The 60948-nt window shown below is 41.3% G+C and overlaps 1 protein-coding gene across 1 annotated transcript; it reads left to right on the forward strand.

Moving 5' to 3' along the window:
* The first annotated feature begins 13519 nt into the window (after positions 1–13519).
* On the forward strand, positions 13520–54794 carry DPY19L1 (dpy-19 like C-mannosyltransferase 1). The gene is made up of 23 exons (XM_082192799.1): positions 13520–13907; positions 15603–15671; positions 18045–18069; positions 18911–18998; positions 23141–23278; positions 24447–24567; positions 26073–26166; positions 29144–29201; positions 32548–32639; positions 33787–33886; positions 34965–35042; positions 36686–36772; positions 37818–37883; positions 40333–40413; positions 41915–42016; positions 42448–42519; positions 44093–44133; positions 44689–44716; positions 46048–46167; positions 46778–46952; positions 47435–47534; positions 50408–50533; positions 52644–54794. Exons 1-23 carry the CDS (start codon positions 13535–13537, stop codon positions 52798–52800), a joined length of 2391 nt encoding a protein of 796 aa, XP_082048925.1. The 5' UTR covers positions 13520–13534; the 3' UTR covers positions 52801–54794.
* Positions 54795–60948: the final 6154 nt, after the last annotated feature.

The raw sequence follows: 60948 nt of genomic DNA on the forward strand, positions 1-60948 counted from the left end.
GGAGCTTTGCCTCCCATTGGCATAACCCCTCATCCCACTGAGACCTCCAATATAGGAAGGTGATGGTGCAGGCACCCCCAAACTTGACCCTCCAGATATTTTTGGGACTACAATTCCCATCATCACTGACCACTGGTCCTGTTAGCTAGGGATGATGGGAGTTGTAGTCCCAAAACATCTGGAGGGCCGAGTTTGGGGTTGCCTGTATATGGTGCTTTAATGCTCAGGAAATGGCATGTGGTGATGATTATTAAACTTGCATGCCACCCTTCATGTGGGCCATTTCAGTGACTGAACCCTCAAGGTAAGAAAGCCTCCTCTGCAGCCTCCACACAATCCATTCTAGAGGTGGAAAGGAGCCAAGAGACCCCTTAGACCCCCAGCGAGAGGGCGAGGGAGACGGAGCTTTGCAAGCAGAGGCTGCTGCTCCAGGAAAGGTCTGGCTGCTTCTCTGGGAGCCATTGGCATCAAGCGCTGCCCACCCTGGAAAAGCCTACTGGCTGATGAGCTCTATTGGCTAGCCTGGAGCGTCAATCAGCCAGCTAGGGAGGGAGGGCGAGGTGCCTAGCCAGATAGGGTGTGCAAGAAAAACAGGTTAGGGTGAGGGAAAAACTTTTGCATTTTATTTCTTATGACTTCAAGAATGTGACAAAAGGCAACCCAAAGGGAGCAGGGGACTCTGTGCCCCTGAAAGTGGAAACCAACCCATCTTTGGAAGGCCAGGTGGCCACTCCAACTGGGAGTTTGCTCCTGGATGAGGCCCTTCTGGCTCCCAGGGACCGCCGGGACCGTCAGGGCTGTCTTAATTATATGCGGTGTGGGGTGCAAAGATCCGCCCAACGGCCCCCCTCCCAGTTTCCCAGTCCCAGAAACGCAGGAGGGTGGAGCCGGCCAGCTGCCTCAGTGCCTCGCTGGCTTGCTCGCCCCCGAACTCACGGCGCAGAGCCGCCCACAGCAGAAGAGCCTGCTGTGGCCCTCCGACTGATGGGCGGGCTCTTCCCCAGACTCTCAGCCTGGTGCCCCTTGTGGGAATGTTCTGGGGTGCAGGAGAGGATATACTGACTAATTATATCCTTATCCAACTTGTGCTAACAAATTCCCAAAATATCAGCAGAGTTTATAGACATTCCCCTTTAAGTTTGCAACGGTAATGTGTGCACAGGTTCGCTAGAACCTCTATAATAATTACTCTGGTAATTTCCCCTTTTGTTCCCTCTTAAAATACAAGACACGACACAGTCTTTATAAAAGTATAAAAGAGTTTACTCACGTTCTGTTCACAATATGATCCCAGAAGGCAGACAGGCTTAAAAAGGTTCATTCATTCAGAATCTATCTTGTAGCAAAATAGTCCTTTCCTCCTCTCTTGGCTGGGAGCCAAGAGAGCATCCTTAGATGTTTCCTCATCAAAGGAAAATGGCAGAGAGAGAGAGTGGCTGCCTGCCCTGTGCTTTTGTCATTACCTGCACAGGTGAGGCCACACCCACCTCTGGTCACATGCGGAGGAAGTCCGTCCCCAGGAAGTTTACCTGCTTGCTGGACAGACATCCCTCCCCATGTTCTAACATGTACACTCTAGGAATGTTGTCATTGACTGCTCCTGTGTTTACATCCCACACCCCTGAGAGCCTGGCACCCGGGTGCCCCACACCCCTCGCACCTATGGGTAAGACGGCCCTGCTGATGGTCAAGGAGTCTCTCTCAGCCAGCTCCAGCCAGCCAGGCCCACAGCCTTGCTGCATACCTAGGTATTCTCCAAAGTTTATAGAAAACAAACCCTTATTTTCTGTGTCCCTACTTTGCTTCCAATCTTATAGGTACTTAATCACCTGAGTTCACTATTACAGGGAGTTATGATTTTATAGTTCCAAGTTCCAGCACTTTGAGAGGCAGAAATGACATTTTGTTCTCCCCGTAATACAAGGAACGATACCCAACTAAATCATACTCAGAGTAGATCCACTGAAATCAATGGACTTAGGTTAATTAAGTGCATTGATTTCAATGACTCTATGAATAATATTGAATATCAGCCCACATCTTTATGAATCTATATCATGTTCTTCCCCTAGTCAAAAAGTCCCAATTCCTTGAGCATAGGGGAAAAGACAGCTGTTTCTTTTCTAACACATTATTTGATTCTTCTTGTTATTTAATTTTAACCAGAGATCCATTCTAAACTGAATTGAAATAACTGGGGCATTCTCATTTAACAAATAAATGCTTTTTGTAATGCCTCCTCCCCTGATTTCCAAAATACCATATTTACTCAAATGTAATGTGCCATCGAATCTAATGCATGCCCTAATTTTTGTAACATAATTTGGCAAAAAAAGGTGTGCATTACATTTGAGTAAATACGGTATATCATTTAAAAATAAAAACTGGCCACCCCCATGTTTACACTTTAGCCACACCCACTTCCATATTTCAACCACTCCCACTTTGGCAAGGAGCACTCAAGGGCTGAGCATCAGTCAATGTAGTTGTTGGCCTGAAAATATTTGGCCACTCCAGGTATTAGAGTAATAATAATAATAATAATAATAATAATAATAATAATAATAATTTATTTATACCCCGCCCATCTGGCTGCGCCTCCCCAGCCACTCTGGGCGGCTTCCATTAAAACCAAAAATACAATAAAATATCACATGTTAAAAACTTCCCTGAACAGGGCTGCCTTAAGATGTCTCCTGAATGTCAGGTAGTTGTTTATTGCTTTGACATCTGCTGGAAGGGCGTTCCACAGGGCGGGCGCCACTACCGAGAAGGCCCTCTGCCTGGTTCCCTGTAGCTTTGCTTCTCTCAATGAGGGAACCGCCAGAAGGCCCTCGGCGCTGGACCTCAGCGTCCGGGCAGACTGATGGGGGTGGAGACGCTCCTTCAGGTATACTGGACCGAGGCCATTTAGGGCTTTAAAGGTCAGCACCAACACTTTGAATTGTGCTCGGAAACGTACTGGGAGCCAATGCAGGTCTTTCAAGACCGGTGTTACATGGTCTCGGCGGCCACTCCCAGTCACCAGTCTAGCTGCCGCATTCTGGATTAGTTGTAGTTTCCGAGTCACCTTCAGAGGTAGCCCCACGTAGAGTGCATTGCAGTAATCCAAGCGGGAGATAACCAGAGCATGCACCACTCCGGCGAGACAGTCCGCAGGCAGATAGGGTCTCAGCCTACGTACCAGATGGAGCTGGTAAACAGCTGCCCTGGACACAGATTTGACCTGTGCCTCCATGGACAGCTGTGAGTCCAAAATGACTCCCAGGCTGCGCACCTGGTCCTTCAGGGGCACAGTTACCCCATTCAGGACCAGGGAATCTTCCACACCTGCCCGCCTCCTGTCCCCCCAAAACAGTACTTCTGTCTTGTCAGGATTCAACCTCAATCTGTTAGCCGCCATCCATCCTCCAACCGCCTCCAGACACTCACACTCATATGGTATCATTTAAAGATAGGAAACATTTATTTCTTAAATGCTACATTAATATAGTTTTGCACACAGTGCCATCTGTTGGTTATACAATGTAATCCTCATATACTGTAGAAACATTCTACTAGCACCTGTTAACTATGACTTTTAAGCTACACATTCTGTAGTAACTTTGCATTGGAAAGAATAAAAATTAGATGTCAACTGATTAAATATGCTTAGCTTAATCAACTGGATTTTAGTTGAGTGACGTATTAAATGAACAGTACATAGCTAGATAAATGATCTAACTGTTGTAAAATCCCATGGAAGTTCAGACACTTTACTGGTGGTGGAACTCTTGAAGAGAGTGATTTGCGTGGAAATTTTTCTGGTGCTTAGTTTTTCTTCCACTATACAAAATGTGAACATGGTAACCATTTACTGAGCGATAATTTACCACAATGTGCATTTAGCCATTTGACAAGCCAGAGTAAAAGTGTAACAATAAATAAATTTCTATTGTCCTTCCAGTCACTTTTATTATCTTTTTTTGCCATAACAAGATATTGTCACATATCAGGTGTGATATAACTGTCTATAGCTTTAAAGGACTATGGCAAGAATTTCCCGTTCCTGCATAAATTTCCATCTTCCTCTTTGAGCACATACAAGCACATTATGCAGCGTGACAGAGAATCCATCAGTCTTTTTTTTAAAAAAAAGGCAAACCTCATTTGGCTGAGTTGGAATACTTTATTTAATATCTTGCAAAATATATTGTAGTCATAGACTTTTTCAAAATAGCTGGGGCATATGAAATGACTGATTTCACTGCAAATAATATTGTTCTATTTATACTATACAACACCTTCCTGTTGAAAATAATGGCATACAAATTTACACTTGGCTTCATAGTGGACAAGTCACAATTTAAAATACTGGTAGTTCAGCAACTTCTCTTTCAAGTCTGTTTCTGAAATTCTTTTGTAATAAGATAGCTGCTTTGAGATCCTGTATTGAATGTCTTGGGAGACTGAAGTGTTCTCCTACTGGCTTCTCTGTCTTGTGATTCCTGATGTCACATTTATGTCCATTTATCCTTTGGCGTAGGGTTTGGCCTGTTTTTGGGACGCAGGTGGCGCTGTGGGTTAAACTACAGAGCCTAGGACTTGCCGATCAAAAGGTTGGCAGTTCGAATCCCCACAACGGGGTGAGCTCCCATTACTTGGTCCCTGCTCTTGCCAACCTAGCAGTTTGAAGGCACGTCAAATTGCAAGTAGATAATTGCTCCGGCGGGAAGGTAAACGGCGTTTCCGTGCGCTGCTCTGGTTCGCCAGAAGCGGCTTAGTCATGCTGGCCACATGACCCGGAAGCTGTCTGCGGATAAACACCAGCTCCCTCGGCCCATAGAGCGAGATGAGCGCCGCAACCCCAGAGTCGGTCACGACTGGACCTAACGTTCAGGGGCCCCTTTATCTTTACATTTGGCCTTTTTTAATATATATTTTATATTTTTTTAATATTATGACCGGTACCAACATTTTAAGCTTTTTGGTGCCACATCAGGCCCCAGAAAGCTTAAGAGTTTTTAAGTTGGTGACTGTTTAACTCATTCTGTTCCATGTGTTGTTGCTTTTAGAACTGTCCTTTATTTGTTCTGTTGAACTGTTTCAAAGGCAGATTTAGAGCTGTGTGAGCTAAGTGCAGGTACTGGGCACTGAACCAAGGATGCTTGGGTAAGAGAGCACCCTGGAGTCTTCCCTCCACCTTCCCAAAGCCTAGTCAGCACTTTCTCAGATTTGGGGAGGGGGTGGGAGGGCTCTAGGGCCCTATCAGACCCCCCCCCCTCTTTCCCAAAGCTGGGTGCCTCCTTGCCCAACTGACTGTTTTGGGTTTTCTAATCTATTAGTGTATTCTGTTGCTGGCATCTGTCTGTCTTGAGAGACAATGGAGTGTGCCCCAGGGTGAAGTCAAACTGCTGGAGAATCACGACACTTGCTGTAGCTTCCAAGACTGGTAATTCGTAACTGCTGCCTCCTGCATTGGTTGTGCTGTGTTAGCAGCAAGGACCTCTCTGGGGCACAAGCCTGGGCAGCGTGTATGGAGGTCTCGGGACTCAGATACCGCACATTAGTAAAGAAACAGCAATTTGAATCCGCTATAAACATGCAAGACCAGATGGGGCCGGATGAGTATTGTCAAGGTGTTTGTCAGTGGGCCCCAGCTGGTTGCCAAGGAAAGTATAAAGACAGGGAAAAGTTTCTTACAGGCCGATTTTATTTCAGTTTTTACAGAGAGAGGCTATAGAACCCAGCCTCTTGGATAATGGCGTTGTCCCGAGTGAATCTTCAACGCCCCCCTGTGTCTCTCCCACTTCCACATTCGTCATCCTTATCACCTCCTCTACGGGTGCCACTAAGTGTCCTCTGTCTTTGAGCTCTTTGCTCTCCTACTTTTAAGGCTTGCCGGGTTCTGGGAGATAGAGTCTGGAATGCTTTCTAGCGAAAATGCGTCTGCCAGCTGCTGCTCCGGTTCTGCCTCCTCCTCTCCCATGATTTCCCAACTTTCCCCCTCCTCTGCCTCTGAGCTGCAACCTCCCTCAAACCCCTGTTGCAAATCTATACTGTCTTCTTCTTCCTCCTCCCTGGGAGGGTCTGGATGGAAAGGCGGTCTCCACCGTTCCTCCTCCACCCAGTCCCTGACAAGTATAGCAATAAGGCAACAGAGGTTTAGGTTCAGAGCTTTTCTTCTCCTAGATTGACAAGCCCCATCTACCCCTCCTTTCCCTCTACAGCACGTGCAGAACCTGCCTTCTTGAATAAGGGACCCACTATTGGTCTCATCAGGGGACGCGGGTGGCGCTGTGGGTTAAACCACAGAGCTTAGGACTTGCCGATCAGAAGGTCGGCGGTTCAAATCCCCGCGACGGGGTGAGCTCTCATTGCTCAGTCCCTGCTCCTGCCAACCTAGCAGTTTGAAAGCACGTCAAAGTGCAAGTAGATAAATAGGTACCGCTCCAGCAGGAAGGTAAACGGCATTTCCATGCGCTGCTCGGGTTCGCCAGAAGCGGCTTAGTCATGCTGGCCACATGACCTGGAAGCTGTACACCGGCTCTCTCAGCCAATAAAGTGAGATGAGCGCCGCAACCCCAGAGTCAGCCATGACAGGACCTAATGGTCAGGGGTCCCTTTACCCTTTACCTTTATTGGTCTCATCCACTCAACTGTCTTCCTATTCCTAACTCAGCAACGGTTTGGGACCCATCAGTTCCCCTTACCTGGTTTAGCCGGCCATTCGAAAGCCATTTCCCAGAGTGTGGCTTCTGTCATATGCTGACATCTTTTAGGAGTCACAGGTGAGAGCTGAGTACAAAATGCGGGGACGAAAGGTGGGCAAGTTACCCCCGAAAAAGTGTCTCCCACCAGCTACCCCTCCCCTAACATTCCATATACTACATCATGGGTCAGCAAACTTTTTCAGCAGGGGGCCGGTCCACCGTCCCTCAGACCTTGCGGGGGGCCGGACTATATATATATTTTTTTGGGGGGGAATGAATGAATTCCTATGCCCCACAAGTAACCCAGAGATGCATTTTAAATAAAAGCACACATTCTACTCGTGTAAAAACACCAGGCAGGCCCCACAATAATCCAGAGATGCATTTTAAATAAAAGGACATTTCTACTCGTGTAAAAACATGTTGATTCCTGGACAATCCACAGGCCGGATTTAGAAGGCGATTGGGCTGGATCCGGCCCCCAGGGCTTAGTTTGTCTACCCAAGCACTACTTGTAAATGTTCTCTTCTGCACCCCCACCTTGGTATCTGTGCATATGCAGGGTGGGTTATCAATGTTTTTAATAAGCGAATAATGCCCTCTGGTCATTTGAATAACACATCTCGAGCTTTTTGCTCTGAAAGCACCCACTGCAATGCCTATGCGGTCTGCTTGTGACACACCATGTGCAGGATTGCATGGCTGTTCTGCGAGAGGCTGTGGCTGGTTCTGCCTCAAGGCAGAGGATTGGATTAGATGGCATTTTGGTTCGTTCTGACTTTGATACTGTAATGTCCAGCTCCAGGCAATTATCCATGCATGATGACAGTATTAGCCTTTAGCCACCACACAGAAAATTAAGCAGATAAGCAAGCATCAATTATTCCCCCCAGCACAATTACAAATATAAACAGAACCTATATGATAAAGAATCTATTAAAATAGAACCTCATATAAAGGCCAACTGGTGTGAATGTACTTTATTCTAAGATGTATAGTGATTAAATATTTAATTTTACGTACACCCATGTATAGTCTGTCACAGCAAGTGTTACAGGCACTTTTGTTTTGTTTTGTAAACCTGAAAAAGCAAGCCTCCAGCCAAGCTCAGAACATTATTGTTTCGCTCAGAAATGCATACAGTGATATAACAAAGGCTTTTCAAGAGATCAGTCCAGCCAGGAAGAAAAGAATTCTTCCAAACAGAAGCACAATTTCAAGCTGCTTCCAGATGACCTATTTACTGGGCATTCATCCTGGTTTGTTTGCACGAAGTGTGCATGGAGGCTGGACAATGTTGCATCAAACAATTGTTGTTTCACCCCTTCTAGCGCATCTACTTATCATGAGAAGACTTATTTGGGGGGTGGGGAAAACTCTTGCTATGCAAGAACGCTAATCGACTTTAACCATGCAACCCAAATTTGCTATTCTATTATTGAATCCCACCTGAAAATGGTGACCTGTCTAGAAGTGTCCTCAGACTGGGGTTGGATGTTGATCACCTAGTCCCACTAAATTCAACAGGAATGATTTCCAGGGAAAGTCTGTGTAGAACTGCAGCCTGAATATATTCATTTGCAAGATTTAGTAGATGCCGTTCCAAAACAAATGTAATGTGCAATTAAATAACCAAGTTAAAATTTAAAATCAATCTTCTTCTTTTAAAAAAACGTAATTAAAGTGGGATCGTTTATAAGTGCAGAGGCTTCGTGTTATGGATCTGTCCATTAATCAGCTTTGAATATTCAGTATAAAAACAGGAATGCTACTGATTAGGAGCTTGCTCATATGTCTGAATATTCTTGATCGCTTAATGTGACTTGACCCCTTTGACCACCCTGTTTTAGTCACAATCAAGATCCCAGTGCAATTTCTCCCACATTTTTAACGCAGAGTTACAAATGAAAAGAGGATTTCAATTAGCATGAGCAATTGTGCATACAAAACCAGGTGGGTAGTGGTTATTCCAGATCAATTAATAAGAGAGTACATAGTGCAGTTTTGTGTATGAACTCTGGGTATGTGTTCTGAGGAATATAAATTACTGCAGCGTTACTGCTCCCCACGAACATGTCCTTAAATCTTCCTGCTTTACAGCAGGCAGTACAAAGAGCTCTCAATATGTGAATATTTGCAGCAGTGGGATTAAAAAGAGTAGACTTATGTCTCAGTAAAATCCATCTGCAAAGAAAGCCTTTATCACAAAACCCAGATACTGTTAAATCCAGGGTTAGATGCTTAGCTAGCATAAATCAGTGTTTATCTATTGACTTTGGTAGAGCTATTTGGGAGACTAGACCAGCTAAGGATTGACTCTTGTTTGAAAAAGCAGCCTCAAAAGGCAGCAAGCCCCGCTCCAGACTTTCTAAATAATGAATGGCAAGACAGTTCTCGTTTCAAAGACATTGTGCTTTATTTGTAGCATTCTTCGCCGGAGGACAGAGAAAGCTGGATAAAGCTTCTAGAATGTGGGCGGACGTGACTGAGAGTGTAACAGTACACAAAAAGCAAGGGCTAATGGGATGCAGTTTCTGTGGTTCAGAAGCTAGCTAGTGAAGTGGCACATTTAAAATTATATATATATATATATATTAAAAGTACAAGCTGGTCTTTTGTATGAACAGTTTATTGATTAGGGCACTGATAGGCAGAAGGTACACTACGGTTCACCTGACCAGAACACTACAGTTCACCAGTTTTGGATGGATCACTTAATCCTGGCTAGCAAGTTCTTGCAATAAATACGATAAGGCAGATTTTGATCTAGGAAGGTTCCTAATGCTCTTAAGGAAGAGTACATACTCAAGAACATATAATGCAGATTAGTGATGCCAGAACTGTTAGGAGATTAGGACTGTGCACTCCTTCTTTGTAAATGTAAGACAGATTGGTAGGAAATTTTAGACCAAAACAAATGTCAGGACAGGATGGACAAGGCATCCGAAGCAGCAGCAGCAAAAGTAGAAGGAATGTGAAATGGAGAAAGCTGGAGATAAAAATCAGTTAATCACAAAGACTCTGATAGTATGGGCAGCAACTGGGGGAATCCAGCGTACTCTTATGAGTTTGTACAGGGTGGTGGTAGTGGTAGGCTGTATATCGGAGTTCCTTCTAATTCCTGGATCCATCATGGATTCAATTCCTGGAACAGCCAGGCTAGCTTCCTGGTAAGGTAATGACCGTCTAAGTATGGGCCATTAAGGTAACAAAGGAAGTGGCTCTGTGCCAGAAAGAAAATGGGTGCCACCCCCTCCCTCAACTTGCTGGGAGTTAGAAAGACTCTGTCCGCAAAGCAACTTTACTTCTTTGACAAGATTACTTCGTGAAAAAAAAACTCCATAAAAGGCATAAGGAAGGCAGATTGCTGAATCTGTTGTCTGTGAGACCGGTGAGAGCGAGGCCTGAACATTTGTACCCTGCCGAAAAGGCTCCCAGAGCAGCTTACAGGAATTCAAAGCAAGGCTACCTGCAGGCTTACATTCAAATAAATAGATCACACACAACACACAAGGGGAAAAGGAGAAGGAAGGCCAAGGAAAATAAAACTCAAAATGCAGGCACCAGTTTTCTAGACGGTTGCTCCTATATGGACACAGTTCAGAGGCAGGAAGTGCCTGGTGCAGCCGGGGCTCCAGCAAAGCAGGGGCAATGAGCCCTGGCATGGATGGAATGGCTGCTCCCAGATGACAGTTGTCAGGAGAGGAGGCCAGATTATTATTATTATTATTATTATTATTATTATTATTATTATTATGAGCAATGGAGCTGGCCTGTTCTATCCTGAGCTGCGGAGCCTCTTCGTGCAGGGGCAGTCTATTCCTGCATCCCAGCTGCTGGGGAGATGGAGTCTAGCTTTCTCCCAATTGAAGTGTTTGAGGACCGGGACATTTGCAGAGAAACCAAAATGCTTGTTTACAGAGCTATTTGCTTCTTCCAGTACACTAGCATTAGTTTGCCTGTCTTCCCAAGTGGTGTGTAAAATTTTTCGGAGACACTGCTGATGTAATCTTTCGAGGAGTTGGAGATGGCGTTTATAAGTGGCCCATGTTTCACAAGCATACAGTATGGTTGGTAGATCTCCGAAAATTTTTACACATCACTTGGGAAGACAGGTGAACTAATATCAGTGTACTGGAAGAAGCAAAGATCACCAGTGTTGGAGAAATGATTCTTTTTTTTTTTTTATAAAATTTTTATTGGGTTTTCACATTTTATATAGACAAAGACAAAAACAAAAACACAAAAAACATAAAAACAAACAAACAGAAAAGTAAAACAACAAACATATATAGTTTCCAGAAAAAACTTATTTTCTAACCCTGGTCATTGACTTCCCCCCCACCCCCTCCCTTACATCCCTATTCCCAAATTTGTATCAGCAAATTGGTATTTCCTTATCCATCTTAATATTAGTCCTTTATATATATATATATATAAGAAAAAAGCAAAATTAAATTTATTCTAAGTTGGACCTCAATTCCCTTCCAACGATTTCCCATTTTGTCTTAATTAATAATCTTGTTAGCTAAATCCCATAGTCTTAAGTGTTGTTAAAACTAGATTCTTCCCTCCCTCCCTTCCCCGGTTTGTGTCCCTTCCGAAAACATGTCCAAAATAGCAATTATTAGCCCGGATTCCTTACGTCCGAGGCTCTCAAATCTCTTTCAGTCCCTCTCCGCCGGCCTAGTTGGCAATCCTTTATGTCGGTCTTCACGTCTCGAAAGAGTTCTTTCACAATCAGTCCAAAATCTCTTCCCATATTTACAAGCAACTGCTGAGGAATTTCCGCAAGGCATGAATTTTGAACATAATCAAAGTCAGAGTCTATGTGGAGGCCCCAATTATATTTCTTTATTTTAAATTCCTTGATTTCATAAATTCCCAGGGCCTCCACTTTCATCTTCTGGATCTTTCGTAGATTTGTAGTAGGTTCAGTCCAATAGTCTCCTTGTTTATATTCCACAGATGTCAGCTTCTGGACAATATTTTCCCATTTCAGTTCTTCTCTTTCTTGTTTTGTCTTCTCCTCTTCTTTGGTTATCATTTCCGGCTCAGCTGTGGATTCTTTCTCAGCCAGGTTCTCATTACATTGAACAGAACTACTTGTTTCAGGATTCAAGGTCATCAATTGTTCACTCATAGCCGTAGTCTGTTCCTGTAAGATTCCAACCAAATAAAACATCCTTTCGATTTCTCCCAGTATCTTTCCATCCACAGCCATTGTAATTCCACAGATTTCCCCCTAGAGGGAATCTGGTTACTTAGTGTTCTTTTCTCCAACAGTCCTCTGTCTTATTATTGATTCTTTGTTTCCAACAATTTTAGTTCAATTATAACTCCTTTTAATCCAGAGGGGTCTTAAGTAGCAATTTTTCTACTATTAACAGTCCATTTGACAGCTTTGACAGCTGTCAAACTCTGCTCTTCTTATACCAGCTCCAAAGTAGGACACTCCCGAGCCCGGGAGGGGGGGTTGCTTACAACAGAAATATACCCCTTCCAACACTCCTCTCTCCTGCTCAAAAAGAGATTCCTTTTCGAAATCTTGGAAGTTACTGTCTTTTTAAACTCACCCTTTACAGGGTAGGCACTCCAGCTTAGTTCTTTTATCGTTGCTCTGGATCGTCTGCAAGGGGGGGGGTGCGGACTTCCTTTTAACACATCCCCCGATCGTCTCAAATTCAATAGGTAAAATTCTTAGAATCCAAATTCAATTAACTCACGGGTTCTTTTTCTCAGCCGAATTTCAAGGAAGGAAGTCAGCGCTCTCCGGTCATGGCTCGCGGCTTCGCTCAGCAGAGGTAGCGATGGACTCTCGGTGCCACGCCACCCCCCGTATCCCCTCCGCAGCCTTTAAAAAGGCTCTTTGCGAATCAGGGGGGGCGCTTAAGGCACCCACCGAGTCTTCAGTCCGCAGGCTTTCGTGCCTGCGGTTTTAAGGGTCCCCGTGTCGCCGGCACGGCAAAGACCCGTCCCCCGCTGAGCCGATTCCCTCCGGAGCTCGGAGGGGATCCGCCATTCCCAGATCGCGCGAACCCCGGAAGTCCCCCGAGAAATGATTCTTCAACATTAACTTTGTTGGACTGGTTGTGCGGATGCCTGATGATCGTCTTCCAAACTATTCCGAACTTAAAGATGTAAAGCGTAATGCTGGTGGTCAACAAAAGAGGTTTAAAGACTCTCTCAAGGGAAATCTTTAAAAATGTAGTATAAATACCAACAACTGGGAAACACTGGCCTGCGAGCGCTCCAGTTGGAGAACAGCCTTTACCAAAGGTGTCATGGACTTTGAAGACACTCGAACTCAGGACGCAAGGGAGAAACATGCTAAGAGGAAGGCACCCGCTTGGCAAAGCCACACCGTGATCAACCCCCAAACGGAAACCAATGTCCCCACTGTGGAAGGACGTGTGGATCCAGAATTGGCCTCCACAGTCACTTAGGGACTCACGGAAGCCAACCTTACTCAGTTACAAGTGATCGCCAAATTAAAAGAAGTCCCCCTGCACCCCAGCTGCCGGGGAGATGGGACACTGGAGAGAGGAAGCCCTCTTCCTTTCGTGCCTTTAGGAGCGCCGCTGGTGCAAAGAGGCCACGTGGCGGGGTTGGACTAGATGACCCCGGGGGAGCCCCTTTCGAACTCTGGAATTCCACGCGGCGAGAGGGGAGGGGGCGGGGCCGGGCGCGCGCGCGGACCGACAGTTGCCCGCGCGCGCGCGAGAGAGAGAGAGACTCTTTCTCTCGGCCGTTACCTCGCCGCGGGAGCGCGCGCGCGCGCGCTCTTCGAGGGAGCCTCTTCCTCCCGCTCGGGCCTCGTCCCGCCCGCCCCGCTCCGGGAAATGGGCCGGCCGAGGCGAGGCTTGGCCAAGAAGGCGCCGCCCCCCTCAGGCGCTTCCCCTTCTCCGCCTTCTCCCCCTCCGCCGTTGCCTCAGGAAGGCAGGCGGCAGCAGCAGCAGCAGCAGCAGCGGGGCCTGAGCGGAGCCGGCGAGCCCGAGCGCAGCCCCAGCCGAGCCCACGCCGAGAAGGGACCGGCCGGCGCCCGCGGCCTCCAGCAGCCTCTGGGCCGGCAGCTCCCCGGCGGGGCCTCCAGCGCCATGAAGCGGGGGGGCGCCGGCAGGAGGGGGGCGGCGGCCAAGAACGGCAGCCCCCGCCCGGAGGAGCAGCGCGAGCGCCTGGCGCGGGGGCTCCGCGAGTGCCAGGACTGGCTGCGCGGTGAGAGGCGGCGGGAGCGGGGCCCGGCCCTGCCCAGTGGGCTTACTCGGGAGCAAGCGAGCCCACAGCGGGGCTTCTTTCCCCCCGAGAAGTGATGTGGCGGAGGCGGAATTCGCTTCCGTGTGGACGCGAACCCTTCCTCGGGTTTAACGGGAGTTCTTCTTTGGGGTGGGGGTGGTTTCGCTTGCAATAGTTGGTTTCCGCCCCCCTTCCAAAAAAAAATACATAAAAAAGCTTTTTTTAAAAAAAAATTACGTTGAAGGAGGTATCCAAACAGGTAACAAAATGCGGCATTTTTTTTGGGACATTTCTATCCATGCTCAGAAATAAGGTTGGCAGAAAGGAAGTCAGCGAGTCGTCAGGATAGTTAGAAATAGATGGATGGACAGGCGACCGTCAAACCCCCTTTTGACGAGAAGTCGCTTCACTTTCCCTTTTGGGTGTTTTTAATTGTAGATTGGTCTTTATTGCATTTTGCGTGCTGTGAGCCACCTTGTTGCAGGTTGATGAAAGAGCGGGTTATTTTTTTTAATATATATATATTTATATGTATTTCGCGGGTAGGGCTTGAATGGGAATGGAGAGGATGCAACCTGCTGCTCAATTCTTGGAAGGGGTGAAAATGGGAAAGGGCTTAGATACTGATGGGACCGAGAATTTATGAGTGAGAAGGCAGAGGACATCACCCTGACTTCAACTAGGGATGCTGCTCTCTAAATCACCCTTTCGCTGGGACGATAAATTGTTCCTTTAAATCAAGACACCCAATAAAACCTCTATGGCTCTTTCATTTCTTCAGTTTGCTTCTCTGATACTTGGAAGGTTGGCAACCTAATGAAAATCCTTGTGATCAATTTCAGTTTACATTTATAGAGCTTAAGCAAAGGGTTGTGAGGGTTCTTTTTTTGGGGAGGGGGATAAGTTAGGCTTTTGTTTTCCATGTTCCTGTGATTTTTAAAAGTGCTGAAATCATAAAGAGACGTACCTTTTTCTCTGTAGATTGTGTTCTATCAAGCTGTCTCCTAAATTGTGATGTAAGAAAAACATGGCGGGGTTTGTCAGCTTTCCTTAACAGTGCAGAATGTGATTTTTATCTCCTTAGGTAACATAGTATCTTTTGCTGGATTACTACAGAATTGTTTAAGGACTGTGCATACTTGTCCTTTCCTCAGGCAACATGCTATATAATACGGTGCATAAGACTGCAATCCCATGTGTTTTCTAAGGAGTATACCCCACTAACCTCACTGGGACTTGCTTAGGAGGAAACATGCATAGGATTGGTCTTCACATGCAATAAGCTTATTACCTAAATAACTTTTAAGGCTTTTAATTTAACCAATAGCATGAATTCAAAGTAATGGTCTGCATTTGTTTGAATTGGGAACTTAGATCTGCATTTAGTCCAAGTATTAATAATCATGCAGAAACTAAACAAAATGTTATTCAGGTTCATTTGGGCTATACATGCTGTAACTCAGTATTGATACTTGCTATTGTTGGTGGTAGTGGTGTAAAGCCCTAGATTCAAATAGAAATAAAAAATGCAAAAAAGTGCACATGAAAGAACTTTGTAAAAGTCATCTCTTTTTGCCCAGAGCAAATTTGTGAACTGCTGTAAGTTGAAATACAACTTTTAAAGAAATAACTGTGCAGTTAGAAAGTCTAATGAAATTATTTTGTTTTTTAACACAGCTTATCTGAATGAAACAGGAATCTTCATCGCAAGAGCAGATAGCAAGATATGGATTACCCTTATAATGGGTAGGAAGAAATATATGTTTAAAATTGTAGTTTTTTAACAATGCAGTTTTTTAAACAACTCCTAACCCACAATAATACTACAACCAGACTTAACACAGACACTGGCACCAGAGCCTGCAATAAACCCAGATGCCAACTTTGTTGCCACATACACCCGGACAACACCATTACTGGCCCCAACAACACCACACATACCATCTCGGGACTATTTAATTGCTCATCGTCTAACATTGTGTATGCCATCAAATGCCAACAGTGTCCTTCAGCTCTCTATATTGGACAAACAGGCCAAACCTTACGCCAAAGAATAAACGGACATAAATCTGACATCAAGAATCACAAAACAGAGAAACCAGTAGGAGAACACTTCAATCTCCCAGGACATTCTATTGTTGTTGTTTAGTCGTTTAGTCGTGTCCGACTCTTCGTGACCCCATGGACCAGAGCACGCCAGGCACTTCTGTCCTCCACTGCCTCCCGCAGTTTGATCAAACTCATGCTGGTAGCTTCAAGAACACCATCCAACCATCTCATTCTCTGTCGTCCCCTTCTCCTTGTGCCCTCCATCTTTCCCAACATCAGGGTCTTTTCCAGTGAGTCTTCTCTTCTCATGAGGTGGCCAAAGTATTGGAGCCTCAGTTTCACGATCTGTCCTTCCAGTGAGCGCTCAGGGCTGATTTCCTTCAGAATGGAGAGGTTTGATCTTCTTGCAGTCCATGGGACTCTCAAGCGTCTCCTCCAGCACCATAATTCAAAAGCATCAATTCTTCGGCGATCAGCCTTCTTTATGGTCCAGCTCTCACTTCCATACATCACTACTGGGAAAACCATGGCTTTTACTATACGGACCTTTGTTGGCAAGGTGATGTCTCTGCTTTTTAAGATGTTGTCTAGGTTTGCCATCGCCTTTCTCCCAAGGAGCAGGCGTCTTTTAATTTCGTGACTGCTGTCACCATCTGCACTGATCATGGAGCCCAAGAAAGTAAAATCTCTCACTGCCTCCATTTCTTCCCCTTCTATTTGCCAGGAGGTGATGGGCCCAGTGGCCATGATCTTTGTTTTTTTGATGTTGAGCTTCAGACCATATTTTGCGCTCTCCTCTTTCACCCTCATTAAAAGGTTCTTTAATTCCTCTTCACTTTCTGCCATCAAGGTTGTGTCATCTGCATATCTGAGGTTGTTGATATTTCTTCCGGCAATCTTAATTCCGGCTTGGGATAAGCAGGGAGACAATATACAGCCTTGCCGTACTCCTTTCCCAATTTGGAACCAATCAGTTGTTCCATATCCAGTTCTAACTGTAGCTTCTTGTCCCACATAGAGATTTCTCAGGAGACAGATGAGGTGATCAGGCACTCCCATTTCTTTAAGAACTTGCCATAGTTTGCTGTGGTCAAGGACATTCTATACAAGATCTCAAAGTAGCTGTTTTACTACAAAGGAATTTCAGAAATAGACTGGAAAGAGAAGCTGCTGAATTACAACTCATTACCAAACTTAAAACCATGGAAAGACCTGGGCTGAACAAAGACATTGGATTCTTATCTCACTATACATGACTAAACCATTTCTCACCTTCTCACCCCTTGCCTTTTCCTGTAAGACCTATTACAGTCGTTAAGAGTCGTCAACAGGCTCATCTCAGCTATCTGCCTATCTCCCATTCCCACCACCCTTCTGAGTAACACCCCTCCCCACCTTCTCTCTATATAGAAGGGTCCGGCAACTTCTGTTTAAGTGTATCTGAAGAAGTGTGCATGCACACGAAAGCTCATACCAAGAACTAACTTAGTTGGTCTTTAAGGTGCTACTGGAAGGAATTTTTTTTATTTTAAGTATGATATTGTCACTGTTTGAGTACTGCAGATGCAGCTTAGATTCATTTAACTTCATTCTTAGAGTTGATCTCACATTTTCAGACATCTAGTGACCAAATACTTGAGGTTTTCACAATTCTGATGACAAGGGCCCTAATTTTAAAGTAAGATGCATGTCCACAATTCACCATAGACTTCATGTACTGGTGATACAATCTCTACTGTTTTCTTATTTATTCATACTACGTAGCAGAGGTTACACTGATAGTTTAAGTGTGCATGTCTCTGTGCTTCTAGTGTAATGAAATTGCTCTCTGGACATAGTATCATGATTCTACCTTCTGAGGAGCCAGTATTCAAATAGTTTGACTTCAGTCTTTGTTGATCTGGGTCATGCTCTCATTTGTACAGTTATATATCTAAAATACATTAAAAATAAGAAAGAGTAGTATTCTGGGTCCCTATTGCTGTTCCTAAGAACTAGGTGTAACTTTTAAAAGATTTTTAAAACAGGAGGTTGAAGTAACTTACCTTTTTGATTATTTGTTTTAAACAGCCGCCGTTGCTGGAATTCTTCACTGGTAAGTTTATCTCTGTTACAAGGTCTCAGCAGGCATGTGTGTCTCATCAAGGTCCACCTAAAATTGTGATCTTGTTATATTATTAATGCCTTAGGCAATAGTTCCTATATTTGAGTTTTCCTGTCTCTCTCCTTTTATATGGACAAGCAATCAGAGCTTCAATCTCTCGTTCTTTTTTACCCAACCTTTTTTGTCTACCCACACATCTTCATGCATGCACCTTCCCCTGCTATATTTTTCTCTTTGGGGGATGGTTTATTTCCCAGGTCCAGGAAGCTAGACCCTTTCCTGATGAACTGCCATGGGCTAGATCCAGAGTTTGAAATTCGCCAGGCGCCTTTTGCACCTGGCTATTAGCCACTTGTGGGCTGATATCTGGGCACCAGGATGGCACCTGATGTCTCCATCATCTGGAGGCACATGCCTGGGGATCCTTGGATCTTGTTTGCCTTCACACACTAGCAATTTACACACTGTAGAATTCAATCTGTGATATTTTATCTGCACAATCAGAATGAATTTCAGGAACTAAAAGTTGTATTGTAAAATACGACTTTTGAGCCATCTGGCCCTGTTTTGACAACTGTCATCCTGGTTTAAGGCAGCATGTGGTTCTGCTTAGGGAAGTCTGCTCTTCTGCATCCTGTATAGAAACGGAGTGGGCTGGGGGGTGACAGCTGTATTGCCCTGTTCCTCATCTGCTATCCTCTCTGTGTAGGCTAAAAAAAAAAAAGTACACCATTTATTTTTGTGATCTTATTTACAAGGCTGTTGTAATTTTATACTAGTTCCTTTAAGCTGCAGATTTATTTCTGAGTTTTGTTGGTTTTTGTTTCTTTAGGTGCCATATAACAACTCTCTTTGAAAATGACCGTCACTTTTCTCATCTTTCAACCCTGGAAAGGGAAATGGCTTTTCGAACTGAAATGGTTAGAGCGTCTGTACTTTAAGTGACACTGCTATTTTTAAAGCTGTTACCCAAAAGCTGTTAGTGTTTTTCAGCCAGCCATGGATGCTTACCAGTTCTGTAATAGTAGTTTAAAATAGTATACATTCTTGCCTGTGATTTATTTTTAAAAAATGAAACAGCCATGAAAGCGGATTTCTGAATCAAATGGGTATTGCAAATATTGGTATGATAACCTATTAATAAAATAAGATTTTAATTTTTCATCTTTCATTATCTCAAATTACCTAGAATGATTAAATTTATATTTAGTCGTGTTTATTCAACATTTCTGGTCTTCTACTTTTTGAAAGCAAACACTGATTACAAATTATTTTTGGCTGAGTTTGAACATCACACTAAACTGTGGCAGCAATGAGTGTAGCCTCCCTTTAGGTTCGTTCACTCCCCAGCATGTCTGTGAGAAGATTGGAAGCTTCACCTTCTGTGTTTTAAACTGCAGCTTTTCACTTCACTGTCCCAACAAACCTTAGTAAATTCTATCTATGGGTTTTTTTGAAATAAGCCAACTTTGAATTGCAGTTGTTAGCTACGAATATTGAAATAAGTCAACTTCAAACTGCATTTTTTGAAGCTGCCGTGTTTCAATGAACCTTGTTTGTTTCTTTGTCACTAACTGCAAAAATAGTCTTAAAGCATTTTACAAGTTTTCAAGAAAACATACAGTACGAAGTGTAAAATATATCACTGTTGTATTAACAAGCAGTGCCCATCCTTTAAGAATATAAAAAGGGCACATCCTACCCCACCATCTAAAGATTAATGTCAGAGACTGGGTAGATAGGAACATGTTCTCCTGATGCCTAAAGGTTGCTAGTGTTGGTACTAGGCACATCTCTCTGGGGAGAGAATTGCACAGTTGGGGAATTGCCACTGAGAAGACTTCATCTCATGTTGTCACTCTCCACATCTCCTTCAAGGTTCATGTGGGGAGATGTGATCCCTAAGCTATCGGGGTTTTGAGTCATATGGCTCAAAACCAGTATTTTGAATTGAGTCCAGAAACTAATTGGCAGCCAATGTAGTTGGGCCAGGTTTGGCATTATATGCTCAAACCTCCTGCTTCCAGTCAACAAATGTGGCCACTGAATTCTGCACCAGCTGCAGTTTTGGAATTGTCTTCAAAAGCAGCCCTACATATAATGCATTGCACTAAGCTGACCTAGGGGTTATCAAAGCATAGACCAAAAAAAACTAGGCTATCCCCAGAAAAAGGAACACGACAGGGGTGCCCAATTTCCCCATTGCTTTTTATTTCGGTCCTGGAGGTGTTGCTGAACATGATTAGAGATGACCAGCAAGTTAAAGGTGTACAGGTCGGAACTAAACACTATAAGTTAAGAGCGTTCGCAGATGACCTTGTATTGACTTTGCAGGAGCCAAACACTAGTACAAAAAGAGTGTTGGAAATAATCCAACAATTTGGGCAGGTAGCCGGATTTAAATTGAATAAACAAAAAACTAAAGTCTTAGGGAAAAACCTAACAGATATGGAAAAGAATAAGTTTCAAGAAGAGACAGGTCTGACGGTGGTTAAGAAGGTGAAATATCTAGGGGTTAATTTAACATCTAAAAATTTGAATCTGTATAAGGACAATTATGAAAAATGCTGGTCAGAAATTAAAAAAGATCTAGAAATATGGTCAAATTTGAGATTGTCAATGTTAGGCCGAATTGCAGTGATTAAGATGAATGTATTGCCTAGAATGTTATTTTTATTTCAAACTTTGCAGATTATTGACAAGATGGACTGTTTCAAGAGGTGGCAGAAAGATACTGCGAAATTTGTCTGGCAGGGCAAAAAGCCCAGAATAAAATATAAAATATTAACAGATGCAAAAGAAAGAGGGGGATTTGCCCTGCCGGACTTAAAATTGTACTATGAAGCAGCAGCATTCTGCTGGCTGAAAGAGTGGATGCTCCTCGAGAATACAGATATCTTGGACTTAGAAGGTTTCAATAATGCATTTGGCTGGCATGCATATCTATGGTATGACAAAATCAAAGTGCATAGTGCCTTTAAAAATCATATTGTAAGGAAAGCATTGTTCAACGTTTGGATGAGATATAAAGATCTGTTGGAAAACAAAACCCCTAGATGGTTGTCACCCTTAGAGGCTAAGGCCCACAAGAAAGTTAATATGGAGGACGGATGGCCAAAGTATTGTGAGATCTTAGAACAGGATGGAGAGAAACTGAAATTAAAGAGCCATGAAAAACTAAAACCCAAAGTACAAGATTGGCTCCACTATTATCAAATAATGGAGGTTTTCAAACAAGACAGGAAAATTGGCTTCCAGGTGGAAAAATCAAAACTTGAGACAGAATTGTTAGAACCCAATACTAAGAATTTGTCAAGAATGTATAACTTGCTGTTGAAATGGAATACACAAGACGAAACAGTTAAATCAGTTATGATTAAGTGGGCACAGGATATTGGTCATAATATTATGTCTGCTGACTGGGAAAGGTTGTGGAACACTGGTATTAAATTTACGGCATGTAGTGCTTTAAAGGAAAATGTTATGAAAATGGTCTATAGGTGGTACATGACCCCAGTTAAGCTAGCAAAAATTTACCATTTGCCTGATAACAAATGTTGGAAATGTAAGGAAACTGAAGGTACTTTTTATCATCTTTGGTGGACATGCCCGAAGATTAAGGCTTTCTGGGAGATGATATATAATGAAATGAAAAAGGTATTTAAATATACCTTCCTTAAGAAACCAGAGGCCTTTCTCTTGGGCATTGTCGGCCAATTGGTGCCAAAAAAGGATAGAACTTTTTTTATGTATGCAACAACAGCAGCAAGAATACTGATCGCAAAGTATTGGAAGACACAAGATTTACCCACCTTGGAAGAATGGCAGATGAAAGTGATTGACTATATGACATTGGCGGAAATGACGAGCAGAATTCGTGACCAGGGAAAGGAGACTGCGGAAGAAGACTGGAAGAAATTTAAGATTTATCTTAAGAACTATTATAAACTTGATGAAGCTTAGAATGTCGAGATTTTACAGAGAGAAAGGGTTGCAGTAATATAAGATCAGATTAAGAAAGGACTATGATGAATTAGGATGGGAAAGAACATTTATAAGTTGCTATAAAATTTGGACATGAGGATGCAGAAAGGGGAGGTATGGGGAAGTCCGAGGAAAGAAGTTTATGAAAGGACATTTTGAAATTATATTTGTTTGTTTGTCTGTTTTTTCTTCTATGTTTGTTTGTTATAAAAACTTTTGTAAAACTAATAAAAATTTTATAAAAAATAAAAATAAAAAAAAACTAGGCTATCCCTGTCCAGATAGGGCTGCTATTGCGCCACCAGCTGAAGCTGATGGAAGGTGCTCCACTACACCGAAGCCGCTTGTGCCTCAAGTAAAGGTAGAAATATCCCCAAACTGTACACCTCCTTTACAGAGAGTATAGCCAGAATAGGTTGAACCCCACTTACTCCGTTAAAGGAAGCACCCACTAACAGTACCTCAGTCTTCCCTGGACTGAGCTTCAGTTTATTGGATCTCATCCAGTCCATCATCGAGGACAGACACCTGTCTAGCCCAACCCACTGCCACACCTGCTGATGTAAAGGAAAAATAGCAACCAACCATAGTTTATTATTACTTCCGAATGCAGCCTTTCTAGTATTGGAGAATTTTGCAACTGATGTTGCTTACTTGTAATTAAAACCAGGTAACTGAATTAGTACTGCGTGTAACAACCTCTATGTTTTCTGTCAATGAAACATGTTATATGCCCAATATATGTTTAAAATCAGTTCATTGCATTTGATTGTTCATAAATGGTCTGCAGTGATTTGGACTATTTTGAATAGACTAATTGCAATCCAGCATAGTGCAAGAGTGCCACAAACCAGTTAGGAAATTTTGCTTTCCAAACCATAGAATGGGAAAGCTTTGACTGGGGTGTTCTGTTTTCACTCAGTTATAGTAGTTTAGGTGTGGTTTTAAAAAGGTTAAATAGATTCATTGGTACTCAAATTAATAGCTGTAATTTATTGACTTCTGTTGCTGCAAGAGAAGAATACAATGTGAAGGTTCCTGCTAATTAATTTCATCTTAACATATATATTCTCTTTAGGGTCTCTATTATTCTTATTTCAAGACCATCACCGAGGCACCATCCTTTTTGAATGGAGTCTGGACAATTATGAATGACAAGCTAACTGAGTATCCTCTTGTAATCAACACATTGAAACGATTTAATGTCTATCCAGAGGTAAGGCACTTCTTACATTTTGGCTTTAATTCCATTACGTGGTTGTATGCATAAATCCTGTTGAAATAAATGATATTTCTTGTGCAGAATTAAACACCTCTACTTAAAAGGCAAGGCAGCAACAGGCCTCCTCAGTGGTGGCTCCACATTTATGGAACACTCTCCCAAGTGAGACATGCATGGCACCATCACCATTTGTTTTTATGTGCCAGGCAAAAACGTTGGTCTCCTAGGCTTTTAGATCTTAATTACCTGTTTATCTTTTACTGGAATGAGGTTGAATTGGATCTGCCTTTTTATATGTATTATTGGTGTGTTTTAGGTTATTTTATTCTAGTTTTTACACTTTTAAAAATGATTTTTGTAAGAATGCTGCTGTTCAATTACTGAGTGTTATATCCAATTGCAGTCATGTAACAGATCTTGTTGGACTCTAATTCCCATCATCCCTGACCGTCGACCCTCTGGCTAGGGCTAATGGGAGTTGGAGTCCAGCAACATCTGGAAGCCCATAGGTTCTGTACCTGCTCTGTAGACTGTGCCACAGGTCAAAATATTTGAGTATACAGATGCATTGATCAAGAGAGCCTGAATACCTGAGTGAAGAGAGAGCACCATATTTAATACTGTAATAGGATGCAACTGAAAAATTGATGACACATGATGCAACTCCAGAGGCACAGAGTGCCAAAATGAGGGCACCACCACTGAGAAGGCACTAGCATGGATGCCCATCCCTTGGGCACTGGTCACAATTAGTACCTTGCATGGGCTCAGAAACAAATGGACAGCCAGTGGAGCTCACATTTTGATGTCAAGGCATAGGTAAAACTCTACAAAACTCCTTGCCAGTTGTAGGAGGGAGATAAATACACTGTGGTTGTTTTAGTGCCAGATGCTTATCCAGTGCAACAGCTGGTTCAACCCTTAACATAAAACCTGGAGAAGGCTGTATGAGTATGCTTTGTAGTACAAGATTATTGGCGCTGTAGTTTGAGCTTCCATCTCATAAACAATGTTGTAAGAGGTCAAATGTAGTATCCTGGAAGAAAAAACATCTTAAACTAGACAGATATTGCTGAATAGCAACAGATAAGCTTCTTTTAATCATCAGGATAATCTGAGTCAAAAAATTCTTTTGAAATTCTAAATCCTATTTTCTGCACAGGTTGTTGTAGCCTTTTGGTACCGATTATACACAGAAACGATGAATGTGATGGGTATTCCAACAAAGAAATGTTGGACAGTGAATAGAGGAGAAGACCTCAGTCCTGTTGAGAGCTGTGAAGGCAAGTGTTGCTTGGTCTTTGTTCATTATTGGATGTTTTGCATGATGACATATGAAACACCAGAGGAAGGTTTACAAAGCGTCCTTTGTGTAGGCGAAGAAAAACTGAGGTGTTTGCTACATCTGTGGACTGATGAAAGATTTTAGTTTGCAGTAAATAATTTACTAAATTACAAAAATAAATTGCAGTAAATAATTTACTGTATTACAAAGAATCTTCAAGTGGCTTTTTAAAGATACTGAAGGGCATTTGTGCTTTTTCAGGTTTTGTAAACTTGTTAGATGAAAACACCATCTTTAGTTTTTCTATCAGTTTGGAAACCTTCAATCTTAACAGAACATTGTGTCTTGGCTATTCTCTATATCACCAAGAAACAGGGAGTATGTGGGCAAATTCACCCCGGTCATCAGTATGACTGATGAAGCATAAACATTCATCTCAAAAAGGATGGCACCAGTATCTCACCAACAGACTGAAAGTTAGGATAGCTAGGAGGGTAGGGGAAAGATTAGTAGCTGGTTTCTATATTTCTGTAAATTCATGGACCTTTCTCCTGCTCCTTACTCAGTCTTAACTGCTGTTAGGATGGCAGGAAGTACTGCATTTGTGGTGATTGGATACTTCCAATTAGCAGCCACAACACTCATACATTTGATTCCTTGCAATAATGCTTCTGGATCTCAATCTGTTTTCTTTTTATATCAGGCTGGAAATTTGCAATCTCCTAGATGGAAATAACAAAATGTACAGTCTTATGGATTTGTTTTCACAAATTAGGTGTGCATCATGCCTAACTGTTACACAGGCATCCTTTTTGTTGTATTGTTTTACAACTGCAGTCATAAAAAGTTATAGATACATGCATATTGACAAATATCTCTTGCAACTAATGACAGTGGAGAAAATTGTCTCAGTTCCTGGGCTTAATTTATGACAGCAGACATCTTTTGTTTCAACTTTTAAATGCCTGCTGACTTTTCTATTCTGCCAGGTCTGTGCACGCAATTAGGAATATATCTTTCCACGACAGTTAATTGATGTCTGATTTTAACTTTAGGCATAGTTTTTATTTTATGGTTTTATGTATAGTTGTAAACTGCTTTTATTCTTTCAAATGAATTAGTCATATATAAACATTTTTATAAATACATAAATATTCTTTATCAGCATGTTGAGTTGAAGACTTGTTAATGTAAGACCAAAAATAGACAAAAACAGGGAAAAATTAAAATCAGTTCATAATTTATTCTTATTAGCTGATGTGACAGTGAATTATCTAAATATTTTTTGCTCTTTGCTCCTCTATGCTTCCATACTGCAGAAGATGTTCATACTGGAGCTTCTGATGTTCCAGCTGAGGTGGTCCCTCCTTCCCCCAACTGCCATCACAAAGATCATCTTTTTCTGAGAGGAGAACAGATTTGGCTTTCTGAAATGCTTTTTTCCTTGTAGCTTGTCTTCACTGTTGCATTATATAGTTTTAATAATGCTTGTTTGTTCTGTAGGGTTGGGAGATCCTGCTTCTTTTTATGTGGCTATGATATTTCTTCTGAATGGATTAATGGTGTCAATATTCTTCCTATATGGCACATACCTAAGGTAAGGTGCACAAGAAGAAAAGCTGATACACTGAAAGTTACTATCGATTTTTGTATTTTTAAATATACAGCACACTGCATTTTATGTGGAGTCCTGCACACTAAGAGCCAAATGATGTAATTGAGCTTTAAGATGTTTGTTCTAATCTTATCTCCCCCTTTCTTTTAAATCTCCCTTTTTATGAGACTGAAACAAAAAATTTACTTTCTTGAAATCTGGACTAAATTTTTGTAGCTTGCTGTTTGAAAAATATACCAAAGGAAATGTGGCAGGATAATAGAACAAGAACAGATTTTGTAGTGTTAGGGAATATTTATTCTGCCTCTAAATGTAGTTCAGTCTGTATCGCATTCTTAATTTAGGCTGTTTGACCCTGCCCTGCAAACTTAATTATATCTGAACTCAAGTTAACATACATATACTGCTGGATGTGGTCCAAAGTTGTGTTAATGTGAAGGCACAAGGTTACTGGAGTACCATTCGGCACCTTAAGTATAGTTCTGAAGTATTGATTTTGAATAGCTTCAATCCTTTGTAGGAAGTGTGCCAGTTTATTAAGATTGGCAAAACTCCAAAAGCTGGTCACAAGATATAAATGTGCTTATTTATGTTACATTGAAAAGCTATGTCAGAAGCAACATACATGCCAAGGGTATGCTTGGGATCACAATGGTGATACAATCTTAGAACGTAGCCTTCAGAGACTGTTGCTTCTGAATCGTGAGTCAGGATGCTGTCATGTCACCAAAAGTTGAGTTCTTTCCTTTCCTTTTTACTTTGTAAATTTGGACTTTTACTAACAGAATATCGGTTCTTGGTTGAATTTAAGGGAAGCTAGTACTGTACTTAATTTTTCAGCTAAACATTTATGCTAGGATTCCGAAGTCACTTCTCTATTTCACTGGAATAAAGCTAGAGTAATATCATACAATCATATAAGCATCTAAATCATACTCAGATCCATTGAAATAAATGCACTTTTCCATTAATTTCAATGAGTCAATTCAGAGTTGGATATCACAGTAACTACGGGCTCATTTCTCTTTGTTCTTTGATTTCCAGGCATGGGTCTAAGATATTTTTCTTTTGTCCCACCGCTTTCCTCGGGAAAACCTGTTGTTTATTGCTGAATTAGAACAAATGTCAATTGGCATGTAACAGAAGTGAACATCTTCCCAGAGTAGGGGTGCATAAAAAGTAGCAACTTCCATTTCCTGGGTATATGTCTAAAGCTACATTTAGCTTCTAATTCCATTTGCTTGTATTTGTGTAATTGATTGCAATTGACTAGATGCTTCAGGCATATGTGAAAGCTTGAGTAGCTGCAGTGGTTAAATAGTTTCAAAACATGAATAAATCACTGATAGAATTTATAAAGTGTAGCTTAAATTTCAAAATTTCAATTGAATAGCAGCTTTTCTCATAAAAGTCATTTGCAGTGGAAACCAGTGGCTATGGAGAATAACAGTAGCAGATGTGGGTCAGGAACCAAAGTGATTTTTTTGCATGCATGTGCAGGCTTTTCATTTCCACCAATTCTGGCAGCAGGCCCCAATATTCTTCCTACCATGAAACATGAAAAGCTGCTGCCAGAAGGAAAAAACTCTATGGGTGGCAGTGCATTTCTATGCAATAATCTGTAGCAGTGTATTACGTTGATGGTTTCACTTGCGTCCTTTTTTACACTTTATTGGTCACTTGTTTAAAAATGTGAGCAGCTTTAAGGTTTTTTGTTTGTTTTTCTGAGAGAATGGAAAGTCTGTGAAATCAGGAGTAAATTGTGGCCTCTATGGATCTTTGTGTGCTTTGTTGACACTGGTAACATAATAGTTTACAGAGATGAGCTGCTCCATATTTCCTCTTTAGTATATGCAAAATAAAGCTAAGCCAAAATGGAGAAGGGGAAGTTTCACACTAAAGCTTTTGTGGGCTGTGACGGAAACTCCCCTTCTGGCAATTTTTGGTGTGTGCTTGTGCAAATAAGGACAGAAGTATTTGCTGCTACAGAGAGGCCTGGAATCATTGCCCTTGCTTGAGTTTTTCATTATTTACTCATCATTGCAAAATGATCCGAGTGTGTTGCGTCACCATTCTGTCCATAAACTATGTGACATCCATTTGGCTGGGATCACATATAAAATATTTCAAAAACAAACAAACAAAAAACACCTCAGATAACATATTCACTGTAATTCAAAATTATTAGCAGTTTTAATACTGAGACACGTATTTTAGAACTACTTTTAAATCATGGTTTCATTAATCCCCTAGATGGCAGTGTTTGAGAAGCCATTAGATGGATATTTTAGAAATTATTTTTGAAGCTATTGTAGTTTCAAATTACCAGTCAACTTTCTCTGCATTGCGCTCACCATGTCCTAAGTCTTTTCTAGTCTTTTTTTTTTAAAAAGAAAAAGCTCAAAAGAGCTGTCTTAGTACGAGTGTAACTACAACTATTCGCATCCTTTTAAGGAGAATAGATGAATGTTTAACAGCTACATAATGGTTAAGTTGTAGTCAAATTCTTAATGTTTTTATTTCCTTTCTGCATCTTGTAGAATGGAATGCTTTGTTTAAAACAGTCTCAAAGCCACAAAACAGAATCCATATTAACATAATAGGCAGTATTAATTCTCATCCTCTCTAGCTCTGTATGAGACAGTTGCTCCTGGTTCGGATGTAAATATCAAGACCAAGTTTGTGAAACAGCTACTGTAGCCTGAAAGGTTACAGTCATTACTTTCTAAACCTGGGGAAGGAACTACACAAACCTCAGGATCATTCCTGATCTTTCACATCTAGAGTTTGAGCACTCTTGCTAAGAAGTAATTCTTTTTGCTTATCTGACATTTGGGTGTAAACTTCTGCTAAATTCATACAGTAAACAGTATTTTAATTTTGTAGTGAAAGATGTGGAGTTGCTCCTTCTAAAGACTCCAAAAATTGTTACTTTCCTTTTCTTTCCCCTGTACTACAGTGGCAATAGGTTTGGAGGACTACTTACAGTGGCATGCTACTTTTTCAACCATGGGGAGGTAGGTTACTCAGAATTTAAAATATTTTGTTTAATACAAGGTCAGATCATTTGATAATGTTCATATCTCTTAAAGTAAATGTTTCGGTTTAAAACACAAAAGAAGTTGGAAGGTTGAAATGGTCAGTATTCCTTTATTTACACTGCTGCTTGCAAATGAAATGGGACGCGGGTGGTGCTGTGGTCTAAACCACAGAGCCTAGGGCTTGCCGATCAGAAGGTCGGTGGTTTGAATCCCTGCGATGGGGTGACCTCCCGTTGTTCGGTCCCTGCTCCTACTAACCTAGCAGTTCGAAAGCACGTCAAAGTGCAAGTAGATAAATAGGTACCACTCCGGCAGAAAGGTAAACGGTGTTGCTGTGCACTGCTCTGGCTTCACCAGAAGCAGCTTAGTCATGCTGGCCACATGACCCGGAAGCTGTACGCCGGCTCCCTCGGCCAGTAAAGCGAGATGAGCGCCGCAACCCCAGAGTCATCTGTGACTGGACTTAACGGTCAGGGGTCCCTTTACCTTTACTTTTGCAAATGAAAAACTCCTGTAATCATGATGCTTTGCATGTTTACTTGACAGTTCAGTAGAACTGGCAGAGCTTATTCATGAGTAAATGTGTCTAGAATCTGACTATATTTGATTCATTGTGTGGATAGATTGGGTACTGATGTAACTTTGTGATTAAAATATCATAAATCTTAATTGCTGCATTCATATGTCACACTAAACCATGGTTTAGAACAATGCAGGAAGCCTTGGATTTGTGTATTCACCTTCCATTCCTTTTCCTCCTTCATGGTGTAAGCTACCAGTTCAGAAACCTTTCCTTCTGCCAGCTTGATAGCCTACCACTGACATTCTTGAAATTAACTATATTTGCTGTTAACACATTGTGTCACTCCAGAAGCTAGGCAGGCCCTGGATTCCGCCCCACATTGTGGGTGAATGGAGTGTGCCTGTGATGTCACATGCTGGGAGAAACCCCAACATGCCCCCCAAAAGGCCCACTGCTGCAATGGGAAGGCCCAGCAGAGCCTGTCGGAGCCATAGCAGGCCGTGCTGAGCCTTTCGGAAGGCACACCAGGGCTCCTCCCAGCAGCCCTGCAACAGGCTGTGTTGGGCTGGTTGCAGAATATTGAGGAGCTCCGGCCCCCTCATTAAAAAATTTGTGGATGCCTAGGCACCCAGAGACCCGCAGAGACTGCACCCCTGCCAGAAGCTTTTGAACTCCTGCCACTTTGTGGGTGAAGGGGAGGTCAATGTGAGCCTAAGGCTTTTAATATTTTGTTGGAAGCTGGCCAGAGTGGCTGGGAAAACCCAGCTAGATGGGTGGTGTATAAATAAATTAATAATAATAATAATAATAATAATAATAATAATAATAATAATAATAATTGCTGTACCTGGTTCTTGCTTATGAACTTTGCACTGAGCTCTGGTTTAGCGTAACATGCAAATGTGGCCAATATGTTGCTTAAAGGTAAAGGTAAAGGGACCCCGACCATTAGGTCCAGTCGTGGCCGACTCTGGGGTTGCGGCGCTCATCTCGCTTTATTGGCCGAGGGAGCCGGCGTACAGCTTCCGGGTCATGTGGCCAGCAGGACTAAGCCGCTTCTGGCGAACCAGAGCAGCGCGCAGAAACACCGTTTACCTTCCCGCTGGAGGGGTACCTATTTATCTACTTGCACTTTGACGTGCTTTCGAACTGCTAGGTTGGCAGGAGCAGGGACTGAGCAACGGGAGCTCACCCTGTTGTGGGGATTCGAACCGCCAACCTTCTGATCGGCAAGCCCAAGAGGCTCAGTGGTTTAACCCACAGCACCACCCACATCCCAATATGTTGCTTACTGGAGAGTTAAACCATAGCTGCTAATTTACTTTGTCACTGTAATAAACAAATGAGAAAGGGTGGGGTTTCTGTACATTTGTTCTTAATTATGGAAATGTGGAGATAACTGTTAAAGCATAGGTCTGGTTTACACATAATACTAAGCCACTACTTAAATTAGCAGGAAGGAGCCCAAGCAAATACTGTGTTGCTTCCAGCCTTCATATCTGTTTGAATGATAGCACTTGAACTAAGTTGTTATTAAAATACTTTATAATCCACCTTTCATTTCCAGAAGAAAAACCAAGGTAAAACAAGTAAAAGCTAACAGCAAGTATAAAAGAGATTATAAAAATATAACTACCCATAATTAAAACACATAGTAAAACTGTTTCATCAAAACATTAAAATATCCATAATTAAAAAGTGTAATAAGCACGTCCATTAAAACAGCATAACAGTTAAACTTTTTTGCACAATATATTTATTAATGAAATAAATAAAGCTTTGTCGTTAAAGAGCTAATTGTTCCAGAAAATATTTTCTCCCCCCTTCTCTTCAAGTATTAATCTTTCCAGGAACATTAGAAATTATTTTACTAGAATTTCCCCCATGACACCTATGTTATTTGACAAAGAAAAGAGCCGTAACCTCTTGAAGCAATGTTACATGTTAACTATATGCATGTAGCCACTTTAAAATCTAATATAAAATAATAATTCCTATGACTGGTCCTATGTTTTTTGTTTTGTTTCCAGATATTTCAATCTTGTATCTTTCACATCCGATTCTTTTAATATTTAGCTGTATATAAATTGTATTACTTAAATGGTTTGACTAGGAGTGTTACTAAGCCAACATGGCAGTGATTGAGTGAAATATGGAGAGTAAATCCAAGTAGGCCATACTCAAGAGTAGACCAATTGAAGTCAATTGGTCTATTATATGACTAATGGGTTGTATTCAACAAGTGTTTTACTCATGAGTAGACCCACAAAAATTAATTTATTGAATTTATATCCATCTCTTCTCCAAGAGCCCTCAGTTAATGACACTAAATTAGTCATATTAATTACTTTTAATAGGCTTACTCTGAGTAGGACTTGCACTGAATGCCACCTAATGTTTGTATACCACCTGGAACTAAGAATGCCAGAAAGAAGATGAGCTGCATCATTTAATCTGTAAAATAATGAACGTGTAAGAGATTTTTGCAATTTTGCTTTTACTGCTTTGCACCACTGCATTTCTTGGTTGAAGTTACCAGAGTAGATAATAAAATTTTGTTAAAACAAAATCAGTTGTTTTTCAGCAGCATTGCAAAATTTTGTTACCTTTTTATTCTTCAAGCATACATTGTTTTGCTCTTAAAGTCTTTACAGCAACACTGTTTTAGATATTAATTGCTAGTGGAAGTGTCCACAATTTCAGTTTTGCTATATATAAGCTTCAGTTGCAAACACATTGCTTTGAAGTGGAAAACAAGTATTGGAACACACAGTGAATTCACCTAGTTTTTACTTCCAGAGTACTCGTGTGATGTGGACTCCCCCTCTTCGTGAAAGCTTTTCATATCCGTTCCTTGTGGTTCAGATGCTATTACTAACCTACATTCTCAGGTAGTTTCCATTTTTCTCCTTTCTTCTTAAATATGAAGAGTTAAAACAAAATCCCAAACCAGGTATTGATTTATATACTTGTATCTTGTGGAGAGCGTGATATTCCTATTATGTTTGGAATGTTCATTATTGAAAGTTTTCAGCGCCGCTTTCTTAAAACTGGACCAGTGAATGGCACTGGTATGAAAGCAGGGAGCTGAAAATACACTGAGGAAATGCTCATCCTCACTACAACTGTTTTTAGCTGTGTCTTTGCCTTGAAGTGATATTGCAGCCCCAGAAACGTGGTTGCCCACCCCACCATGGTTGCTCTTTTTCATGGTTGCTTTCCTTTCTTTATACAGATCAGTGTTGTTAGTACTGCTCACTGGCTTGATTAGAGAAAGGTTTGTAGTCATGGAAACCTGTTAGTGGTGGGGAACATAATTGCCTCCCAGTCTGCTATCACTCTTGGGGCTTATGGTTGGATGGAAGTTTCCCCTCAGTCAGAGGTTTTTTATAATTGTGGGTTCTTCTTTCTCCATATGTGGCAATGTAGCAAAGGCATTTTTCTCTTGCTACATATCCATAGACGTCAACCTTTACTGGGGAAAATGAAAGGTGCTATCTGACATGGCTGAATACCAGGTTGATGTGTACACAGGATCTTCCTGAAACTGCTATCTTTTCTCCTCTTTCAATCTAGGGATGAATAGTGGGTTCAGGGTGATTCTAGATACACCTAAATCCAGTAAGTGGCTTGGTCAGAAGTTGCTTCCTGCCTCTCGTAAAAGGGGTAGCTGGTTGAGGTTGTATGTGAGCTTGAGACATATTGCCTGACATTAGATGAAAATGTTACTGAGGATTTTCCTCCCCACTTTCTGTGTTGATGCAATAGTTTTACAGTGGTGATTAGAAATATCGCACGTACATACATTTTGATTTGCATATCCTTTGTGCGTGTAAATTTCCACTTTACAGTTCATTTATTATGAGTGTGAGAATTCATATCACTGAGGCTTATTCAAAGTTTTTAAAATTATATATTTTTAGCTGACTACTGTAAGTGAAAATACAAAGCAATTTGAAATAGTTCATTCTCTATTGATCTTCACATTAATGAACAATCCTAATACTGAACTTACTACTCTTTTATTTTTTCCCCAAGGACTCAGAATGTTAATAGAAGAAGCCTGATTGCACTATCTGTTTCTAATGTTTTTTTCATGCTTCCGTGGCAGTTTGCTCAGTTTGTTCTTCTAACACAGGTAAGATAATTTCAGTAAAAGTGATCCGAATTATAATTATCCATTTCTATTTTATAGTGCAGTTCAAATAACAGTTCAGCAAGGTGTGTAGCAATAGAGATCACACATATGTTTGTGGGAGGTACAGGCTCATTTGAGGACCAGGACTGCTGCTGCTGCACTTCTTCACTAGCTCTCTTCAAAACTGGTTCCTTTGTGATGGTGGGAGGGTGTATGCATTACAGTATGTGTATGTTTGCACAAATAAGCTCATGGTGTAATGTGTATTGCATGGTGGGCATGTGTTCAAGGAATGCATTACAATAATTCCATGGTCTGATTTACTCATAACCCTAAGCCATGGTTTGTTTAGCCGAAGTGTGCTTTGTATTGAGTTAGCATTCTATCTGCACACAACATCCATTCTTAATATTTGGTCAGACCTTCCCCAGATACTCGCCAACCTAGAGGCATGAGTAGCTAGTAAGCTTTCATTGACGCTTTCCCTAAAGAAACCTTTGCTCCTATCTCTGCCTAGCAGGAAACTCAGGCCACGGAGTGAGGAGTAGATGGGAGAAACATAAACCAAGCTTTGGAGAAACAAGTCATGGTTTGCTTGTCTTTGAGACAACTTGTGGTTTATTGAACAAATCATGACTTAACATTATGGGTAAACACAGCCTTTGCTTCTTTCCTGAGTTTAATGCAGTGGCTTCAGTAGTTATTATTGAAAGTGTGTCAAATTCAGCCTCAAAGCTAGTTGCCATGGGTGAAATAACTTTAATCAATCTTGTGATGTTGAATGGTCATTCTTGTGTTTGATTATTACAATGATGTAAACACATTGTCTTTGGAAAAGACATTCTGCAGTGCCTCATTTTCCAGTTTTACATAGAAGTGGCTGATCTCTTCAGATTATTTGTGATGCAACTGCCAGGATCCAAACTACTGTTTAGGCTCACATAAGAAATAGTCCCCACCCCAGCCCACCCCCATGTCTCCCGGAAGGAATTGCATGGTAGTTTGGAACCTAGCTAATTTACTTAATAATGTTCTCAACAGAACTTTTTTCCAATTACTTTACTCTTTTCAATTGCAGGTGGCATCAGTTTTTGGAATTTATATTTTAGGATTGATTGATTCATCCAAACTACAGAAGATACTTTATGCACATATGGTAATACTTAGTCCTAAATTATTTAGGGGTAGAATCAATTTCTTAAAGTTACCTACTTCTGAATCATGACTATAGTGGACACAGAGTTGGTTTTTAAAATAAGAAAGCAACTGAAGAAAGAAACTAAATTGCTTGGAGGCTTATTCTTATCAGTAAATGGTGCTGCTTATGATTTTAAGTTCTCACTCCCCTATTCCACTCAGGTGAACTATCCTCCATCCAGTTAGACATTTACATGTGCAGGTCCTAGTTTGTGTTAAAGGTTCTGTATGCTTTGATGGGAGAGTGAACCGCCCTGAGACCCCCAGGTATAGAGCGGTATATAAATTCAGTTAAAACAAAGAATGTGCAAGCTTGATGATCACTCCTATATCCCACCAAATATACAGAATATGTGCTAAGATTCATTGTGAACCTGACTCAAGAGATGACTTTGCACTATGAAGGGTAAGGAAGACGGAAAATGATAAATGATGTGAATTTTCCAAATAATAATAATAATAATAATAATAATAATAATAATAATAATAATAAATTTTATTTATATCCCGCCCTCCCCAGCCGAAGCCGGGCTCAGGGCGGCTAACAACAATAAAACAGTACAAAAATACATTGTAGCTTTCTGAAAAATTCAAGAGTTACAGCCCTAAGGGTAACACTTTTATAAGGACAAACAAATGTCACACATTAGAGAACAGACATGTTGAGTTCCCTAGGACACTTCTTCATACTGGGTATTCAGCCAGGTCTGTGTAATACCTTCCTGCACACTTGTATAAAGATATTTTAAATTGCAGACTTTAGACATCTTCATTTTTTTTAGCATGGGGAAAGGGGGGCACTTTCAGGTTCATCAAGGACTGGGGGCCTGTCCCCAACATCACATGATGCTCTAGCCCTGCCCCAAGATCACTGCACTCAGCCTTTTCTTCCGCTGCTGGTGGTGGTAATTTTGCTTGCTATCCAGCCTAAAGAGTTCAAGAGAACTTGAGCAGTTACTTGTGCTATACTGTATTGTGGCAATTTAGTTGGCCTGAATACATGTATTACTTCCATTCCCCCCCTTAATGGACAAGCAAGGCTATCTACAAATTTTCTGGAAAATAATAATTCTGAATGTCATGATACAAAAAGAGGCCAAATTCTTTATTAAAAAAGAAATATAAAAGTTTATATTTGTAAGTTTTTCATAAGGGGGGGTTGTAGACAAAAAATGAAAGTGTGTATTTGCTTTTTTGCTTATTTCAGCTTAAGTCCTTTTAAAATGAATGAGACGTCTGAGTAGACATGTATAGACTTATATTGCATATCTGCAGCATGTAACAGCTTAACACTAGATTCTTTTTATTTATTTTCTGACATGTTAGTTTAGTATTAAAATAAGTATGGAGCTGTGGGTAGTACATAAGAGCAATATATTGTCATATTTTGCATATTCTGAGAGATTCTTGTAAAAGTTGTTTTAGGAAGCTACGTTACTGTGATAAGAAATATTTACAATGAAATAAAGCTGTTTCAAGATAGCGCCTTTTGTGTTTGAAGATTTAATAAAACTTAATGTTTTCATAGACACTGCATCTGTCACATCCATTATTAGCTTAAAGATTGCATTAAAATATGTTCAAATGTTTATATCCCTTTAGGCATCACTTGGAGTATGTTTTGTCCTTATGTTTGGAAACTCTATGTTGCTGACATCATATTATGCTGCCTTTTTGGTAATTAGTTGGGTAAGTTAGTTAAGGAATACTCAAGAATCCTTTGTCGTACTATACTGAGTTACTGCCATAATTTACAAGTTTGCCTGAACAAAACACTTCATATGGGCTCTGACGGGGGGTGGGGTGGAGAGAGACTGGTTCTATATTTGGAGACAGGAGATTTTACCATTTCAGAAATAAGCTTTATCCAAAAGGATGAAACATTTTGCAGTGAATATATAGAGCCCCTTGTGAGTGTTCCTACTCACTGCGGTTTGGGAACAAATGCTGTTGTCACAATGGATTTGTGTGCCTTGACATTACAGTGAATGGTGAAGAACTCAGGTTTTCAAGAGCACTATAATATGCATCAGAATTCCACCTTCTGGATCAGCTTAATAAACAAGAGGCAAGTCTCATGCTCTGAAAGCAACTTAATCTTAATCAGGCAACTTCTGAGCACCATATGTTTGCAGAAAAAAATAACATTCCCTTTATTTTGTGAGAAGATAAAATAAGTGTGATTATATAACTTTTCATTATTTATGAAAGCCAAAAATAGTGAACTGAATAAAAAGAAATATGCATGTAGTACAGCCTCAAAAAGATAGCAGAATGACACTGTAGGGTGGTCCTTTGACATTCCTGGTTTGTCTTTTTGGATGATTGATTATGTATGTTCTTGGAGAAGTGTACGTATGCTTAGCTCATTACTTGTTTCCATTCTGTCATATGGTTATTGGGTTAACATACTGCAAAATTGGATGTCCGTGGGTCTGCCTAAGTCCGATTATGTGATGTGCAAATAGTTTGTGCCATTGTACAGTAGAATCCTGCATAGCAGACAGCACAATATATGTTTAAAAAGCAGTAACAATGGGTTTCAGTGTTCTATGGAAGTGTAATGCAATAAAACCAATAATTTCAGTGTCTGGTATTAACACTTTTACAATGCTGGTTTTGAGCATTTTCTAACTTCATTTTGACTTATTTATTGTTTCATCCTTCTGGACTCCATTTGAGAGGAGTGTTATATAAATATTGCTGTTTAATGAACTAATTTAATTATTTTCAGGGTATTCTTGAACTGGGTCCTAAATACATCCTGAAAATGTGTAGTAGAAGAGGTATCAGCGTATGGGTAAGGATTGACATTTTGTGTTATAAATATATTACCAGCTATGTTGGTCAGTAGGATGATTTGTAGGTGATAGTTTCCATTCAAAGCCAGGATTGCCACATGTTACTGAAAAGCATCTGGGCCTAGCAGAGAAGGGGCTGGGCTGGGCTGATGGAAGGCTATCCCAAGGCCTTGGGGATCCTTGGCCAGCAGCTGAGTGATTGATAGCTGGTTTGGGGGCTGAATGCGTTTTGTATTTACAGTGGTACCCCGGGTTACATACGCTTCAGGTTACAGACTCCGCTAACTCAGAAATAGTGCTTCAGGTTAAGAACTTTGCTTCAGGATGAGAACAGAAATCGTGCTCCGGCGGCGCGGCAGCAGCAGGAGGCCCCATTAGCTAAAGTGGTGCTTCAGGTTAAGAACAGTTTCAGGTTAAGTACGGACCTCTGGAACGAATTAAGTACTCAACCCGAGGTACCACTGTATTGGGACGCGGGTGGCGCTGTGGGTAAAAGCCTCAGCGCCTAGGACTTGCCGATCGAAAGGTCGGCGGTTCGAATCCCCGCGGCGGGGTGCGCTCCCGTTGTTCGGTCCCAGCGCCTGCCAACCTAGCAGTTCGAAAGCACCCTCGGGTGCAAGTAGATAAATAGGTACCGCTTTATAGCGGGAAGGTAAACGGCGTTTCCGTGTGCTGCGCTGATGCAGGCTCGCCAGAGCAGCTTCATCATGCTGGCCACGTGACCCGGAAGTGTCTCCGGACAGCGCTGGCCCCCGGCCTCTTGAGTGAGATGGGCGCACAACCCCAGAGTCTGTCAAGACTGGCCCGTACGGGCAGGGGTACCTTTACCTTTACCTTTACCACTGTATTAAGGAGAATAATTTATTGGGAGACTGTTGTCCCTTTTAAGCAACTTTTTGGTAAGTTGAATACCTGAACTTTGCGAATGTTGTCAGTTCCTGTTTGATTTGCTAAAGGCTTCTTGAGAGAGAACACTACATGAAATAGATGCATTGTAGATCATTTTGTTTTCTATTACCTCATCTTTATTATTAACAAGTAAGGCCTGAATGAAATGCTGCGCTCTGAGATTGCTTCATGCAGCCATTCACTTCCCTGTTGGCATTACACGACGGCTGGGGTGGGGTGTGTTTGTGTGTGACTTTTGCCTTGAATCCTTGAATCCATCACATATTGTGAACAACCTCTGTAGGTGGGAAGCCAAAGTAGTAAATGAATAGGAGAAGGTCAGAGGACATTATAGCCTCCCGTGCTCTAGATCCTGCACGGTCTAGTATTGCCTGTAACCTCTCCTCGGTTCTAAACCTGTCACCTGTGTGATGCTGGCATCACAGCTCAGTAGTTGTACAGTGCAGGTGACTGGCATTCTGAGGGACTAGTTGGACAGCCCTTTGTGGGCATTGGTTTCCTCCTGACTTCACTCTCCTCTAAACCTCAAGTAACCGTCTCTGGCATCTTGGTGGGCTATGTGCACTTATTTCTTGCTGTTCTCCTGTATTCTTGAGAGGTTGCATGTACAACAGCTAGTTTACTTGTTTAGGGGGAAAGACTGATCCTCTTTTGCAGGTGTTTTTTTCCAAAGTGTTTCGTATACTCCAATATGTTTAATCTTTCCATGCATGCATGGGTATCTCTGTTTTGGCCACAAAGCCATCAGCATAGCCCATCCAAATTCAGCATCAGAGGGAGTGAATATAAAATTTTGCATGAAAGTAGTATAAAAAAACTTCACTTCACTTTCACCAATAGTTTAATTTTAAAAAACTTACCATTTCAGCTCTCACACAACATACCGTATTTTTCGCTCTATAGGATGCACTTTTCCCCCTCCAAAAATGAAGGGGAAATATGTGTGCATCCTATGGAGCGAATGCAGGCTTTCGCTGAAACCTGGAGCGAGAGGGGTCGGTGCGCACCGACCCCTCTCTCTCTCCAGGCTTCACGAAGCTATCCGCAAGCCTTCGGAGCCCGGCGGGAGTTCCCGCCGGGCTCCAAAGGCTTGCGGATTGCAGCCCGGAGCCTGGGGAGCGCAGTGCCAACTCCCACTGCGCTCCCCGGGCTTCAGGCAGCTATCCGCAAGCCTTCAGAGCGCTCCCCCAGCCCGCAAGCTCCGGGAGCGGCGGCAAGGCTGTGCAACCCGGCCCCAGCCCCGCGGCTAAAAGCGAAGCCGTGCACAGCCTCTCCCAGCTGGAGAGGTTGTGCGTGGCTAAAGAGGAAACCAAGACAGCCAGCGGGATTTTTCTTTCTTTATTTCCCCCCCCCATAAAAACTAGATGCGCCCTATGGTCCGGTGCGCCCTATGGAGCGAAAAATATGGTAATAAAAAATTGTAGTTAAGAACAAGAGAAACAGTTGCATAATAATATGTCTTTTAATTAAAGTGCCTCTTGTATTAAATGCTGAGTATTGCTTCTGCTCTTCAGTTGAACCATGCCTTTCATTTTACAGGCCATTGAAGGATTTTCTTGCTTCTTGGGGACAATTACCTTGAAGTTCTTGATGTGCCTAATATTTGGAACAGCTGATGATGTAAGTTTAAAACTTCCTTGTTTCATTTGTTCACTGTCAGAATTCTTCTTGTATGTCTTCTTCATCATATAGGCCCCATCTACACTATACATTTAAAGCAGTAGCACACCACTTTAACCCCCTCCCCAAGAATACTGGGATATGTAGTTTCTTAAGGGTGCTGATAATTGTTTGGAGACCCTATTCCCTTCACAGAGCTACAGTCCTCATGGTGGTTTAAAAATCAGTCTCTCCCTATAGGGGACTCTGAAAATTTATTGACAATTAAGAGTTACAAACTATTGAAAAGAAACATTCATTGCTGAACACTCAGCAAAACTTTCAAGTAGTGTAGTTGTTTGATTCTTTTAATCAAATAAAATCTGTCAGGATGGTAAAGCACTCAGAACCAGACCTTTGGCCAAGGCACAGCCTGACCCCCTCCTTTGGTAATCCTCACAGAACTCTAGCCCAAGGGTTGCCATTAATTCGATTTGAACTGATTTTATAATGAATTGATTATTTTACTGTTGTTAGCCGCTCTGATCCTGGCTTTGGCTGGGGAGGGCGGGATATAAATAATTTATTATTATTATTATTATTATTATTATTATTATTATTATTATTATTAAACAAACACCACCCCAAATTCTCTCTTTCATAGAGCATACATTTCTGAGCACAAATTTTGAATTCTGAACTTTATAGAGTGTAAAAATTACAATCATCTTCTTGATGCACCTTAAGAATTAAACACATATAATCTTCCACTGGATGCATCGCAAATTTCATCTAAGAAAACTGCAACATGTCAGTTATCTGTGGCTTAGTGCAGGGGTTGCCAATGTGGTGCTCATTGATAACATTGTGCCCATGTGTACCTCCTATGACACTTGCAAAAAGTCTTGGTAAATAGTTCCTCAGAATCCCACAATGTGTGAGAGAGGCTGCTTGCTGTCCTCCACAGTTTCTGTTTGCACTGACCTGGTTTCTCCTACATTGAACACGTATCCTTCAACATGCCCACTTTTCATTGGATGCTGGGATTGGACCCAGTCCTGTTCTGAACAGAGGAGAGCTGTGAATATTTATCTCTGAGCAAACACAGCAGTGGATAATATAGGTGCATTTCCCATTACGTATGGAGGCATGCCCACACACTTTTACTATCCCATCTCTCTGCCCTTTTAGATGTGGCAGTCAGTTCGTGTTACACCATGCCCAATAGCAGCCAGTTAGTGATTGGTACCCAAGGGCACTTCTTTAAAATTTCAGATGTGCTCACCCACCCAAAAAGTTGACAGCCCCTCGCCTAGTGTCTACTATATGGTCTACAAGTTGTTTATTCTTAACATGGCAAATTAACTGCTGTTCTTTTTCTCAGACAATTTCCATGATCTTTTATTTGTATTGAACCAATTTTAATGTAGCATAATCCAACGTTTTGTACTTTCCACTCTATTTTTTTTAAATCTCTGAAATAATTCATTTAACAAACATTTTCACTGTAATTTCTTAACAGGCTCATATAAGCAACCTGCTGAAGGCAAAATTTACTGGTTATAGGGATTTTCATACTTCAATGTACACATGTGCTGTGGAGTTTGATTTCATGGAAAAACAGGTAATTAAAAATCAGTGGATGAAGTATGGAACACCTTAGTGTTTATGCGGTTTTTTCTTCCTTAATCAGAAAAATAATGTTTGATTGGAAAGCTATTTTTTTTAACAAATACAACAATTCAGGATGCTTCTATTGCTTAATGAAACTGAGTTAGCAGTTGGTAGAACAAAATATCTGGATAAAGTGTCAGTGTCTTGACTTTATTACAGGCCATAATTTATGTTCATGAACAGTGAAGGTTGAAAGCTTCAGGGAACAAATGGAATCACTGAAAAACATTATTCAGATTAACTGCACAATTTTTCTTGGATAAAATAACTTGGGGAGAGGTTCACTGTGAAAATCTAGAGTAAGAATGTCTTAAAAGAAAATGGTTTTGTAAGAAAAGTTACTGTGCATAAAATTTACCACCCATTGAAACTGTGTTTCAGACTCCAGTAAAGTACATGAAGACACTTCTACTTCCGGTAGTTCTTGTCGTTTTTTCAGTAATTGTTATGAAGGTAAGGTCTTTGCTGTTTTGCATCTGGTTTACATAGTATTCTAAAAGGAGGCAATTAATACTTAAATTTGAGTATGTCTACCATGCATGTATTTGCACATACATACAAAAAGAGCAGAACATGTGACCAAAAACCCAAATCAAAGTACAGTGGTGCCTCGCAAGACGAAATTAATTCGTTCCGCAAGTTCTTTCTTCTTGCGAGTTTTTCGTCTTGCGAAGCACGGTTTCCCATAGGAATGCATTGAAAATCAATTAATGCGTTCCTAGGGAAACCGCTTGCCAGGCTGGCGGTGCGGAGAAGGGCTTTTCTCCGCACCGCAAGCCTTCAGGACAGGTACGGGAACAGAGGGGAAGGGGCGCAGCGCTTCTCCTCTGTTCCCGGGGCTTGCGTGGGAGGAGGGTTTTTCCTCCCCACCGCCAACATTCAGAACAGCATTCTGAATGTTGGCGGTGGGAAGGAAAACCCTCCTCCCACCCCAAGTCTTCAGGACAGCCATCCGATGCCGGGCTGCGGGAGGAGGCGTCCCCCCCCCCGGCATTGGAGCTTCGTTCCGATGTCCGTTGGAGGGAGGAGACGTTTCCCCCCCCCCCCGCTGGACATCGGAGCTTCCTTCCGATGTCCGTTGGAGGGAGGAGACGTTTTCCCCCCCGCCGGACATCGGAGCTTCCTTCCAATGTCCGTTGGAGGGAGGAGACGTTCCCCCCCCCCGCCGGACATCGGAGCTTCGTTCCGATGTCCGTTGGAGGGAGGAGACGTTTCCCCCCCCCCCCGCCGGACATCGGAGCTTCCTTCCGATGTCCGTTGGAGGGAGGAGACGTTCCCCCCCCGCCGGACATCGGAGCTTCGTTCCCATGTCCGTTGGAGGGAGGAGACGTTCCCCCCCCCCCCGCCGGACATCGGAGCTTCGTTCCGATGTCTGTTGGAGGGAGGAGACGTTTCCCCCCCCCCCGCCGGACATCGGAGCTTCGTTCCGATGTCCGGCGGCGGGAGGAGACGTTCCCCCCCCCCGCCGGACATCGGAGCTTCGTTCCGATGTCCGGCGGCGGGAGGAGACGTTCCCCCCCCCCGCCGGACATCGGAGCTTCGTTCCGATGTCCGGCGGCGGGAGGAGGTCCGAGGACAGTGGGGAAGACGCGCTGCGCTTCCCCGCTGTCCCGGAGATTTCCCTATGGGCTTCGTCTTGCGAAGCAAGCCCATAGGGAAATTCGTTTTGCGAAGCGCCTCCAAAACGGAAATCCCTTTCTTCTAGCGGGTTTTCCGTCTTGCGAGGCGTTCGTCTTGCGGGGTACCACTGTATATGAACTTGGATCTGGGCTTTTCATCTACATGTTCTGTTATATACCAGACCTATTTCTGCAGGCATATTTAAAGACATGCATGTTGATTACCAAAAATGAAAATCTAGTCTACATAATCCTGAAGAAGGAATTGCTATTAAAAAGAGCAATTATTCCAAAGTATGTAACTGAAAAATTTTGTCTGTTAACCTTTGGGAAATTGTAATTTTGGCATATGATTAAATCTGCTTTAGAGAAAAGGCTATTTAAAACATGTTCTTGTCTGTTCACAGACATTTCAACATGTTGTGTGTCGCAAGGAATTGTCTGAAAGGTAAATAAATTTTGAAATTAGAATGCAAATCTATTGAATGAATTATTACCTAAAGGACTATATGTAATTGTGCAGCCAAGCTTTGCTCCTATTGTTTACTTCTAGTCTCCAGTTAGTTTCCCCATCACTTTGTGGATGTTTCTTATGCCTTGTGAACATGCCAGTAATCTAGCTGGATTGCAATTAGTGTGCATACAGAGGTCTTGCCACGTCGTCTTCCATGCCCTGTAATTACATTTTTTAAAGCAGTGATCCTACTGAAAATTGGAAATTAAGGAAAGACTTTTACTGCAGTTCAACAAATGCATCAGAGCATCTGTACATATGAGTAGCCCCCAGATTGATAAAAATATAAGTTTACAAAATAAATTTAGTAGTAACAGTTTTATCGTAACTTTGTAATAACTTAAGGGACTTACAAATTAAAAACACTGCAATATTTTTAATTTAGTTTGATTGTAAACAGAGGATGTGTTCTATAAATAACTATTTTTAGCATAAGGCATATTGATTCTATGCAATAAACAAATAACAGTCTTACTGTTCTTTGTTCAGACAGGAGGATAATTTCAATCATGGGGAGGTAAGGATCTCATCCTGCATGAATTATGTTACAACTCTGCTTACTGAGCTCTCCCTTGATAAGTTTAGAAAAGTTACCTTCTGTGGGAAATGGAAGTGCTGATTTAAGAAAAACAATGGAGATAGTGGGAAATGATTGCAGAAGTTTAAATTGGTGGTGCACATCAGGGTTCTTAGAATTGAAATTGCAAACATAGGCCAGTTTCCTTGCTGAGTTGTTTGACGTGGACAAAAACTGCTTGTTTGGTGTGGATTTACATCAAACTGTTCTTTTACATAGGTGTGAAGTGCTAAGTATCAAATGACAGGTTTTAACTTTGCCTCCTATTCCTGCCTCAGAGCTCAGAAATTTACTTTGGGGCAAGGGCAAAGAGTCCAATATCTTAAATCTCCCTGCAGGTTATTTTTTCCTGCCCAGGATTGGAATTGCCAATCTTAAAACCTTCAGTGAAAACGTAACACTGCAGGTGTCAATTCTGAAGGGAAGAAACCCTCCAAGGCCTGCTTTTGGGGGGAAATGATGTGCTATCGGTTTCTGTTGGGGATTCTGGGACGAAGTCACAGTCCCCAGAGGGAAAAGATGCTCTGCAGAGGCATCTAACACCTTCCTGTACTTTGTGGGGCATTTATGGAGCAAGTGAATGTGGTGTTGGTGATTTAAGAATATCAGGATGAGAATGGGCCTGGGAACATGGCTGTGCCCCAATACTTTGCCCCAGTATTGCTTGAATGTTCACAACACCCCTATTGCAATGATTACCGGTACTCAAAGCATATCCACAGTTTACCTTTAATCACATGGGCTGTGTGCACACAGAAGAAATGCATAATATATTGCAATTCCTTTCAGTGTAGGAGGACAGGTCCAGGCAGCAAAGGGGGCATATTCTTCATTAAAGTGAATGAGTAAATCCTTATACTTCTGGAAGTTCCATTTACACATCAGAGTTATCTTCTCTGAAACTCATCAGTATGGGTTATTTGCATCCAAATCATTGTTGGATTAGAGTGGTGGTGTGGGATAAAACTGGAATGAAATGGAATTCAGTTATTTTAATAAATGTACAGAAAAACGCAGCCATTAAAATTGAGCTTCAAACTAGTCTCTTCTATTCCCACGGGGTATTCATCTTTCTAAAATGTTTTGTCTCTTATTCATAGTCTTTCTCTCCCTTGCCCCCCAATGGGTTTAAATGTAAAAATAATGCAGTGCTCCAAGGAGCATCTATATAAAAAGGTAAACCTTCTTTCTTATAGTTAAGAGGTTTATGTTCATAGTTTTGACAGCTCTTTTAATAAGCATTATTTTCTTATGCCTTTGTTTGTTTTCAGATAGTATACCATGCACTGCAGCTTATATTTTTTACTGTTCTTGCTATTTTATTTATGAGACTAAAGCTGTTTCTGACACCTCATATGTGCATCATGGCATCCTTGATATGTTCAAAGCAAGTAAGCTACTGTTTTATTTGTCCGGCTGATGTAGTAATTTACTTAATATGTTTTACAGAGGGGCTGATGTAGCATTTCAGTATGCCAAATGTTTAATATTTTGAATTACTTGATTATAGAATTACAAAAATATATAGTTATTATTAAATACACAATACAGAAAAAACATGCTATCAAAATATTGTGAACTGACAGAAAACATACTGCATATGTACAATATAAAGGATAAGAAATCAATGGAAACTCGTTTTAGTGACAATACCTTTGTCTAATTTTATTTCTCAACATAGATTTGTTCCAGTGGTCAATATTGATATACATACAGAGCATCCATGCCTTAGTCAATAAAATGACACAGCTTAATTATTTTAATTTTGATTGCATTAACATGCAAGGAGATAAACACACTGTGCTACAGTGGATACTTTTAATATTGATATTAGAGTTTATGGTTATTGTTAATTTCAGTGGAAAATGTATCGTGAACTGAGTTGTCATGTTTTTCCGTGTAATTTGTTAAGCTGGTGTTTAGCTGGTGTTTTGAAAAAATGGAAATTTAGAAACTTAAGTTGTATGTAAAGTTAAATGGCTTTTAATTTCTTCATATCAGCTGTTTGGATGGCTGTTTAGCAAAATCCAGCCTGGAACACTTGTTCTTGCGATTTTAGCAATGATGGCATTTGAAGGAGTAGCAAACCTTCAAAGAGAATGGAGCATTGTGGGAGAATTTAGCAACTTGCCCCAGGAGGAACTACTGTTATGGATAAAAGAAAAGACCAAACCAGGTAAAACAAACACTTGACCCCCTGCTTTTTTGTGCTTTGTGCTTTTTTTTTTTTCAGTATCTGCTACAGCATCTATCATAAGGCAAGCAGCAATTTTGTGTCCTGTGTTGAAGAACAGGATTATTCTGCTGTTTCCCCCAGTGTTGTGTTTTATAGTAAGTGACATAAGAATGAAAGGACCAGTCTCTAAGGTTTCTGTCATTGTATTGTTTTATAGTACATTAAGACTTGTATTAAGTAGAGAATTTGAAGTATTATAACTTTAAAATATCAAGAACAATCTAAGAACAATTAGAGTATTGGATGAAATCTGATGTAGTTTTAGTTTTGCCACTAAGAATGATGTCATGCCTGAATGTATTAATATGAATGTACATTTTGAGCTCTGATTTTTAGAAAGTTTAGTCATCATTACTTTATTCTACATTTTTACAATACTTTGCCCAATTGTTTGATTTTTTATTTTCTTTTATATATTACAGATGCTGTTTTTGCGGGTCCAATGCCTACAATGGCAAGTGTAAAATTGTCTGCTCTTCGGCCTATTGTGAACCATCCTCATTATGAAGATGCAGGTTTACGGTAAGATTTAAACTTCAGATTTTAAGGCTAGCGATATTCTGATTTACTCAGCAAGGAAATTGATGTAGCAAGACTTCTAAAAACTTGGGAATAAGCTGTGCCTTTTGCTCCCTGAATTATATGAGCTGGAGCTTTGTGTGCTGGGATACTTGGACTTTTGCAGATTGCATCTAAAATGCTGTTTCCACTTTTGATTAGTGTAATCTTATCTCTTTTTTATGATTCTGTGAGGTTCTACAGGTGCAGCGTGTACCTTTTTTGTTGAAACAAACAATGAAATGGGTCTGGCTTGTGTTATTCAGGTCCTTTGGTTTATTATACTGTATAGAGGTCTCTGGCCTCCTGTGTGCTTTGAATATATTGTTCACAAATCATCATACTCTTGGGTTAAAAAAAACAACTGGTTGTCACTGGGTGCTTTAAATGGGAAGCTGGTGACTGGAGTATGATGCTATAGAGATGGATCAAAGGTGGTGGTGGACCTAGCAACTCTTATTTTGTATTGTTTGGGAGGAAAGATTAAAATACAGGGTTGGATGAGTTTGAAATTAGCTGGGTAGTTTCAAATAAACATGTTAATTGATTTAATATAGCATTATGTTGTATTGCTTTTTAATTGATTAAAATAGGATGAATAAAATATAGTTATTGGCTTTAGACAAGCTTTGCTGTAGAGAGAGATGAGTAAGTCGGCGATAAATTTGTTTCCTTCAGGCATGCAAGCTCACTAATCCTGTGGTTTCTTCTGGCTTAAAATAAAGAGTGTGGGTTGCTATTGTATCAACAAGCTGGAGAGCAGGCAGCAGCAAAGGGCAAACTCCTCTAAAAGAAAACAAGGCCTGCCAAAAGACTGCAAAATATTCGCATTCCTCCCAAGGAGGAGAGTCCTTTCAGTTTTGTGGTTCTGCCTTTGATTTCAAAGCAGTATCTCCTTGCTATTAAAGAGATCCTACTTGGCAATAGAACTCTTCCCCCCCCCCCCCGCTTTTTCTTCAGCCTTTTTTGTTCTCCCTAATGCTTCTAGGAGGGACGCAGGTGGCGCTGTGGGTTAAACCACAGAGCCTAGAACTTGCCGATCAGAAGGTCGGCAGTTTGAATCCCCGCAACGGGGTGAGCTCCCGTTGTGCTGCTCTGGTTTGCCAGAAGCGACTTAGTCATGCTGGCCACATGACCCGGAAGCTGTATGCCAGCTCCCTTGGCCAATAAAGCAAGATGAGCGCTGCAACCCCAGAGTAAGTCACGACTGGACCTAATGGTCAGCGGTCCCTTTACCTAATGCTTCGAAACAGATGGGAGAGGGAAGCATAGTGAGGGAGGGTCTAGTTCTGTTCACCTCAAGAAGCCAAATGTACAGAGGGGCTGATATCACTCTCCCCAGAGCGCATCACAAAGATCAAGGTGGTGACCAGGACTTTGATGTTGTCCAGCAAAGGTTCTTGCCCTATGTATTTCAGCAGCCCAAATGACACTTTGGGGCAATCACTGCTCCCACCAGTTCCTGTGTCCACTTTCCTCCTTTCAGAGTTCTCCAGTAGCTTTGTCAAGCCATGTGATGGTAGACCAAGGACTCCAATCCGCAAGAGGGACTCCCTTTAGAGATGCACCAAGAACAATGGTAACCTCGGGTCTGCGGCACTGAGGTGGCCATGGCTCAGTTAGATACCAATGGTACTTTCCCTGCTCCATTAGAATCAACAGTTGTGGAAACAGACAAAGCCCCTTTAGCTTTTCTTCCTAAGAGGTGGAACTAGACACTGACACAGACTGCAGCTCTATGTAAGTCTTAGTCTGTGTTAAAGCAACACCATTCAAGCCTGCTCATGTGATTCTTCACCCTGAGCTTCACACAGATCTGCCCAGTGTGCGCTTCCTGTTTTGCTTGGATTTTGCCTGATCTGAGCTTGACCTTCGCCTTAGTCCCTTTGGCAGAACACAAACTCAAAAAGCAATGCCTCTCCCCACTCAGGATCTCATTTGACTGAAACATGGAAAATGCATCTCTGTCACAAAATATTTAAGTAACTGAGTGAATATCCATGCTCTCTTGCCTGCTTACTATAATGGAAGTTCATGGAAAGTCCATCTCCCCAACCTCAGTTAGCAATCAGGAGGGCAACACCATATATTCCAAGGTGGGACAAACACCTGCTTAAAATACCAGCTGGAAAACCCTCCTGTTGAAGAATGCATCCCTAGAAGCAAACACATTGACATACAATGTTAGGCCTATGTGTGTTTTCTTAGTCATCGTTGTTGAGCCAAAAGTCTGCCCGTTTTGCACCCAGGGTTGGAGCTGTGGTACTGGGTTTTTTCCTACTAAAGTCGAGTTCTGAACCTGAGAGAGCTCTTCTTCCTGGTAACCAGCACCAGGTTTTTGCTTGGCACTGCCTTCTGCCACAGGAGGAGTTAACCCTTTGCTGTTCCCTGTCCCTTGCCTCTTGACTAAAAATAAAACTCATGGTAAGTGAGGCTTTTCACTTTCTGTTCTGACACTTCAGGAAGTAACCACCTACCTTCCATTTGGGGTTAGGATTTGTGCTCCAGAAATTATTTCATATTTGTTTCTGATTTGCTGGCAAATGTTAACTAAATCAGGTATTAGCTACCAGTATGTGCTTTTTCCATTTCCTTGAGTCCTTATCTTACTAGTTTGGCTTATCCTCCTGTGTATTTTACCACAAATATATATGTCAGACATCTCATGAAGTATGTTATTAACTATATTTAAAAAATACACCAGAGTAAATTAGCTCTCTCCACAATACCGCAAACATTCTTTTCCACTTTACTTCAGTGATGAACTGGGTATTGTATGCTCAAGGTTTTTTTTTACTTGGTTACTTGGTATATTTGTAGCTTTCTCTTCCTCCTAGGGCAAGAACGAAAACAGTTTATTCCATGTATAGCCGGAAACCAGCAAAAGAAGTTAAAAGGGAATTGCTGAAGTTGGGAGTAAATTACTACATTTTAGAAGATTCTTGGTGCCTGAGGAGATCTAAGTAAGTAATCAGTATGTAAGTTTACCTTGATCATTTCCTACCAGTGATCAAGGGGTTCGGGTGCTTTCTTTGCACCGGTTGGCTAAGAGAAAGTGCAAGTGCAGAACTTTGGGACTTTTCTGTGACGTCTTGTCATACTGAGGTGATTTGGGAATTTGGCCACTCACCTTCTATAAACCCTGAGACATTGGTCAACTCTTATTGGTGGTGTCCACCTTTAGTTTTTGGAATTTGGGCAGTTGGTGCTAATGGTTGAAAGTGATCTTCAAAGCAATCCTTAAAATTAGAATTTTGCTTTTGTAGCCGCTGTGTCAGATACAATATGATATTCTGCTTTTTGTTGCTTCTTATGTTCTGAATATTAATAAGATCTACTTGGATCTCTAAGGATTTTCTTAAGTTCGTATGTGCATCATTGTGGAACTTTGGAACCTGAGTTTTTGAGGACCCTTAGTAAGGATTGGTCATTGACAGGGACAGCCAATGTGGTCATGCCTGCCCCCTCCTCCTGGTTTTGTTGGGAATACAGCTCCTGTCTTCCCTGACTTTTGCTGACTGGAGCTAATGGGGATGTGAGCCAAAAACACATTGAGGGCACTACGTTGGCTACCCCTGTCTTGGATAGAGCTGTGTGTGCTTTAAATCCTCCTCCTCATCCCTCGAGTCGTTTTATATTGTGACTGCAGACAGATTCTGAATGAAGCTACTTGAGCAGCACTGTCATTGTAAAGTTTCTTGGCAAGGATGCCAATTTTCATAGCATTTTGCTCTAGATTCCACTGCATTGTTTAAATGTTGGTGTGGATTTTTTTTATTTTGTTAAAATCATTTTTATTAAGTTTACTATTTTAACAATCCAGTCAAATCACATTAAATGTTCCAAATTATACAGATACATATCAAATAGTCCAAATATTCTGCCTGAATTATAATTATTTTGTTGGGACTTCCCATGCTTCAAGTTCGGTTGGGGCTCTGATCATCTCATATCTCCTCTGCCTTGTATAGTCTTTCCAATAGTTCCTTTAAATCTTCCTGTTGTTAACCTTCCTTCTTTCATGGCCTCTGAGTTGTTTCCACAAGCGAGTTGAAATAAGCAATGATGTGTTTCTGTGTGGATTTTATGTGTATGACTCTCCGCTCTTGTTGCAGTATGTCTTACACGCTGGTGTTTGTGCCAAATCAATCCAAAAGTCATTTCGCTGCCGGCAGACGTCATCTTCTCTCAGTTCCGATGAAATCAAATCTAGGCGTTTGCGCATTAATTTTCCCAGACTGGTTGCATCAAACATTAGCCTTTCCAGGGGAGATTTACCAAATCAGACTCAAAATACAGATAATGACATATTAAGAGCTCACCTCTCCCTATGACTATTTATAACTCTGTAGCTCAGTCTTATTCCATCATGGCAGGTTTCCAAATTAAAAAGTGTGCCATGTCTCCTTCAACATTCTAGGAACCCATCCTGTTGGTGTGGATTTTAATACAGAGGTACCTCGGGTTACAGACGCTTCAGGTTACAGACTCCACTAACCCAGAAATAGTACCTTGGGTTAAGAACTTTGCTTCAGGATGAGAACAGAAATCGTGCGGTGGCAGTGGGAAGCCCCATTAGCTAAAGTGGTACCTCGAGTTAAGAACAGTTTCAGGTTAAGAATGGACCTCCGGAACGAATTAAATTCTTAACCCAAGGTACCACTGTAGTCTGGATCCTAAGAAAGGTTGTGGATGAAAAGTTTCCTATCACCCCCTCTCCCCAGCAGGAATCTGCACACTTGATAAAGCCTCTCCTGAGGGTCGGGACCCTGCCTAAGCTGTGTAAAATGGTGTCCAATTTTGGCCTAGATCCTAAATTGACTAGTTCACGGAATGAAAGTTTCCTAGTTGCATCCCACATTGTTCAGGAGGGACCCCAACCCTTAGGAGAGGCTTTAGAGGAGGGATAGTGGGGTTTTAGGATTAAAGTGATTTAGTAAGTCGAAAAGTGTCATGGGGGAAAGTATCAGCTTTGTTGTCAGTAAAATAATTACACTTGATCAGTGTTGTTCTTCCGCCATTCACTCAAATGATGTGTGTCCTGTTTGCTAACAGTATTTAACTCCTTTTTAGGCCTGGCTGCAGCATGCCAGAAATCTGGGATATAGAAGATACTGCCAATGCTGGAAAAGTTCCCTTATGTACCCTCATGAGCATGGATTCCAGGCCATACTTCAGAACAGTGTTCAACAACAATATATACAAAGTTCTAGAAGTCACCCGGGAATGACTCTTCCGTGCAACGCATTTTCTGACAGTATATGTATTTTTAAACTGGCAACTAAGTAAAAGAGAGCTCTCAATTCAGAGTCCATTAAAACCAACAGGACTTTTGACATTCATTTTAATGGATAGACATAGGCTGCGTTCCAGAGAATTCTATGCTCAGGAAGTTCCTTTGTCAGTTGTAGCAACCAAAGCTTCGTGCCTACATAGGCTCTATCCCTTTTTCATATTTTAAACCGTGTAGCTGCATATAGGGCTACTTCATTGGATCAGCCTTAAATGGTGAGTCCAGTTATATTTATTTGGAAGGACATTCCATTGATGTAAATGATAACGGCTTCTGAATAAATATGTTCAGAATTGGAAGCGCTAGGGTGCCAGGAGTACAGTATACTGCAGGGAATACTAGACCTTTACAATGAGGACATTTTTAAAATATTCTCAGTCATAGACTTGGGTCAGTTCTTTAAAATTTGCTATGCAAATGTTTATGTGTTCAAACATTTTTAAATAAATACTGATCCAAAGCAAGTGAGCAAAAATGGCTGTGGAAAAGTATGCCAGGTTTCAAAATCAGTGAAATTGCAGAGGCAGATGATCTTTCCTAGTATAGTCAGTGCATCTTTCAACCCGAAGTAGCTAGGAAGGCGCAGCATTCCATACACAGTCGCCACATTATATTGCTAACCCCATTCCCCCAGCATGCATCTCATATTGCACCTTTTATGAATATGTATATTTTTTGTGAAGGAATTGGATAGTTTCCACTATCTCATTTATGTGCAAGTGGCTGTTTTTATGAAAACCGATGAAAAATCCCCAATGTTTTAGGTCATTTTAGAGCTAGGTAATATATTTTAAGTTTTTGTTCTACATGGAAATTATTCTGAATAACTTTGAATTTCATATTTTAGATGGCAAGTGTGCACAATCCACAATCTTCAGCCTTCTTTTTAAAGTAGTTGCTAAAATCAGACCAATGAAACTAATTTTAGTAAGCAGTATTTTTGCTACCAACTGTTGAAATGGTTTATCACCAAAGTAGACAAAACTTAACAAATTTTGCACATATGAAATATTAACAAGGAAAAAGTTTTCAGGGTTTAGAAAAATCTTTTTATGCTTTGGCCTTAATTTAGTAATAGAACATATTTTGCCTACCTTGTAGAAAGAGAGTCTAAATTGATACGAAATAACATTCCCTGAGAAACAAAATATAACCACTAGAGCAATGTAAAATAAATGGAAATAAACTCATTTCAAATTTTGTGGCTCTTTTATACATCTTAGAATAGTTAATTTATGTAAAAGTAAAACTAATAGTTTGGCAAATATTAAATAAACTACAACAGTATTTTTGCCATTTTTTAAAAAAACTGCCACGTATTTTGATTTCTGCTTTTAGTGAGATTCTGATGATGATGCACAGCTCCACTTCAGGCAGGAATTCACTTTTTTCATTGGTAGAGCAAGATTGTCATATGCGAGAGGTGGGGGAACACTCTGCCAAAAAGGCAATATGAATTCTGTTTATGCAACAGCTACTAAAAAACATTGCAAATCATCTAGATAAGGAACCATCTGGAAAACTGTTTGTTCAGCTCTCTGTTGAAATTTAACTTCTGTACTGCAGGCACAGCTTTGTCTGTGACTTAAATGTAGTAAATTCTGCAGCAAGAAGCATAATTTATTACATAGACTATTAAAGCGGATTTCAAGATAGTGATATAAGAGGGATTAGCCATATTTTGGTTGTGTCTCACATTGATTAAAATGAGGAGAGCTAAAGAAACGGTTTTAATTGTTTTTTTTAAAAAAAACAACAACCTCATTTTGTTTCCTATTTCTTAAGACAACCACTAATGAGGATTGGGCTGTGGAAAATTAACATTCAAGAAGATGTCTTTTGTAATTATATTACAGCACAAAAATACTGTATTTTTATGCATTTTATGCCAATTGTTGATGTTCGTGGTTAAAATAAAAGCTTTGTTCATATTTGTGCTTCTGTGTAATAATTTCTGGAAAACTTTATTGTTGAAACTTTTGGTCAGCAAGTATTTATAAAATGGCATCAGTTAGCCTTAAGTTTCTTTTTAAAAGCTGCAATTCCACCATTGTTTTTAGGCATCAATTTATAAATCAAATATCCATAAATAAATATTCAGTACTATAAGAATGTTATTGGGTGTAACCAGACCATGCCTGCAAGTGTCTTGGAAGGTGACTACCACATATTAAACTAAAAGTGACAGGACCCTCGTCGCCTTTTCACCAGAAGTCCCACCTTTTGATATGAAGTAGTGTAAAGTTTATATTGCTTTTTTTTTTTTTAGGGTATTGCGTTTTGGTATCCCCAAACTGATGGAAGAGGTTTTGAGTCCCTCTAAAGAATGGTGTGATTCCAAGAGCATCCTGATAACAGAAAAGTTTGTTTGGGGACCGATCCTCCCCTTTATCCCTGATGCTAAGACAGATGTTTTGGGTCAGAATGAATATGTTTGGACACAGAATAAAAAAAAGGTTCTCTGTGGGTTCTTCCAGCTTCAAAATGACTCAAGCCATCAGCCATTTCCTGCCCCTTCTCAATACTGCTTTTTATTTCCTCCAAGCCAGCGAGAACAGACTTACAGTTGGTTTTCTGGCAACAAAGGAGACTGGCTGTGATATACTTGGTTTGATGTGATGGCAGGGACAGAGTGGGTGGATTGAGAACAGGGGCAAAGGTGACGTTTTGAATTAGCATTCCATTTGCTGACTTGCTAACCTATTCAGTTCCACCATGAAGCTCAGTTCCCCTGCATCACAGCTAAAGAACACCATGTGAATCTCATAATGTTCACGTACCACCATCCCAACATTCACTCACCTGAAACTGGCTGTGTTTAAAGTCTGGGGCTGAGGAAAATGTCAATCAGTCCATTATATAGTTGTATCTGAAATTTCATGCATATCAGTTAATATCTTGACGCTGCTCTACTGAATTGAAATTTGAGCCTTCACAACATAGGAACATAGCCAAGTAAACAACTATTTTTGTGGAGGAGTGTCAAGACATTAACTGATATGCATGAAATTTCAGATATAGCGATATAATCCCTAGTGTAGTAAGATAAGACCTTGTATACACTGTCTACACTGCTTAGTTGGTGATGCTTGGCTACTGAAGGAATTTGCAACACTTGTAGTATAATATCAAATTATAGCCAATCGAGTATTTAAGGAGGCAAACATACTGGCGAAGCATGATAACCCTCCTGGTGGAATGCTTGGCACCTAATCTTCTTAGAGCAAATACAAAAGATAGTTCTGTTATTCAATATGATTGTATAGACTTTCCTAAAGAAATGGTTAATTTTCCACCGTGGGTTTCCAAACTATGATCTGTGAGCTTCATTCAGGTGATCTGTGGTTTGCCTTTGATTTTTAACTTCTTCTTTTTTGCCTTTTATTTCTTGTACTGTATTTTAGTGCATTACAATTTTGAATTCCAGGGGAAATGACAATTAAAAACTGTACGGCCTCCAGCACAGTGCATCACAATTGCTACCACAGGTAGGAAACTCATTATGTGCTCTTCCAAGACCCCAAGCAACTCTCAAATGGTCTGTGGGCAGGGGAGCGGCAGGAGTTGGGGAGCCACTGTTTGCCAGCAAAGTTTTAAATGCTAATCAAAAAGTTTCACTACATTCTTGGACTTGGCATAGTGGAGACTCACACTTTTCCTTATCTTAGGGCTCTTCAAGACACAGCCCAGTCGCTGATGCAGCAGTCTCGCTTGCTTGGAAGGACACTGTTTCAGCCGTGTTTGTGACAGCACTTAAACTTACAATGGCTTAGGCTAACGTAGATCAATATGTTGAAACTGGGTCTGTGTAAGTGAAGCAACCTCAGTGAATCAATCCATTTCTGCTCTCAATACCGCAAGTGATTCTTGACAAAAACGGCCACAAACACTGACCTCTAAGCAATAATTGGTGCAACATGAAATTCCTTTGAGTGAGCAGTTGCGCCAGAAATGGAGACTTCCTTTCATACTGCTCGGGGAGAGGATCACAGTGCAGGTTATCCTTTGAAAGACACATTGGAACAGCACAATGTGCTCCGCCATTGACCAGAAAACTAATGGGCTATCTCAAGTATGTTTTGATTGTACAGATGTGTCATAGTATCTGCCAAATACAGCAACAGTATTAACTCCAGTTGCTGCTGAATAAAATTACTTTCTGAGTCAAACGTCCAGCTAGCAGGATATGACAAAAGTTCTGCTGCCTTTAGCAGATATGCTGGCCACTTGGGCTTCTTATCAAAGGCTATACATTCCAAAGGTGTGGGTTTTTTTGTATAAAAATGACGATGAAGATCACGTGTTTTTCTAGAGAATTTCAGGTTGGGGAAAAACCTGGGAGCTGGGGACCAAGCAGAATTGGGGCTGCACTCAGCTCAGGGATTCCTGGATTAGACAGACCAATTGTCTGGCTGAATATAAGACTATGATTTTTGCATTACAAGAAGTTGGACTAACTCAACTCAACTCAATGAACTAACTCCCAAGTCAACAATTCTATAATTCTACGACTCTGCTAGCCCTATTCAGGTCCAAGATTTGAAGGTGACAATTTAGCTTCCTAAAATAGATTGCAATTGCAATTTGGATTCTTCATACATTTTCTTCCCTTGAAATATAGAATCATAGAATTGTAGAGTTGAAAGGTACCTTGAGGGTCATTAAACCCAACCCCCTGTAAAGCAGGAATCTCAACTAAAGCATTCATGACAGATGGCCATCCACCCTCTGCTTAAAAACCTTCAAGGAATGAGACTTTTCCACGGTCAAACAGCTCTTACAGAAAGTTCTTCCTAATGTTTAGTTGGAATCTTCTTTCTTGTAACTTGAATCCATTGGTTTGGATCCTACTCTCCAGATCAGGAGAAAAAAGCTCACTCCATCTTCCACGTGAAAGCCTTTCAGATATTTGAAGATGTCTATCATATCAGTGTCCTCTTTTCCAAGCTAAACATACCCAAATCCCTCAATCATTTCCTCATAAGGTTGGTTTCAGACCGTTTATCATCTTGGTCGTCCTCCTCTGCACACGTTCCTGCTTGTCAATATTAAATTGCAGTACCCAGAACTGGACAAAGTAGTCCAGGGTGGTTTGACCAAGGCAGAATAGAATGGGACTATTACTTCCCTTGACTGGGGCACTGTGCTTCGGTTGACTGTTAGTTCAACTAAGTACCTGGGGTGTGGGAAAGCTGAAACCCCAACACAAAAAGATGAAAATGTATCCATCAGTTCCAAAGACTTCATCATTCAGCCTGCATTTGTTTCTGAAGCTTTAGTGTCTATGTGTTTCAATTATAGCTACAAGTCTGCCAAGCGAGAAGACCATCTGTTTGAGTGGGCTCATCAGCCAGCTAAGCACCATTGCTACCTGCTATTTGAACATATGTATATGGCAAGAAATCTAGGGCTGAAGAATAGACAGAATTAAGGTGCACAGACTTACAGCTGCTTCCCTGCGGTTAGAATAAAGAAATAGAGGCAGCTGAAGAAATGTGTTGCAGTAGAACCATTTTTCAAAATCAACAATGGTTTCTCATTTTCAGACTGTGAGGTATGCTTCAGGATAAATTTTAAAGACTGGCTATCTACTGAGCATAGAATTTTTTGAAATTTGGGAGAATACTGAAGGATGCGCCCCTTACCTGGGAGGAAACATGGCCAATGGTCAGGGATGATAAGAGTTGCAGTGCAACAATATCTGGAGAGCCAGGTTCTCCATCTTGCTGTAGATGTTCTTTGTGGCCTTTGAGCAGTCCAGCTTTGTGATCTAAACGTGCACACACCAACTGCAGAAGCTTCCAGAACTGCCCTTCTCCATTAAAGAGGACAGTTGTTGCAGTTGGGTTCTACATTGCAGATCCTTCACCAAGCAGGAGGGTGAACGAGATGACCTTTTAAAGTCCCTTCTGATTCTTTTTTTTTTAAATCAATTTGTTGCTATTGTTAAACAACAATAAAGAAACCCACAATTAAGTAACCACCTGTAGTATTGTTACAGATAGGTAAGCCTACAACCCAATAACAGAAAAATCATGCTTGCATAGCTGGAGACCAGAAAATCACTTCCAAAAGAAATTGGAGCAGCATTTGAATCCCTTGCCTTAGTGTAAGTAATAAATAGGAAGCAAACGCCCAATAATTTTTCTGATTATGTTTCTCCCCTTGACCCTTTACATTGTGGAGTCCATTTTTTGTCTGAAGCCGACTACCAGAGCTTCCTCTCCCTATTATTAACAGAGGGGTTCCCCAAATCTTTCCAGTGGCAAAATTTCTCCAGCCTGGTAGCTACTAGCTCCTTAAGTATCAGTACTTTGTGCGTCAAGGGGTTGTCAACTTCCATCTTTAAAAATAGAAGTGCCAAGGCAGGGTCAGGTAGCTCAGGTTGCAGTACAATCTAGCTTATTAAAATGAAATTTGTTCCCCGGGATTTCAGTTCCTTTTCAAAGGTTCGCCATGGGTAAAGCAGCGTACCTTTAATTGAACATCTCTGCAGCACAGAGGGGACAGATTCAGATTAATGTAACTAAGTTAAATCAGAATTCAATGTCACCTGTGTATTAATTTTAGTCCTTTCTCCCCGAGTTTTGCAGAAATGGGCTTCACTTATCCACTCTATGTCTGTGAACTGCTGGACATTCAGATGTGCCTCCTTTTCTCTCACTACCCCCCTCTGTCTAGGTATTGAGCATCTATTAAGAGTTGGTACATAGCTTTTCCATGCACTCTGGCTTCCGGTGCACCAGAAGTGGTTTAGTCATGCTGGCCACACGACCCGGAAAGCTGTCTGTGGACAAAGGCCAGCTCCCTTGGCCTGAAAAGTGAGATGAGCGCTGCACCCCATAGTTGCATTTGACTGGACCTAACCATCCAGTGGTCCTTTACCTTTTTACATGGCTGAAACAAGTACTTTCCAGTACTTTCACACACACCCCTTCAAAGAGAAGGAATGTAGAGGACTTTCAGTTCTGAGTGCATAATGAGAGAAGGAATTCTTAGGTCTTTCCAATAAGACCAGGGCCAGGAAGAATTTTTATTCTTTTTGAGTCAGGGGCACACTTGTAACACAAGTCCCCTTCCCACCCTGAAAGACTCGCCTGTTGAAAAATTCAAGGGCTGTTTGTGGTTCTTTAGCTTCATGTACACAGCGAAGCCCTATGCACACTCACTCAGGACAGGCGAAAGTCCCACTGTGTTCAATGACCCTATAACCCCTCTGAAATATACTCTGTAGTGATTTCATGATCTTTATTGCAGCTTGTAAAACAGTGATTGAATTGCCCCCCAAGCCTCAGGCTTTTATATACATTATTTACACAATGAGTCCTGTCTGATTGGCTGGTTCTGCTTCCCTCCTGGAGCCTGATTGGTCTTTTCCTGCAGGCCAATCAGTTGTTGCATTCTAGGATCTTACCTGCCTATTGTTCTAGGATCCAAGCTTAGTACCTAACACCCTTCCTGCCCAACTTTTCTGGGTTGGGTATGGAGCAAGGACTGTGATTTTTCTAAAGCTAGATTACTATGCTGAATTCTTTGCAGAAGTGGTAAAGCAGGTTGCAAAGATGTTCCTTGGAGAAATTATATGCAACTGTCCCAGATGGGATCCCATATGCCTTGTACCAGCATATACTGAGCTACAGGTTTAGCTTGTGGAAATAAAGAAAATATTTACGTAACACTTGAAGCTTGCAAACTAATGTGTGCCTGAGATTTTGTCAACGGACCTTCTTCCTTTCCAGGAATCCAGAAAGATAAGCCAACACAGCATTCTTATTGTTGCCACCACGATGAAATGTGTTCGCAGAGCCACCACTAATGTTTGCAAAATTCAAAGCAGAATGTTATTTTTTTCTGGACCCTGAAAGCTGGTTGGAATGCAGGAACTGTGCCTTGAAGTCTCCATGGGTTCTTGAAATCTGCGAAGAGCTGGAGTCATGACAGATATTTAGAAGGAGGGAAAACGAGTGCGTCCAGCTCCTGTTCTTCAAACAGGATGAGCTTGCATTATTTAGACAAGGTAGGTATTGGTGAAACTTTAAGAGAAAGCCCTGAACTTTAAAAGAGATTCTGTAATGGAATATGAGT

This window comes from Podarcis vaucheri, assembly GCF_965113315.1.
Source record: "Podarcis vaucheri genome assembly, chromosome: 12".
NCBI lineage: Eukaryota > Metazoa > Chordata > Lepidosauria > Squamata > Lacertidae > Podarcis > Podarcis vaucheri.

Excerpts from the sequence above, each read along its gene's own strand:
- DPY19L1 (XM_082192799.1), top strand. The coding sequence starts at position 13,535 with ATGGGCCGGCCGAGGCGAGGCTTGGCCAAGAAGGCGCCGCCCCCCTCA. Across the intron at positions 18,070-18,910 it reads GTTGCTGGAATTCTTCACTG|GTGCCATATAACAACTCTCT; the intron begins GTAAGTTTATCT and ends TTGTTTCTTTAG. Across the intron at positions 46,953-47,434 it reads AAAAGAAAAGACCAAACCAG|ATGCTGTTTTTGCGGGTCCA; the intron begins GTAAAACAAACA and ends TATATATTACAG.